At 32.6% G+C, this 72089-nt stretch overlaps 2 protein-coding genes across 2 annotated transcripts; one reads left to right on the top strand and one right to left on the bottom strand.

Moving 5' to 3' along the window:
- Window positions 1-13660: 13660 nt before the first annotated feature.
- Window positions 13661-64306, top strand: LOC132734231 (intermembrane lipid transfer protein VPS13B-like). Its single transcript, XM_060720935.1, is given in 55 exon segments — window positions 13661-14086; window positions 14088-14098; window positions 14547-14818; window positions 15489-15738; window positions 16124-16323; window positions 16513-16719; window positions 17532-17675; window positions 18450-18546; window positions 20676-20858; window positions 21327-21502; window positions 21885-22064; window positions 22372-22496; window positions 23219-23397; window positions 23853-23987; window positions 24478-24645; window positions 24961-25137; window positions 25517-25701; window positions 26559-26781; window positions 27411-27634; window positions 28072-28423; window positions 29113-29233; window positions 29733-30339; window positions 30836-31004; window positions 31527-31632; window positions 32736-32850; window positions 33257-33953; window positions 34486-34626; window positions 35400-35564; window positions 36142-36288; window positions 37307-37566; window positions 37887-38034; window positions 38437-38594; window positions 38860-39035; window positions 40143-40291; window positions 40797-40933; window positions 41272-41382; window positions 41704-41815; window positions 42418-42578; window positions 43246-43398; window positions 44262-44501; window positions 44976-45053; window positions 46466-46641; window positions 48081-48242; window positions 49053-49299; window positions 49638-49811; window positions 50261-50398; window positions 53621-54134; window positions 55241-56527; window positions 57052-57228; window positions 57633-57803; window positions 58227-58403; window positions 58772-58874; window positions 60358-60478; window positions 61219-61347; window positions 61794-64306. Coding segments are annotated over 55 exon segments (11988 nt in total). The 5' UTR covers window positions 13661-13715; the 3' UTR covers window positions 62196-64306.
- Window positions 64307-66414: 2108 nt separating this feature from the next.
- On the bottom strand, window positions 66415-70922 carry LOC132734223 (sperm-associated antigen 8-like). The gene is made up of 6 exons (XM_060720919.1): window positions 70699-70922; window positions 69139-69319; window positions 68553-68598; window positions 67585-67705; window positions 66994-67056; window positions 66415-66659 (listed from the first exon to the last, which is right to left on the bottom strand). Exons 1-6 carry the CDS (start codon window positions 70780-70782, stop codon window positions 66537-66539), a joined length of 618 nt encoding a protein of 205 aa, XP_060576902.1. The 5' UTR covers window positions 70783-70922; the 3' UTR covers window positions 66415-66536.
- Window positions 70923-72089: the final 1167 nt, after the last annotated feature.

Raw genomic sequence — 72089 nt, 5'->3', positions numbered from 1 at the left:
CGGTGGTATAGTGAGAAAACGCGGTGGTATAGTGAGAAAACGCGGTGTTATAGTGAGAAAACGCGGTGGTATAGTGAGAAAACGCGGTGGTATAGTGAGAAAACGCGGTGGTATAGTGAGAAAACGCGGTGGTATGGTGAGAAAAACGCGGTGGTATGGTGGTGATATCGCGATGGTATGACGATATGATGATGAAAACGCGATATAACATCAATACTAATTGCCAATGTTTGGTCTAGATTTCACTTAATGAGCACGCGGTGTTATAGTGAGAAAACGCGGTGGTATAAGTGAGAAAACGCGGTGGTATGGTAAGAAAATGCGGTGGTATAGTGAGAAAACGCGGTGGTATGGTGAGAAAACGCGGTGTTATAGTGAGAAAACGCGGTGGTATAGTGAGAAAACGCGGTGGTATAGTGAGAAAACGCGGTGGTATAGTGAGAAAACGCGGTGGTATGGTGAGAAAACGCGGTGGTATGGTGGTGATATCGCGATGGTATGACGATATGATGATGAAAACGCGATATAACATCAATACTAATTGCCAATGTTTGGTATAGATTTCACTTAATGAGCACTTGTGCACTTCATTCGTTTTACCACTAATATTGTCATTAGCATGTATTACATTAAATGCTAGTGATGTTACATCGATTTTAAAGCGACACTCCTTGCCCATTAACTTTATTTCTATGTAATTGGTTACCTTCACAAAGGTAATTAATGCTTCCTTGAACGCAAAGTTATATACAAATGATTGGAATTGATACAAGACAGTTTAAAGTACACAATTTAAGCAAACATTTTTACAAAGAACAGTGTCTTTAACATTAACATTAGCACAAGCAATTGAAAAGTCATCTTTCATATTTTACCAGAGAATAAAACACGTTATAAAAATTGGTAAATATAAAGTATTCAAATAATTACTTTTGTTAACAGTCTCCTACTGTTTCATTCATATGTTTTCAATTTGTATGTAAAAAATACATCCTTTGAAATAGCTATTATGTTTTGATTCATGAACTTACGAATTAAAGCGTTAAAGTCATAACTTAAATTTTGCAGTTAGTCATTTTAGGAAGAGGGCATTTTCAGGAAATTATCAGATTTCTTCATGTAAAATTCTTGCATGCTATACAATAATTTACATTTTGTATATACCACTTCAGCCGACATAATGTAAAGAATATGAATAAAATATGTTTGAAAGATTAATGTGTTATTTACAATGATTGTGATTTAACCATTTGAGCCGCGCCATGACAAAACCAACATAATGGGGTTGCGACCAGCATGAATCCTGACCAGCCTGCGCATCCGCGCAGTCTGATCAGGATCCATGCTGTTCGCTTACAAACCCTTTACAAGTAGAGAAACTGATAGCGAACAGCATGGATCCTGATCAGACTGCGCGGATGCGCAGGCTGGTCTGGATCCATGCTGGTCGCAAACCCACTATGTTGGTTTTGTCGTGACGAGGCTCATTTCTTCTACGTTTGAATAAATATTTCAAATCTATGTCGCTGGAACATGATAGTCATTATCGAACTTAGATCTAGATGAGCGCTCTTGTAAAACTTTCCAATATCCTGTTAGGAAAGGTTGTAGCAATTAAGAATGGCAACGACTTTTGATAAAATAAATTGGGCATGATACAAATTTAACGTTATTTTCTAGTCATACCATCATCTAGTATCTTTACTCACTGATCATCTATCGAGATTATAGAGATATGGATCGAATTTTCCCCCATAATGTTCGATTTAGCAGAACATATACTTTACCATGAGAGCAGCGTTAATAATCAACATCAAAAATTAAAATAGATATAGAGTCTCCGGGCATTTTCAAATTTTTTTTAGATATACTATGAAGACACAGGAATATGGCTGAACCTAGGTGTTTGCGCTGAACAAATTTTGACCTTAAAGGTATTTTTAGCTTTGGAAACAAAACGAAAAGAAGCCACAATAGGCAATGCCTTGTAAATACGGAGGATGAGGAGCACAATAACCTTTTCTGCTTCAGAAAGTATTGCACTATAGACGCATTGTGTGATGACGTGTTGTCATGCAGCAATCTGACATTGGCCAAACCTGTTTCGAGTCTTCGTTTTCGAAAGAATTTGCTTTGCTTTCACTAGTCAAATTTCGCATTAACAGACTTACCTTTAACAACAGGAACCTGAATTGCGGGACCCTGTGTTTAAAAGAAAATGGCAAACATAACTATACCTTCTTTATACAGATGTCCATTTCTTAGTCAAAGGGTGGTCTTTTGCAAGACTTTGTAGCACAAATCTTGTTTTGGTCACTCAAAAATAAAACCTCTTATGTTCCGTCACCAGTATAAGATTTACATTTGTATGAGCGACTCATAAAGAGCCGTCAACGATACTAGCCATTTGCCTAGTGGTGTATCTTGCATCGTTTTTACTATCTCTTTCGTGTTAGCAACCGTCTTGACAGACGTTGCTGTTTTAGGCCGACGAGCATGGAGTGCATCTTCAGTCGAAATTAACCCAGATTTGAATTTATTAAACCAACGAATAACTGACGAAAAAACATTTCATTTTGTCATATTCAGAACAGATTTCATCAAAAATGTCTTTACACCCTATGCCAATGGAACAACGATTCTAAATATAAGACGTATTTCAATGGCATACTTTGATATTTTACCAACATTTTTTGTATTACAATATACAGTATATAATGTAAAGCGAGCTATAAACATAACTAAATTGAACGGATTTTAAAGCTGCACGCCTCCAGATGAGCCAAAATATTTCAAGAAAACCAATATTGAGAACAGTGCACTAAACTTTTAAGAAAGGTTAAAACATTCAAGATCCAAGCTATATTTTACATGTTATGTAGGTTTAAGACTGATTTTGCAGTATTTTATCACCATATTTCTACTGCGTTAGTAACGCAGTAAGGGATGTTTTTGCATATACTGAACACTTTTTGGTAATTTTCGTTGATTGTATAAGTGCCGGTTGCAATATGCACATTACTATATTTGTTTACCTCACATTATTTTAATTTTAAATACATTTCTAAAATATTTTATGAAAATTAACATGAATCTGGAGGCGTGCTGCGGTATATATGTAAAGTTACCATATGTATATTTTACCTGATAGCCTTCATTTTCTCATACTTTTTGCAATATTCTTGTATATCTGGAACTTGTTTTTACATATACCCATTCAGTGATATGTAGACTTGATGGAGTACTTGACCATTGTCATAAATATAAAATCAGACCATTTAGGAAGGTCGTACCTTTTGCTAGTTTTTAGCAGACATTCAATTTAATGCAAAACTATAATCTTTTGAGACTGCAAAGAAACATTTGTTCATGTCTGTCTAGATTTGTTACTTTGAAGTTTGTTCAATTCGACATCATAAGAACCTTGCTGCTCTTTTATTTGTCTAAAATCAACAAGAATAGCATGTAACGAACAAGCTGTTCAGGCAGCATGCCCCCAGATTCATGCTAATTTCCATGGAAATTTTTTAAAATGAATCTAAAAGTAAAGTTAAAAATTTTGTGAAGTGAACCAGAAAGTAATTTACACCTTGCAAACGGCTCTTACAGTTACCAAAAAGAGATCAAAATGTGTAAAAATGCCATTACTACGTTAGTCACGCAGCAAAAATAATTAATACTATGCTGATAAATACTGTAAAATCAGTCAACATCTGAAGTATTACTTGAATCTTGAACCTTTTTACTTTTCTCAAAATCTTAGTATATTTCTTTACTAATTTGATTTTCTTGAACTATTTTGGCTCATCTTGAGGCATGCACCTTTAAATTAGTCGCATTATAGAAGACCAGCAGTGATATTAATATATGTATGCACATGTAGGTATTGTCTCATGAGATATAAATATTCAAATTCTAACTTAGACAGTATATTTAAGACAAATCCAATAATCTCAAGCTCAAGATTCTAATTATAGCTTACATTTACCAGCTACTCGATAGTGATTTCTCTATATAGCTTAAATGATTCTTGCAAACAGATTTATCAATAGAGAGGAATCTTAGAAATTATTTTTGTATGTCGGCCAGGTATTAAACGACGTCTTGTAACTCTAAACATTCAAGTCTGAAAGGAACTTTACAGTACATTAAGGTTTTTTGACATGTATAGAATAGAAGTATTTTTTTAGATATAAGTTCCATTTGATGTAGGTTTTGAACATAATGAATAACTAGTGTACAAATTGTCAGATCATTCTTTCACTCCGTTTATTTCCGGAATAATCATTTTAATTGTGCAAAAGACCCAAAAAATAAAAGCATTTAAACGCGAGCTATGTATAAAAAGTGGCCAGAATTTTTTATTGGTGTTATCTTATTTATATGGTCAGTAAAAATACACGTTAGATTACATCAAGGATATTCATATTCTTAAGCGCATCATTTTATTTTTTCTATTTCTAAATAAAACTGGAGTCGTTATTTTAAGAGAGTATCAAGAATTACTTTTAGGCACATATCCGGTATACACTATCGTAAATAATTATATGATAGTATATACGGTGATGCGCCTTAAAGGTAATTCTTGATAATATTTTTGGCAGTTTGTGTGAGTGTTATATGGATATTATTTGATTCAATTTATGATTATTTATGGACTCTGGCGCCAGTGGAAAACACATTAGCGCTCACACAAAACAACAATGGGGTTTTGTCGCCAGCACATGAATCCAGACAGCCTTGCGCATTCCGCGCTCAGTCTGATCAGGATCCATCTGTTCGCTATCAGTTTATCTACTTGTAATATGGTTTGTAAGCGAACAGCATGGATCCTGATCAGACTGCGCGGATGCGCAGGCTGGTCTGGATCCATGCTGGTCGCAAACGCACTATGTTGGTTTTGTCGTGACACGGCTCATATAGGAAAAATTAAGAGTCATAAAGCCTGAAGATGTAAAGAATTTTAGTTTTTGTTTTCGATTACCATCCATTTTTTCTATTTCTTATTAAAAACAGCAATCTTTTTTTACAAATTATTTATAAAATTTCGTTAGATTTCATATTGAATGTAAATTGTGAGATTATTTCCACATTATTTTTAGTGTGTTCAAATTAAAAAAACATAGTAATCCCTTATCTCCCTTTGTCAATATTCAGCTCTATCAACAAGGAGTCATTATTGCTGTCACTCGCTGAAGGCGGCAGTTGACATATTTTTAATCATGTTTAATAAAATTAGATATGCTCAGACATTCTATAAATAAAGAGTAAATATTCACAATTAAAATCTTAGTTAAATTCTCCTCTAATTTTTCAAAGTACTCAATCATCTTTTATACACGTAATATGATGTTCAACTTCGAAAATAGACTTTGAAATGATAATTGTTTTTTTGTGGTCTAGATTTTAATATTTACCAACCTAATGCAGGCCTCGACACTAACTTTTTTAGCAGGTGGTACGCCGGACCACTAGATTTGAAAGTTAGGTGGCCCTTTCCCAAAGAAGTCAGGGGGTTTCGGGTTATCATTCTATATCATTTTAGGGGGGCAAAGGGTAAAAAAAATTTGTTTTAAATTTTTTGGAAAAAGGGTGTATTTTTTAAATTTTTAAAAGAAAACAGTTTATTTTTGGATATATTTTTTTTCATCTAATCAAAAGGGGCAGAGCAAGTCTTTAGGTTTTTTAAATTCGTAGAGTTTTTGTTTATTTTTTTTTATCTCAGAGAGCTCTTTTTTTATTTTAAACCTTTAATATTAAAATGCGGGGCTCCGATTGACCCCCGGGGACCGGGTTTTGACTCGAGAAAATCCGGAAAATGCACAAATTTGACACGTGATAAAATTTGCCTCAAGATGTCAATTTGCCACATGGGTTTTTTCAGCTATGCAATAATAATTACCTTTAACCACCCCTTTAATTACCTATCAAATCCTACATATGTTCAAATGTCACTCATTAAAAATGTCAACAGGCAGTATAAGCCGTGTATAAAAATCTTTACACACGGCAATTGTTTATACCCTGTGCACTGAAGCGCTACAAATTCAGTGGCTGCAATTTGACAGTGCTAAAAATAGCTCTAGACAACTGATAAGAATTACATACTTGAGGTGTCAATTATTAATTGCTTTTAAAGATTTTATAATACGTCTTTGATTTACTTGGGTACCTGTGCATTTGTTATTTCTTTTTCCATTAAATATTCCAAGTTACATTTTGGTATTTAAAATTAATATGATATAGCATACCAGTAAAGATAAAATTTTTTATATTTTTAATTTTATACATTTAATCAGAAAAGCTGCTGCTTATTTTATTCTTTCACAGCAATTCGTTTTTTTTGTTTTATTTGTTTTTTTTAGGTGGAGGAGGGGGGTATAGACATTTATAATTATGGATTTTTTCTGTCAATTTAGACTTTGGACCTCCAATACAGTCATTTTTGTAACATAAAAATGATTCATGTAGTCAAATGACGATTTCGAGACGTTTCGGCCCCAAGACGTATCGGCCCCAAACTACCCAAGACGTTTCGGCCCCGGACGTTTCGGCCCTTTACCAAATCGGCCCGAGAATAAGTACTGTATTTTAAACCGATATATTAATAGCATTTCAATAAATAAATGAATCAATTAATATATATATTTAATCATTTTGTATAAAAACTAGATTATGTCACATGTTCATATACGTAGTACGGTACATGTTTATATGTGTTATTGTTTGTCCTATTAAATGTCCTATAGCTTTAATTTTCATCATACTTTTCATTCATCCCCATATTGATCATATACTAACCACCATTACGGGCCTCTCTATCTAACTTTCTACTTCATTGATTCACTACACTACGCATGCGCACTATTTTGTAAGATTTTGATGGCGAGAGCCGCGATTTTCGAATGCTAATAAAATTATTTGAAAGCGCATAATTTGTGTATTTACAGGTAAACTGGTAGATTGTTTTGATGCTCTGATTCATTCTTTCCATTTTGTCATTCATCATTTTTATTGATATTTTGTATTTTGCACTATTTTGTAAGATTTTGATGGCGAGAGCCGCGATTTTCGAATGCTAATAAAATTATTTGAAAGCGCATAATTTGTGTATTTACAGACCCTCTGTCCAGGTCCCAAGTACTTTAACCCACAGCGTCCATCAGAAACCCCCTTATCTTTTGGACTGCGACAATTATAATAGTAGTAGGGTTCCAAAAGTAATCAATACAAACAGAACAGAACATTAACTTTATTTGAAAAAATATAATACACAAACAAACAATTATTTACAACATATAAAGATAATACTTTATTTGAAAGATTAAGAAGCAAGACACAAAACAATACACGAGACAGACATTAAATTATCATCAACAACTATTTAACAGTGACGAGTTTCATGGAAACGAAAACAATAACAAATGAACTATCGGTGCAATATATTAATATTTTTTGGGAAATCCTTTCTAAATTAATATATTCAAAACTGACCTACCTGTATCGCATACCTATATCGGACATTTCATATTTACACTTAAAATCCGATTGTAAGTATTAAATCACAGTTAATATCCAGCAAATATTTTCTCTAATTTAATTTTATATATAATGCAATTATTCCAACAATTATACGCACAAACACTTTATTTTCGAATGTTATAACTTATCACAGTTAATAATTCCAGCAAATAATTTCTCTAATTTAATTTTATATATAATGCAATTATTCCAACAATTATACGCACAAACACTTTATTTTTGAATGTTATAACTTATCTATAGCAGGTACAAAGTCATAGCATTTTAATATAATTTGGTTTCAGTTTTTCAATCAGTTTTATTACATCTAGCATCTATCATTATCTAATAACAATAATAATTAAAAATATTATCATGAGATGATAGCAAACCGTTTTTTTTAACATATCAAGCAATATTCTAAAGTGGGGCCGATACGTCTCGCGGAAAAGGGCCGAAACGTCCAGGGGCCGATTTTTCGACAGGGGCCGATTTTTCGACAGGGGCCGAAACGTCCTGTTTGCCAAATGACACTAGAAAAAAATAATTTGACTCATGAAAATTTTGGCCAAAGAGTCTTTGACTCGTGAAATTCTGACCCTACTGAGAGCCCTGAAATGATTTCTCCCTCAACTCAAGTTAGGGAATAGTGAAAACATTTGTGCCTGTTGTTTTCTTACTGTTAATAAATATTCATTGCTGATACGTGATACGTCTTATAATCATGATAATAACACAGCATCTTTTATAGATTAACATTTTTAATGGAACTAATAAATTATGTTATTCTTGTCTTTGAAAACAAGGAAATATCTAAATTATTAAACTAATGACAACGTTATTATTTACTATAACTTATGTAATTTTTCTCGCAGATTTATAATACAGAATTTTACCTCCCTGTTGCTTGTTGCTTGATATTCATTTTTGACATTGGCAATGGGTATTTTTAACCTTTTAAAATATTTTTTATTCTAGAAGAAACAGATCTCTTATCGTTAAATAGTTAAAATAAAGAAAAATAGCATAAAATTACTAGATGTATTTTTTCCAGTTCCCTTCATTTGCTGCCGTTATTCAAGTATCTGAAATTAACGTTTAGCCAATATCATATAATTACCATCATCGGATACTCTCGGTTGATTAACATGTAACATAACATAAATGTTAATGGTTCCGCCGTGGTTATCAGACGATGCATAATTACTAGCACCAAATGAATGAATTTTGTACCTAAATTTATATCACAAATGAACCATATACATGTATATCGGACATAGATTTTAAACAAAATTATATAACATGTTTTTGACCAAATCGCCATTCTCCCAAATGAGCCTTGCATAAACCAGAAAATTCAAGTGGTCCGACGGACCAGTGGGTTTTAAAATTAGGTGGTCCTTGCCAAACTCAAGTGGTCTCGGACTAACGGACCACCGCTAATGTCGAGGCCTGCTAATGTGATCAAAAATATTTTAGATTTTGAAATATTTATATGAATTATCCCGGGACAACCAATATTCAATCAGTTAAGCTGTTTTTAGCCAATAATAAATGGAAGGGGAAATTATACTTTAAATTTATTTTAGCTATTAATGCATCTATTAACACTTTTTCATTTTCAGGTTGGTACATTTTCAACAAGTTTGATCTTTCTTAGAAATTCAATAAAAACAATATGACCCACTCTGGTTACTCCCAGGAAATATTCTAACCTAAATTTTCAACAGCAGGGTAATCACCATGGAAAATTTGTTAAAAAGATAAAAGAGGGCCACTAAAAATGTAGAAAACTTCACAATAGTCTATTCAACAATTTTCAAACAGTTTTTCAAGATTTTAAAAAACTTATACTAAATGTTATAACATATGTACAGCACCAATGCATTGGTATGACTACTGTTATGTGTTTTTAAAAAGCAGTTAAAGTGTCACTTCTTAGTACGCTATTTGGGGTGCAAAAATGATAAATGCATCCAATCTTTACAGCCATTTTTCCTTCCCCACTTTAAAATATTAGCAAATATGGAAACTTGTCTAGATCTGCCAGCTGGTATCGCTTACAAAAACAATTATTCTACAATCATCACATGAAAAAAAATTGATAACAATATAAGATTTTATTAATAAGGGACCCCCGTGTAAAGTCTGATGAATATTTAGTGGTACATCATATAAATAAATTTTTAAAAACCCCTTTGGGACTGGTAAATGGAAAAATCTTTTCCCAAACTTTATAAAAAATTTAACTGCTTAAAAATTTTTTTATTACTTTTTTAAACAAACTTTTTGATATAGTGAAAGTGGAAAATTTTTTAATTGTGTCATTTAAAAAACAACAGTTTTTATTTTTTTCTGAAAAATCGCAATTAAGTGTGTTTCTAAAATTTTAAAGTTTAAAAGGACTTTATGCATTTGTCGCTGACCATCTGCCACAAAATTTAAGGTGTTTAATTTATTTTGGGATAAAAATTGTTGTTGGGGTATGCAAGTGTTTTTTTGTGATTTAAATTTTGCAATAAATTACGGGTATTGGGCCCTGTGTATTTTATATAAAAGGGGGGAAAAAAATTCCCAAATGCAAAGGGGAATTTTAATGCCCCGTTCAATGCTTAACAGTTATCAGTTATAGTCTATGACATTTTATAAGTGAGACAGCTTTCAGGTAAAAAAAACTCACTTAATTTTCTTAGATTTTATATATGTACAATTAAGGCCTAAAAAAAAATTGTTTTGTTAGGGTAACATGCTCTCAAGGAATAGGTAGGGTAGGTCGGATTTTTTTTTTTTTTTTTTTATTCAAGAATTTCAAGGACCGGGACATCATACAAATTGTCCTCCTTTAACACCGTCCATGGACCCTTTTCGGATGTAGATATGGAAATTTCTGACATCCCTCCCGGGTGGCACAAATACATCCCTTCTATGTTTTCAAAAGACATTTTAGGTGTAACAATCTTAAACTGTCGGCGTTCTGCCGTTTGGTGAAGATCACACGCCGTTTTACAAATATTGACGATGTGATCCGCCATTTTGTAACTAAGAGCGGCGATAAACCTGTACCGTACCGTACCTCAATAATACGGTATTTTCATCGATTTTTAGCTCACCTGTCACAAAGTGACAGGGTGAGCTTTTGTGATCGCTTTTCGTCCGGCGTCCGTCCGTCCGTAAACTTTTGCTTTAAATGACATCTCCTCATAAACCACTGAGCCAATTTCATCCAAACTTCACAGGAATGTTCCTTTGGTGGTCACCTTTAAAAATTGTTCAAAGAATTTAATTCCATGCAGAACTCTGGTTGCCATGGCAACCGAAAGAAAAAACTTTAAATATCTTCTTTAAAAAAACCATAAGAGCTAGAGCTTAGATATTTGCATGAAACATCTTCTAGTGAGTGTCTACCAAGTTTGTTCAAATAAAAAAGCCCTGGGGTCAAAATTGGCCCCACCCCTGGGGTTCATTGATTTTCCCAGTATATGCATATAGTAAAAAACTTAAAAAATCTTCTTTTAAATAACCGTAAGAGCTAGAGCTTAGATATTTGGCATGAAACATCTTCTAGTGAATGTCTACCAAGTTTGTTCAAATAAAAGCCCTGGGGTCAAAATTGGCCCCGACCCAGGGGGTCATTGATTTTCCCTATATGCATATAGTAAAAACTTAAAAAATCTTCTTTTAAAGAACCCAAAGAGCTAGAGCTAAGATATAAAGCATGAAACATCTTCTAGTGAATGTTACCAAGTTTGTTCAAATTAAAGCCCTGGGGTCAAAATTGGCCCCGCCCCGGGGGTCATTTGATTTTCCCTATATGCATATATGTAAAAACTTAAAAAATCTTCTTTTAAAGAACCATAAGAGCTAGAGCTTAGATATTTGGCATGAAAACATCTTCTAGTGAATGTTACCAAGTTTGTTCAAATAAAAGCCCTGGGGTCAAAAATTGACCCCGCCCCAGGGGGTCATAGATTTACCCTATATGCATATAGTAAAAACTTAAAAAATCTTCTTTTAAAGAACCCAAAGAGCTAGAGCTAAGATATTAAGCATGAAACATCTTCTAGTGAGTGTCTACCAAGTTTGTTCAAATTAAAGCCCTGGGGTCAAAATTGACCCCGCCCCGGGGGGTCATTGATTTTCCCTATATGCATATGGTAAAAACTTAAAAAATCTTCTTTTAAAGAACCATAAGAGCTAGAGCTTAGATATTTGGCATGAAACATCTTCTAGTGAATGTCTACCAAGTTTGTTCAAATAAAAGCCCTGGGGTCAAAATTGACCCTGCCCCAGGGGGTCATAGATTTTTCCCTATATGCATATAGTAAAAACTTAAAAAATCTTCTTTTAAAGAACCCAAAGAGCTAAGCTAAATATTTTAGCATGAAACATCTTCTAATGAGTGTCTACCAAGTTTGTTCAAATAAAAGCTCTGGGGTCAAAATTGGCCCCGCCCCAGGGGGTCATTGATTTTCCCTATATGCATATAGTAAAAACTTAAAAAATCTTCTTTTAAAGAACTCAAAGAGCTAGAGCTAAGATATTTAGCATGAAACATGTTCTAATGGGATGTCTACCAAGTATGTTCAAATAAAAGCCCTGGGGGTCAAAACTGGCCCCGCCTGGGGGGGGGGGTCATTGATTTTCCTTATATGTGTATAGCAAAAACTTAAAAATCTTCTTTGGAAAAAAACCCAAATAGCTAGAGTTTAGATATTAAGCATGAAACATCTTTAAGTAAATATCTACAAAGTTTGTTAAAATAAACGCCCGGGGGTCAAAACTGGCCCTGCCCCCAGGGGTGACATTGTTTTTAACTACTATATGTGTATAGTAAAAACTTTAAAAATCTTCTTTTAAAAATGCCAATGAACTAGAACTTTAGATGTTTAGCATGAAACATCTTCTTATGGGTGTCTACCAAGTCTGTTCAAATAAACAAATAAAAGCCCTTGGGTAAAAATTGGCCCGGGGGTGGGGGGCTTATATACAGGTGAGCGACCTCAGGGCCATCATGGCCCTCTTGTTTTTATATGCCCGAAAGAATTTCGGGCATATTATGTTATACCCCCTGGCGTCCGTCTGTCCGTCCGTCCGTCCGTCCGTCCGTTAGCAATTTGGTTTCCGGAGCATAACTTAAGTTCCATTTGGCCCACAGTGTTCAAACTTCATAGGATGATTGTCCATATTGGGTAGAAGACCCCTATTGATTTTGGGGTCACAAGGTCAAAGGTCAAGGTCACTATACCTTAAAACTGAAAACAGTTTCCGGAACATAACTTAAGTTCCATTTGGCCCACAGTGTTCAAACTTCACAGGATGATTGTCCATATTGGGTAGAAGACCCCTATTGATTTTGGGGTCACAATGTCAAAGGTCAAGGTCACTATGACCTTAAAAATGAAAACAGTTTCCGGAGCATAACTTAAGTTCCATTTGGCCCACAGTGTTCAAACTTCATAGGATGATTGTCCATATTGGGTTGAAGACCCTATTGATTTTGGGGTCACAAGGTCAAAGGTCAAGGTCACTATTACTTAGAAATTGAAAACAGTGTCTTTAGCATAACTTAAGTTCAATTTGGCCCACAGTATTCAAACTTCATAGGATGATTGTCCATATAAGGTAGAAGACTCCTATTGATTTTGGGGTCACAAGGTCAAAAGTCAAGGTCACTATGACCTTAAAACTGAAAACAGTTGTTGGAACATAACTTAAGTTTGATTTGGCCCACTGTGTTTAAACTTCATAGTATGTTTGTCCATATTGGGTAGAAGACCCGTATTGATTTTCGGGTCACAAGGTCAAAGGTCAAGGTCACTATTACCTTAGAAATGAAAACAGTTTCCGGGGCATAACATAAGATCCATTTGGACCACGATATTGAAACTTCAAAGGATGATTGTTTTGGGAAGGAGTTAATACTTTATTTAACTCCCATGCCTTACAAATTCTTCATCTTTACTAAAAAAAAAAAATCACTTTCGGGCATATAATGCTCCGCCTAGCGGTGCTCTTGTTTTTTTTTTGTTGTTTTTTTTTATACGAAAAAAAACGTAGGGTCGGCGTATATTATTAGGTAGGGTCCCGAACAAAACAATTTTTTTTTAGGCCTAAGATATTCTTGTATATTTGCAGAATGTGAAGCAGAAAAGTCTATCTATTTGCAGCCAGCATCAGCCATAAACATATGAAAAATGTTCAAGTTAGAATCATATATCACTCCTTTACTGATGGGGTACTTAGACAAATATGTCAAACTACGCCCAGAGGATTTCCAGCTCTCATTATGGGGAGGTGATGCTGTATTATACAACCTTGACCTCCGTCTTGACCTGATCGAGAAGGCAATACAGCTGCCCATAGTTTTCCAGAGCGGTCACATACATGAGCTACGACTTCATGTCCCCTGGACGAAGCTAGGATCTGATCCTGTTGTAGTAACCATTAACACAATAGAGTGCATCTTAAAAGTGAGAGATACAGCATATAAAGACAAGTCACGAGCATCATCAGAAACTCCCGGAAAATACAGTCAGAAACAAAAAGCACGTAAACAAGAAAGTGTTTCTCCCTCCAGGTAAAATTATATTATCTATAAAAATAAATTCATTAAGAACAGCAAGCTATATCTATAACCCCTTTGCTGCTTTACAATTTTGTCTAAGCATCCAGCAATTGTTTAGGTTTGATTAAGTTGTTCACCTATGATTTTTAACTGCTATATATGGAAACTTTATATTTGCATACACCTTTAAAAGTTCTTCCTACTACATCCATTTGCAGGGGAGAAGGTTACTGGTATTAAACTCTAAATATCAGTTAAGATATATATCTATAAACACTGTATTAATTTTTAGTGTACAAGCAAAATTTTTAATTATCATTATCAACAAAGAATACTAGTTGATGGAATTGGATTGATTGCTAAATAAGCTTATGAAAGTGTTCTTTTACCCTTTATTCATTTTTTGTCAGTTAAGCTTTATGCTAAATATAGATCTATACATGTATTTTAATTATTTCAGGCTATCTGCAGAGTTTGATGAACAAGATTGTTAACAATGTTAGCATTATTGTTAATAACCTGATTTTAAAGTTTGTCGAGGATGACATAGTTCTTTCCCTCAATGTGAAGTCTGCCGAATGTTACAGTGTAGATAAAGATTGGAATAGATCTTTCATCGAGCTTTCAGCACCAGACTTTGTATTGAGACGGACTGTAAATTTCTGTGATGTAACAGTCTGTTTAGATAAAAGAGATGCTAGTGGAAAGATTGAAAACTATCAAGATCCAGTGGTGTGTATAGATTCTAGATTTGTATTAACTTTGGAATTAGACAATGACTCTTGCAGTTTTGATACAGCAGGACTTGTTAGAATTTAGGTCAAGTCTGACATGAGTCCAACCTTTTGTCAGCTTAATGTTTTTTATCTATAAAGTCCTTTGAACTGTATTTTATGTCTCTGGAATTTACAATGGTTATTTATTAATTCAAAGAGTGGAGAGTCCATGATAATACTTCATAAAAACAATGTTTTTCTTGGCATTTGCACTAGATTATTGAAATAATTTCTTATGAATATTAACAAAATATTCGCAAGGATTTGGACATTGTTGAATATTTTGCTTGACTATTTGAAGAATAGGGAGAGCTATTGTACTCTACCCAAGATCCATAACTCTAACATAGATTTTGACATAATTATGACCCTTTTTGAATTTATAGAATTCTGCATTATTCAAGCAAGGGGAATAGTCCAGCACTCTGTCCTTCTGACAGCTCTTGTTAATTCAGTTGGCATTTACTGAATAATGATTTTGTCTTGTCAAATATTTTGTCACTCCTAAAATGTTTCATTGGTTTAAGGGAAGGCATCTTATGGTTTCTTAATTTGATATATTTTCTGTTGTAAATTTCATTTTTGTGTATGTAATCTCTCACAATATATTTTGTTTTTGTTTCTAGGTCTATAGATGTAGCATTGCCAGTAGATTGTATACAAAATATGAAAACATGCACTCCAAATACCCACTGGAGACCAAATTGAATGTGTACTGTGAACGGCTGGACCTTTCGCTAACAGATACACAACTTCCAATGTTGATACGTCTCATTGAACTCTGTCTGGCATTGTATTACGGGACCATGGAGTTTAAAATTGAGTCAAATACTGATGAACCAGATCAGCAAAGTGTTGATAGGGAATCAAAGACAGGTGAAAATAATATTAACCAAATATATTTTTGCAATACTTTGTCTTATATTGTCTATATTTACATCATAGAATTGGATTATCTATTTACATAAAGCAAGATTGATATTGAAGAATTTGTAAATGTCTATTAGTATCTATTGACATTGTTTATTTTGACATTCTTGTTTCATTGTGTAAAACATGTTTCATGTTTATACTACTAGTATTCAGTTTCTGAAAAGTTTATTGAAATAAAATGTCTGTCTTAAGATTGACCTTAAGGTATAAACAGTTTCATTAGAAATATTTCATTCATGTTCCAAATGTTTTAAAAATAAAATCAGAGCAATTAAATTTCATTAAAACAGGCCATCATTTAATCTATGATGAATATTTATCATTACAGAAAGTTCTGTGGGTGAGCCGCCACCTGCCATGGATGAAGCAGAACAACAACAAGGCTGGGCATCATGGGCGTGGTCATATGTGCCTCAGATTTTACCTGATGAGGAACTAGATGACGCCTTTCCACAGCATTCAAAAAAGCCACCCCCATTGATCTTTACCCTGGGCATGTATGCCTATAAAATGACAGTGAAATTTAAGGTGATTTGAGTACTTCTAACATACTTACTGTATCTTGCAATGGAATGGCATAAAAATGAAGTTTTGTTTCTTTGTTAATGTCTTAAAATCATGTGAATATTTCAGACATTAAGTTTCAACTCTTATATCTTTTAATAACTTTAATTTGTGTTGATTCACTTGAAACTTTTATTTTTCCTTCCTAATCAGTTGACAGAGTATTTAAAAGAGAAAGCACACTATGGACCAAGAAAGGTTGTATTTAAGCCATTCCTTTACCTGGAAAGTGACGGTATTTCCATGGAGATGTTAATGCAAGGCCTCACATTCTTTGACATACAGTTTGGTGTGACCAGTCTGGCTATCTACTCACAGGGACCGTGTATATGTGGGGCAGAGGGAGAGGAAAACTCCAGGGTTTGTATTTCAATTTTACTTTGTAAAACAGAACAGAACAGATTTTATTATACAATATGACTTGAACATAACAGTTCCTCGTCATTACACAAATATACAGCATACATTAAATATAGCAAGAGTGAAAATACAAACATACAAATTTAACATTTGGTCAGTTTTATATACATTATTCATATTTTTCTTTCTGATACTAAATGATTTTATTACAATATATTGCTAATTTACTCAAAGTATTTGTATGACATGCATTTAACAGATCAATAAATGTAACATACTAAGATGCCTATAGTAATAACATGGTATCTACAATTTTCTGATTTTCAAGTCTGATTCAGGGGCAGATAACTCAAAAACGAGAACGGTGACCCCAATTTTTTTTAGCTTAAAATGTTTCTGTTATCATATTCTAACAACATGCCAAGTTTAAAGAAATTCTATAGAACAGTTTTAATTTTGCCTATATGTCTATACGAAAACTCCTGAAAACGTCTTTTTAGTCAAACATACAATACAATACATAATTGAAGTTCCAAAATACATTATTTACAAGCTTTCCTCACAAAAATTTATTTAATTAATTATTCAAAGTATCTATAACTATTGGAAAACGTAAATTTGATTATTATTATTATTATAATAATGAAAGGACATTTGACAGGACATTGTTGTCAAGTGACTGAATGTCTGAAGTACTGTTTCCTTGTGAAACAGAAAATGAAAATTAATCTTTTTAACGATGATGCAATAGTTCAGAATTTATATAATCTTTATCATTTATTATAATCTAAGGATGTAAATATATTTTTCAGAACAATGTGCTGCTGTCAGGGGGAGACAACCTTGTTAATAAGACTACAACAAATTATATCTGTCAGTCTTTGTTTGACCAACAGTGTCCGGAAAACCTGGGCATACCTATATCTAAAATACTGGACTTTGATGAACATAGACAGGTATGTTCACAGTTGTAATAGTTGACATCAACTTTATTTATAATGATGAAGTATTCAATGTTAGTGCTCACCAATTTTTTTAAGCCAATCACCGACGAGGATTTTTCAAATTTTCAGGTTACAAATCTTAATAGAACAGATTTTATATAAACTGGACGTTTTATATTATAAAACGCAAGTGGGGGGAGCACTAAGCCGGTTAGAGTGCATATTGGATATTCTTCGTAATTAAGAAAGCTACAGTCGCTTCGCAAGCTCCGCTCCTTTTTAGCTTTCTTATTTACGAAGAACACCCAATATGCACTCTAACCTATACTTAAACTGTGTACGCCATTTTTCATGGAATGACACAAAAGTGTCACATTGACTGTTCCATGGTGACCGCTGTATGAACACATCTGCAGTTGTTTCTAAATTAAAAATTTTACCATTTTCGTGTTTAAATGTTGAATTCTGCTTAAGCAGGTGCGAGGGGGCTTGGACAGTAACTTGCATTTTCCAGTATGGTCCATTAACGGGCACAATCAAACCAACCTGCAACATTTTTAATTTAGTTGTTTTGGGTGTTCTTTAGGGATTCTGTTTTTCTCTATTTTGTTGTTTGATCTATAGTCCTTCTGTAATTTGCTGATGTATTGTAAAAAATGTGTTGAGATAAAAGTGTCAAGATCATTTCTTTGTTGCAAAGATTAGATTCTTTTAATCATATATATGTTTTCTGTTGAAGATGAATACATACATGACATAGTAACAGTAATATTCTATTTTATTTAGGTGTATACAGAACAATATGGTGTGCAGAAGTTTGGATTTTTTTGGCTTGATAGTTTATACAGTATGGTAAAGCCTCATGAGAAAACTCCGCAAGCAAGTATGTACATTTATATATACATTTGAATTTAGTCATTCATGTCCTCAAATCAAATTCTTATTTAATGTTTGAACCTATGACCAGCGAGCTCAGAGGCAGATATTAGTATCTTAATTACTAGCATGTTGCTCTTCCCTCTCCCTCAATATTTAAGTAGTACCTTTAATCGAAAGATCTTACAATATTATTGAATTACTATTTAAACCTTATACTTGGCACTTCAGACCGTTTCAACGTAAATAAGCAATCTTTTAAGCTATAGATAAATAATTTGTGAAGGGTACCTAGATATCTATTTCACCAATGACATGGGAAAGTCTTTTTATGGCGGTATTGGTGCAGATGTAACGCTTATATACAGACCAAATATATATATCCCTGTACATATAAAATACATATTCAAATTGTACTTTGTTGTTTTGTTTTTAGCTCACCTGTCACAAAGTGACAGGATGAGCTTTTGTGATCGCTTTTCGTCCGGCGTCCGTCAGTCCGTCGTCCGTCCGTCGTCCGTCCGAAAACTTTTACTTTAAATGACATCTCCTCATAAACCACTAAGCCAATTTCATCCAAACTTCACAGGAATGTTCCTTTGGTGGTCACCTTTAAAAATTGTTCAAAGAATTTAATTCCATGCAGAACTCTGGTTGCCATGGCAACCGAAAGAAAAAACTTTAAATATCTTCTTTTCAAAAACCATAAGAGGTAGAGCTTAGATATTTGGCATGAAACATCTTCTAGTGAGTGTCTACCAAGTTTGTTCAAATAAAAGCCCTGGGGTCAAAATTGGCCCCGCCCCGGGGGGTCATTGATTTTCCCTATATGCATATAGTAAAAACTTAAAAAATCTTTTTTTAAAGAACCCAAAGAGCTAGAGCTAAGATATTAGCATGAAACATGTTCTAATGGGTGTCTACCAAGTTTGTTCAAATAAAAGCCCTGGGGTCAAAATTGGCCCCGCCTCAGGGGGTCATTGATTTTCCCTATATGCATATATAGTAAAAACTTAAAAAATCTTCTTTTAAAGAACTCAAAGAGCTATGGCTAAGATATTGAGCATCAAACATGTTCTAATAGGTGTCTACCAAGTTTGTTCAAATAAAAGCCCTGGGGTCAAAATTGGCCCCGCCCCGGGGGGTCATTGATTTTCCCTATATGCATATAGTAAAAACTTAAAAAATCTTCTTTTAAAGATCCAAAAGAGTTAGAGCTAAAGATATTTAGCATGAAACATGTTCTAATAAGTGTCTACCAAGTTTGTTCAAATAAAAGCCCTGGGTTAAAATTGGCCCCGCCCGGGGGGTCATTGATTTTCCCCTATATGCATATAGTAAAACTTAAAAAATCTTCTTTTAAAGAAATCAAAGAGCTATGGCTAAGATATTTAGCATCAAACATGTTCTAATAGGTGTCTACCAAGTTTGTTCAAATAAAAGCCCTGGGGTCAAAATTGGCACCGCCCCGGGGGTCATTGATTTTCCTTATATGTGTATAGCAAAAACTTAAAAAATCTTCTTTGAAAAAACCCAAATAGCTAGAGTTAAGATATTAAGAATGAAACATCTTTTAGTGAGTGTCTACAAAGTTTGTTCAAATAAAAGATCTGGGGTCAAAATTGGCCCCGCCCCGGGGGTCATTGATTTTCTTTATATGTGCATAGCAAAAACTTAAAATCTTCTTTGAAAAAACTCAAATAGCTAGAGTTTAGATATTAAGCATGAAACATCTTCTAGTAAGTGTCTACAAAGTTTGTTCAAATAAAAGCCCTGGGGTCAAAACTGGCCCGGCCCAAGGGGTGTCATTGTTTTTAACTATATGTGTATAGTAAAAACTTAAAAAAAATCTTCTTTTAAAAAGCCCAATGAGCTAGAGCTTAGATGTTTAGCATGAAACATCTTCTTATGGGTGTCTACCAAGATTGTGCAAATAAAAGCCCTTGGGTTAAATTGGCCCTGCAACGTTGGGGGGGGGGGGCCTATATACAGGTGAGCGACCTCAGGGCCATCATGGCCCTCTTGTTTGTTATTGTTTTGTTTTTTTTTGAGGGAGGGGGTGTCTTATTTTGAAGATTTGTTATGAAAATAAATAGTATTGTAACAAAATAAAAATGCTTTTCAATTTATTATCAGGCAGTAAGTCGTCTGTATCCAGCCAAGATGATTCTACCGTATTTGTACAAGAAAATGCCCTAGCAAGATTTGTTGTTGGTCAATGTCATCTGAATGTGTCAAGTACAACTGTACACAGAGTACAGAAACTACTAGATGCTGCTTACAAATATGAATATGAATCTTATTCTAAACCACGTAAAGGTACATTGTTATTTATTGGACCTTTACTTGTATAGTTATTATGCCTGAAATTTTAATAGAAACCTTTGTCTCATGATATAAATTTTATAGTTTCTCTTATTTTATATGACATAGCTGAAGTGGTGTGTAAGTTCAGTACTGAATTTATTGAATGAGTAATGAAGCTACACAAATATAATAATCTATTTATCACATACTTAAAATATAGACTGTTAAAAGTGAAAAATACTCAATTTTTCATTGACGAGCCAAGTGACATGGTAATGTGATAAACATGTATATAATAAACTAAAAAGTGATTCTTGACTTCACATGTCACTTTTAATTTTAGATATTGTTGTTAGATATTGTTGAATAATATTTGTTTTAGGCTGTTGGCCTATTTATGCAATAAACTTGAACTTAGATATTTTCTTTGTAAGGATGAATGGATGATATTTTATTAGACTATCATGGTTATATTTATAGAAACTGTTGATGAGAGTAGACCACATCCTACTGAAGATCAAATGAAATCCCTGGAGGAGTATATTCCTACAAGAATGTACCACCTGACCTTGCTTCAGCCAATCATATCCATTCTCTCCGCTGAACATGCTCACTGTGATATTGCCAAGAAATCCTATAGATCTTCACATCATAAGGTGTATATTTATATTGAAGGACAATCCTCCTTTGTTTATATTCTATACTTTTAGCTTAAGGGGATTTTTCTGGTTTGTTATACTGTTTCAGATAACACTGGTTGGCAGAAATACTGGCAATGTCCCTGGATTCGTTCTTATCATGCTTGTTCTTTAGGTACTACTTGCTTGTTTACATGAAAGTGTTTTAAGATCAGTTGAACAAACTGACTGTCATTCCTTACCGTAACAATCATAAAGGAATGACATGAAATATACATGTGTATGATTATCAGTTTTCAAGCATTTGATTTATTAGACCCGAGGGTAAAATTATTTTGTTACAGTGTTTTTCTTGATTTATTCTTGTGCCATAATATTTCTGATTTTATCACTGTTTCAGAACAAGCCCCAGCAGGCTCCAGTATTACACCCACTGTTTGCGGTACAGGTTATGAGTCAGAGGTTTGATCTTCAGATTACATCACCGATGTACCCACGTAGACTGGTACAGCTTGTCAGTAAGATAGCCGGTCCATCCAGTAACTTACTACACCACTGCCACTCTCATACACAAATGAAGGTAAATGGTAGAATGACAGTCATATTTCATTTGAAAATGTTATATTTCTTCTATTCTTTTCTCTATATTTCTTTACTATTTCGGAAGTTATTACCCCTAAATTTGATGAGAATTACTGAAAAATATTTCTCATCTATAAGCATTCCCTTTAAGGAAATAGATAGAGTTTGATACACTTTAAGATAGGTATGTGTTTGGCAGCTTTTATGAATTCTACAGATTTGTTTGATATCTTTTCAAGGTTTTTGATTATGTTTTAAGAATAAATGTACATTTTCATCAATTTAGTTTACTTCTATACTTTCAGTTATTTGGTTTTCAAGTGGGTGTGACTAAAGTGGATAGTACTGGGTCAAGGTCACCTGTACTTACCATTCTGCCACCAACAAGTGGGGCTATGTATACTAGAAAATTGATCCTGCCAATGTATTGGTATGTGTTGTTTTATCACTTTATTTGCAATGATTATTAGAATATTGGTAACATGCATTCTTTTTTATCCAAACCAAACCTTGTTTACATAAACAAAATTAATAACTTTTAACTTTGGATTTTGTATACATGTTAATTACTTTCTTTCCTTTGCATTTCTATCAGGACTTGTTATTGAAGCTATTGTAATGGTCTTGTAATGATGTAACAATGAAGTACCAAAATTATACAGCCCTTACTGCTGAGTTTAACAATACTGTATACACTTGTGCAAGTTGACTTAGTTTTATATTTGCTAAATCATCAAATAAGATATAAATCTCTAAAGTCTTTGATAACATCTAGAATGTTTAGTACTCTAGTCCTGAAACCCTTTTCATAAGCAATGAACAATACCAAATTATAAGTTGTAGAAGTCTTTTAAAAGTAAATCAGCAGAAAAGCTGCAAGTATAATTGTTGTAAAGAAAACAATTAATTCTTTTACTGCTCATGTTGCATAATTGATTTGCCTAGCTTTAAATTCTAAACTGTCCATTGTAAATGTAAAGGATTTCAATACTAAATAAGCTTAAAGTAAGTTGACAACAGTTTTTAGTCTCATAAGGCTGCAAAGACTTGCATTCTGTACACTGACCTTACTCTCTGCTGGTGGTATGTGCAAGTTGTGTCTAATGGCACGCAAAATAGATAACTGTATCTAAATTGATTCTATTACTATAGGACAAATTCATATCTACCAAAGTTGGAGAAAGTGTATGAGCTGCCTCAGATATCTCTAAGCTTATCAAAACCTGCCCTCCATGTTGTCATGGAAATTGTGTCGTCATGGAAACAGAATAATCCTAAACCGGCTGACATCCTAGCTAGCTCATTATTAGAAGACTTATTTCCATCACATGGTATGTACATATTTCCATTGTCCATCATTAATCTTACCTTTTCAAAGTAGTTTTACTTACTACAGATAGTGTCAAAAAGTCAATGGTTTGTGCAGCAAAATGGGTGTAACCATTTTGGAAAATTTATTTTCTTATTAGAACAATTGTTGTGCATATTTCTTATCTTGAGAGCCTTCTTTTCAGCAAAATTGAAATGAATCATCTTTCAGCAAAAAGGACCCCAAGTCAGCAAATTAGTTCTGTTAGTAAATATGAATTAGACCACCTGTTAGCAGAAGAAAGAACTTAAGAGCAAACATGCACAGCTTGCTCATGTTGTGCATTAAGTGAAACTATCTACCTATGTCTCTAGCATGTTCTGTCTATATTATAAAGAGTTATACAGCTTTGATTGATATTTTAATATGTGAACATAACAAGTGATATAGCCAAATATTGTACATTTACAATTGTAGAGACAGATGGACGTTCTAAGTATGCTGTACTAGAGATCACACTGTCAGGATTTGAGATGAAAACATGTAGAAATGATATGGTGACAGCTTGCTCAGCTACTGTGTCTTCTCTACATACTCTTCTATATAGATATGGTAAGCTGTTTTAAATATGTTTGTTCTCTTGTATAGATATCTCCTATACAGATATGGTTAACTCATTAACAAATATTTGTTCTTAATCAAATGCCTTGATAATTAGATATGTAGAACCTCATTACTTAGTGGGGGCTTCTGTGAAACAGTGGTACAGGTTGCTGACTGCTATATTTATGAATCTTGTGAAGGATTTTGATGTGAGGAAGCTATCCAGCTAGCTTATGCAGGTTCTACTTACACACATTTTTATGTCTAGATTAATACACAAAGGGGGACATAAGGTGTTATTCCACAATTAAAGCTAGAAGGTTGCCATCTTATATTTATAGAGTAGGTGCCACAAAAAATCTCAGTCAATATTTAGATGAGTTTGGTCAGACTGTATGAAAGTGTAGGCTCTTCTGACTATACTGTTGCTATAAGCAACTCATTATCCCAGCTAGCGTTTATACTGTTAACAAGTGTATATGCCTTTGTTATTTGACAGATGGACAGAAAACCAGTATAACTCCAATATTTTCCTGTCCATGCAACACAGATGATATGCACACCACTGATTGGTTAATTAGTGAGAACTCTTCATTAGTGGAGGATGTAAAGAATGACTGCTTGGTGTTCACCTACCAGTTACCACGGAAATATGACCAAGTTCAAGGTGAGTTTTGCAGAAATAAAGCTATATGATTTGTCCAGAGATAGGGTTTGTGGGGGTGTTTTTTAATCAAAGCAATTAATAATGATAATTATTATTAGTAATTACATTTGAAAATTAATTGTCGTTTCATTAGAAGTTATTCATAATGTAAACATGTTTATACAGCAGTGTCACTTGCTTTTTTGCATCCTATTGTAATGATAGAAAAAATGAGTCAAAAGAGAATAAAAGTTCAATAAATCAACAAGTTTATGATTCACTATTTTTTGCATAAACTTTATTGATGATGGTTTTATACATTTATTGATATTTCAGCTCCAGCTTTGGTCTTGATAAATGTTGAAGGTGTTGCTGTAAGCTTGAGCCCGGTTCTACAGACTTGGTTTAGTTACAAGCCTGTTACCAGAATAGTACAGTCCAAGGAACCAAAGATAGAACTAGACCTTGAATTGGCTAAGATGGCATCACCATTGCAAACAAATGTCTCACAAGGCAAGTATTGATATCTTAGATATTTTCTGTGAATTTTCCTTCTAAAGGGCAAGTACATGTACTTACACATCCAGTTACAGAAGTGACAGTGATTTTATTTGCATAAAAACCAAGCCACATCTAGGCATTCTTCCAATTGACAAAATTGTTTAATGTTCTCAATCTTAATCTGTACTGTACTTTTATTTGAAAATTTCCATGAAGTTTGAAGATTACCACCAACCAGCTCAAATGATCAGGCAAATATGGCTCTTAAAGAAAAAAAACAACAACTATTTATTTTGTAATACATGTACATGTGTACATGATATGTTTATAAGTAACAGTTGGTTTTTCTTATTTATCAAAACCGAAAAAAGAACTTTGTTTTACCAAACAGTGTCTGTTCCAAGCAGTGGATCAAAGAGACAAACATTGAGTTTAACAAGGAGTCTTACAACCGGGCAACAGTCAACTTTACCATCTGGAAACCAGGACAAAAAATCTTCTGATGATCCAGAGCAATCTGGTATCGGACAGACGTTTGCAAGCATATTCCCCCTGATCAGAGTTCTACAAGTCCAGGTAACAAACAACTACAGAAAATATGTTTTAGTTTAGCAAAACAATTTGATGCTATTAGGAATATATTTGTTGTGTTATAATTATTTGTTTTTGTGTTGAAAGAAAAAATGCATTAGTAAATTTAAACATTTTTATTATGCTTTTTTTAAAGCTTATTTCAGCCACTTTTAAGTTCTTATCCAGGAACTAATTGTAGGCCTCTATCCCATGATCCCCAAGTTAGTGGTAAAATCCTTTTACCACTAGGACATCCATCCCTTAGTTCACATGTGCTGTAACATCTTTGGCAGTAATCCTTATTGTCTTTTTCACCTCTAAAGTTTTAGTTCATTCTGTATTTGGATCATAAATAGATCACATGTTGAAAATTCTAATTTCCGGTTAATAACCCAGTTATGCTTAAAAGATTGTTAATTATTAAAATGCTTGCATGTCCTGTAATTATGAATTTAACTTACTCATTTGTTGTTAGTTTAAATGTCTTGAAGCTGCAAATCTCTGAGTAAAGAAATCATTAAAAATCAAATGTAACAAACATAATGTGTAAGTTTAATAAATGTGTAGATATTTCAAATCCATGTGACATTGTATATGTGTTGGATAAAATATCACCCAATTTTCTTTTATATCACCATAAGTCTACCCAGCTACTATTTAACTAAAGGTTATTTTACATATTTTAGCACACAACGAGTAATTTCTGTGGACAGTATGAACTTTAGGATCTCTCATATCACTTGATGTGTAATTTTGGCACTAGTTTCACTATTTTATTTAGAACTCTTAGAAATAGAAAACTGTTTTCTTTGTATTTATTAGCAGAAATGATGGAAATGCTTGTTTCCTTGTACTTGTAGGTAGAAATGAAGAAAATCTGTATGTTCTTGCCAAAGCAGCATGTAGAAATGGATGATCCGAGTACAAATATTGTTGGAAATTTCCAGTCTATGGCAAGGTCAAAGTCACTTTGTGATACGCTTGTTGTTTGCCTGCCTCGTGTTGTCATTCAAAGTGCGGCAATAAAACCAATGTCTACAATACCAGATATCCCTATTACCAGTGTGGAAGGTTCTCTAGTTGGTAATGAATAGTTAGAAAAACTTTTTTGCAAATGAAAATTCTTTAAACATAATTTCCTTATGGAAGCTTTCATTTGTGAAAAAGCTTGAAAATGATTTAACTGGAATAATTTGTATCAAAGTTAACAGTTCCTTTTGACTTGTCACTTCATATTTTAATAAAAATGATACTAAAGTATCAAAATTAAAAGAAAATTGTATTATAATGTCCCATAAAGCCCATGGCATGTACATAAAATCATTGCTAAACATACTAGAAATATCAGCAGAATATATTTGTTAGGCAGTATGTTATTGTGTTTACTGAAAACACTCATGTTTTCAAATAACAGAAACTTTTTGATAAAATGCCTCTTGATATGACAGTAAGAAAATAACAGAAACTTTTTGATAAAATGCCTCTTGATATGACAGTAAGAAAAATAATACAATATGTTTGTAATAGCTTTAAAAATTGTATACCCTCACTACCTGTCTGTCTGTCCTGCTGTCTGTCTGTAGACAGACAAAACAGTAGAATGTAGAGACATCCATGTCCTATTGACATATTTCTAGTAATTGTATATTTTGCCAGTGATAGATTTTCACTTTTTTTATAATTGTATGATATATATTTTTTCTAATTCACAGGTGATAAAATACCATGGAATGTTAGTTTACAGAATTGCTGTGTGTACACAGTTCATAGTTCTCAAAAATTAAGAGCTCTGCAGTTGTTGAAACCGACAACTGTGTCATGTACTGTTGGTGTAAGCTACAAGTATACCCCACCCACATCAGATACAATATCAGCCCTGGGACTGTGTCTACATACAGACATGCGTTCTGTTACACTCTCAACTTCCATGGAACAGGTAACGTAACTTACAAGTATTTTCAGTTATCTAGTTGGATTAGAATAGGGAAAAATACTTTATTTTCATTCAAAATTTGACAAGTGATTGTGCTATTTTATTCTTTCGGCAGTACTGCTGAATTTGCTGGAAAAGGAGGAAAGAGTTATGTGTATGTGCCATCTGTTTGTGCGTTTATATCCTTGGCAGGACATGTTTAACTGTGACTGTTCGCATTTTGTATTCAAATGATATTCATTTATAGAAGAAGAAGAAAAAAGAGTTTGTTCTGTAACTGAACTACTCGATGTTAAGTACCAACTATTAGATCTACTGTATATGACTGTGCAGAAAACATTTTGAAATTGTGCTTGAGTAATTTTATAAAAAAAATCAGCTTTGAAATCAGAAATAAACCAGCATTGATGTTGTTTTATTGGAAATTGGTTTTTTTACAGGTCAAGCTTCTTGTTGATGTAGCAGGTAACACAATTTTAACCTGTCAGCAAGCAATATCCTGTGCTAATGACATTTCCAGATGTGTGGCATCTGAAAGCAAAGCCTCGAAATCTGTATCAGAACCTTTACATTATCAAAACCAATGTCCGTCTGCTCATGTAGCAAGTGCTGGCTCAGTCAGTCAGAGTGATGTCCCTTATACTCAGACATCAGGTGACATTACCTCCCTTGATACCCCCAGCAGAGAGCTGGAGATCATGGAATCAGCAGGGGAGGGAGTGAAGTTGTCACTATGGTTACAGTGGACATTACCAAAATGTGAGATGAGGCTTTATCTGAAAGGAAAACAAGGTGTGTAACTTATACTATACATATTTGTAGACCAGTAAAATAAATGGTCATTTTGTTATCATCTATAGGTTGACTGAATGTTTTATCTCTGTAAAAGGACTCTAGAAAAAAAGGAAAACATTGTATTGTTATGACTTGAATATTGTAAAGTCGGTTGAAGTAATAAACAAATGTACAGATAAATAATGCATTCACATGTAGAGATGATACTTTAACCCATTTTTATGGTCAATCTTCAAATTTATTTACTGATTGTTTTATTATTTAATGACTTATAATTTCTTAAATCATGCTCAGTTTTCTTAATTTTATATGATATAAATTAAAACAAGGATAAACAATAGTGATTTTTGACAACAATGACCAGGCAACAAAAGAAAAGAAAAATCTGGTTTCTGTATACAAACAGAACCTAAAAACAAGTCACTTTTTGCAATATGATTATGTTTATTAAATGAAGACAACATTTAAATGTTGTAGTATATGAATTGATGGCTTTCAGTTAAAGGTTTTCTGTATGTTGTCATGCAGCTTAGGTTTGTCATTTTGTTGGGACATGTCTATTTAACATGGAGAAATTGTTCGGAGAAATTGTTGATCAAAAGTGATAGATTTCTAATATATGAGCTTTATCTAGAGGTATCTTTCATACAGGTTCATCTATAATTAACCTTTAACCTCTATTACAGATGAAACAAAGGTTAGTGCTCTCCTTGAAGACATAACACTTTCAGTTGATGTACAGGACGTGTATTCTAAACTAAAGTTGAATATGGGAGGAGCTAATGTATCTCATTACAAGAGAAAGAGGTATAGTAAAAAAAATTCAACATAAGAAAACTGTATTGACAGTTTGGCTGTAATTTGGTACAGGATTATTTGTAAAAAAATAATCTAAATCACCAGCACTATTTTTATTTGGATTCATAGCTCATTAGTGATACTATATTATAATCCCTGTCAGTGACTACTGTTATTTTTGTATTGGCTGTTTTATTTTTGAGTTATTTTCTACATATTTTCGTTTTTGGTTTGATGCTGAAATATTGGTAATATTTTAATGGTCAATGATTTTATTTTTTTGAAAATGAGCTGTAAGAACAGGCTTTTGTTCAGCGTATAGAGCTAGGGTAGCCATATGCTTCAGTCAGATCTATATACACTGTAGTCTATTTCATGTAAGTGTTTAGATATTAAAACCCATTTAATTGACAATGGACTATTATGAAATTAATATATGACAAATGCTTTAGTTACAACAAAGAAAATGTTCACATTTATGAAGGACTTTATTTTGTTTGATTTTCAGTGGAGAAGAAAAATGGCAGAAAGGTATACAGGAAGGTTTATTAATGAGTTGTCGTAACAACCTGACCCACGATACCCATATTGTTACATCACGTTTATGGCGCAGTGACCACGGTTCCTCTCCTCTCACTATTTACCAGGGGAACCAGCCTCAAAGGGAGCAAACTCATGTATTTTCTTCACTAACATTTACAAGAGCTCTGAGAAAAAACGTAAAGAAAAGGTTACAGAAGTTAAATATTGATATACCAAATGTGGACATGCTAAATGGAGGTGATTTCACTCATCAGTTCTATTTTAATCAATATGTCAGTGAAGTTTGTTTATCTATAGCACCATGCGACTTTATTCTGTGCATGGAACCAGTGTCTGCCATTTTAAGCAGCTTGAATCATATGGAACTTCCGAAAACAACAAAAGCTGGGAAAACAGCCACCCCATTCAAGGGAGATAAATCTGTAGCACCTTCTTTGAATACATGTAACCTCCCTTTGCTGTATGCTGATGTATCAAATGTGAGAATATTTATACCAGGGGAGGAAACTGAGAGCAAACATAAGAAAGAAAAGATTTCAACTACTATTGAAAATGACATGCTCCTGTTCCAGGTAAGTTACCAGATTTCTATAAACTATTCATTGGTCAACTTTATTTAAAAGTTTTTCTCTTTGCCTAGTTAAGAAGTATGTCCTTACATATTTATTTCCCCATGTTTATGGTATGATTTTACAGAGTAAATTGCTACTATGACATGCATAACAGTCAAATTCGTCATTTATTGTATGCATTTATTGGAAATAAATAATAAGATAGATATTGTTAGTTGTACATGTATATTTACTGATAAGGAACAGTATTTTAAATGAATGTTTGGTCTTAAATGTGCACCTATGCATGAAGAAGTGATGAAGGAGTTTTGAGGGGGAGGGGATGGGGGAGAATATATTGTCTAGAAGTTTTTGAAGGTTAACTATTTATTCATAACTCAGTGACTTAACCCACCCAATACAGAAATAAAATGAGAAAAATAACAAATTTTACATGTCGAATTTTCAGTTCTTTAAATACATGTACAACTATTTGATTATTTATGTCTTTTGTTAGATACAGTCAATGAATATAACACCTCATGCAGACAACCCGCTACCCCGGTATGCGGTGGATAAAGAGCTATACCAGAAAGCTGTCCAGCTAGGGATCACATCAGAGTCTGGTGCTGCCATGTCTGATAAACAATTCCAAGTTGATATTAAAGGACTTAGCTTTACTTCAGGTAGTTATTTTTGTTTGTTGGTTTTTATGTCACAGCGACACAGTAAAGGTCATATGGCGACTTTCATGCTTTACTGGTGGTCCGTAAAACCTCAGGTGCTTTACGTGCATTATATCAGACCTGGATGGGCACCTGATTAGAACCACCAACATTTCGTAGGCTAGCTTCCTCATATGAATGAATCCAAAGTCCCTATCAGGATTAGAGCCCATAGCGGTGAGGTTCAAGTGATTTAAAAAATTTTATTAGTGTAAAACCAAGTTCTGTTTTATTGGGTCCATCTTAATGGGTTTTACACTAGGTTCTGTTCTTGATGTAACTTAATCACACTCCTATGCTTAATTTGTTACTCTCTTTGAATAATTATCAATTTGTTACTCTCTTTGAATTATTATCATCTTTAAAATTGTTGACATATTAAATTATTGGATAAAAAGTGCTTTGTTGCTTTGAATCTTTAACTTATCATTTGAATGGCAACTTTAATATTGAATACTAATGCTGTGATACTTATCTTCTTAGGTTGTTGGTCTGAATTGTTGAGACAAAGTGCACAGGAAAATTCAGGATCAGTCACCACACCAAGTACCCAGATACCTGCAGTGGAATGGAATTCCCTCAACATCAGGTAAAATTTGTATATATATTAACTCATGATGTACATGAACAATACTATTACTTGATTTAATAACTTGTTATAGATGTCAATGATAATCTTACAAAATGTCAGCCTGAAGAAGAGATCAAGAATGCCAAAACCTGTAGCTATTGATAAAAATTCAGAACCACCTGGTGCCGTTCATGCTGTTTTCTCTTTCCTTCCAATCTGTACAAAATGAAAACTTTGAATTCTTATTTATTTTGATAAAATACTTCATGGTAGTTTGATGATGGTGTATGTTAAAATGCATATATTATTTAGAAACACATTTGAGCCGCGCCATGACAAACCTAACATAATGGGTTTGCGACCAGCATGGATCCAGACCAGCCTACACATCTGCGCAGTCTGATCAGGATCCATGCTGTTCGCTTACAAATCATATAACAAGTAGAGAAACTGATAGCGAACAGCATGGATCCTGATCAGACTGCTCGGATGCGCAGGCTGGTCTGGATCCATGCTGGTCGCAAACCCATTATGTTGGTTTTGTCATGACGCGGCTCATTTAAAGTTGAAAACTAATCAGGTTACATCATCAAGTTGTTAAGATAATGGCACAGGTTTTTTTCTTGCACTCTATTTTTTCATATATGAAGTATAAGTTTTGTGTGTATCATGAAACTATCAACCCTTATTGGCAGCAACCCATTTTACTCATGCAACCAGTGCAAATCAAGGTTAGCTTTATCTTGATTGTTCATTATTCAGTCAGTACAAGTTTTAAAATTTTCCCTAAAAATGATAAATAGCTTTTTCCAGATCATAAGTCAGACAAGACCATTTATGGTGTGGTAAGGAACAAAGAGTTGAACCAAATGATTCCATTGTTGCATTATGCATATTTCTATTCTTAATTGTGTTATTTACAGCCTCTGGCCCATACACAAACAGAATACATGGCAAAATATTATGTAGATTACAGAGCAGTGAACATAATTATACAAAAAATACATAATAATCATCATACTACTTACTTATTATGCAAAATATCATTCATTGCAAGCAATTCTTAATGATTGTTAATTATGCTGGTGACTTTATTTAAAATGTTTAAAATGTTATTTCAGAGATGAACATAAAGACATAGAGTTATTCCCCTTGTTGTCTCCTTGTGACCTGAAACTAGTGCTGGCTCCAGCCTTAGTTAACTATACCCCGGTGTTAGGGAATGCTGACCTGAAGGTTAGTTAGTAGTCTGGTATATGTAATCTTTTTAATGAATGCATTCATAAATATTTTGCTTAATTAATATATGATTGCCTTAACTGCTGACATCTCATTTGGGCAAGAAACATATACAGTTAATGTTTGTTGGTTTTAAAAACATTCTTTATTTTAGGATACTATTTGCCTTGCAAATATCTTAGATTTATGAATCAGAGAGCAAATTAACCCCTTTTATGAAGTTGCACATTTTATTTCTTACACTGAGATATGGTCAAAAATGTAATAAGATTAGTGTTAAAACTAAGGAAATAAACAAACCTGCTTCAGTGATTGTAAGCTACCTTAGCTTAAACAATTTAATTTTCATCATGAATTGATGGTAAGTTAATACAAATTTTCTATTCTGTTTCTTTTTTTTCAGGCTAATTTAGTGTGTGGGTATGGAATGGAGTTTAATGTTGTCAGTGACCTTGACCTTAATATAAGCACCAATCAGATTCATTTAATGCATAGGAAGGTCACAGAGACCTTGAAAACTCTGAAAATTAGTGCAGAAAAAAGTGACGACAATGAGGAGAGTGTTTCATTACAAGATAGTGGCATAGGCAGTGAAGTGTCAGCTGTCACATTACAGCGGTCAACTTTCAAACAAGATAATGCAGGTCAAGGTCAAAATAAGACTGACACCAGAATGACCTTGACACCAGTTGACCTACTTTTAACAGCAGGTCGCATTTCATGCACTTTATATACACATAAGAAAACAGAAATTGAGGTGAAACAAGAGACAGGTAAACATGACAACAGTAAGAAAAAGAAAAAGTGTTCTAAACAAGACCTGGAATGGAGGGTTGATACGGGACTTGAAGAAGGGGCAGATGCTATGCATTACGAGCATATTGGCTATGAGGATCCGTACCTTATGAATATGTATAAGATGAATACAGACACAGAGGCAAAGGTTATAGCAGCAGGAACTACTTGTTTAGAACCATTCCTGTTCTTCTACATCTCTCAGCCTCATACAGTACTATCATGTCAGCTTGATCATCAAAAGTTTGAGATGTCTTGTTACGATATCTTGATTAAAGGAACACCAGAGAAAACCTTAATTCCAGGTGAATAATTTATATCATTTTAATGTATTAGGAGTACATAAATATAGGGCTAATATTTGATATGCTTTCTGTATTTCTTAAAGTGACATGTTCATTTTTTTATTGTCAAGTTGAGCTGAATTGACTATATATTTCAAAGGTTGACTCATCATGTTATAATGGTGATTGACCAACAGTTGATATAGGAAAATGTTTCTGATAACATGTAAATTTGCAGAAAAAAATATAAAAGACTGCCCCACTTTTTTTTATACATTGAACATTTTAGGTAAATTCCAATAAATATTTACAGAATTTTTCTTGTGGTGATGTCAGTTACTTATCATTAATGCAAAGTAAATTATAAAATTGACAGCAATATTGGCTTAATGTAAATATGTTTTGACTTTCTCCTTATTACTCACTGTACACTCTTGGATGGGCATAATGGTCACTTTAACAAAGCATTTTATACACATGTAATTATGCAATAAATATATTTATGAATTTGCTTGGCTAGTTTTACAAGTAATGAATCCGTTTGCATTAACAGTGACTGATGTGAAACTGTTACCTGACTGTTCTGACTTCACTGAGTATTGGTTAGAGACCCGACCTGGCCAGCCTCATCAATCTACTGGCATACCAGCTAGTCTGTTCACTCTGTCAATAGTTGACTTCCTTAGTAAACCAGGTAAGATTCTTGTCACATTCTCTATGTTTGCTTGTCTATGATATTAAATCAGATAGAAATTAAGAATCAATTGCAGCTATTAATTGTTCTGATTCTTTTTCTGTATGGATTGCTTATTAGCTTGGCTACTTGAAGAATAGATGGGAGCTATTGTAATCACTCAGGCATCACACTTTAACTCTATCATGGATTTTGACAGAATTATGAACCTTTTTGAACTTGGAGAAAATTCTACATTATCAAGGTTTTTGTTTTACTATCAAGCACTAAGAATAGTCAAGAACAGTGTTCTACTGACAGCTATTTGTTATGTTGGGTTCAAATGGCAATTTTCCAGCTTTACTGGTTCAGGAATACCTCTGGTGCCCCTTAAGGCATTATTTCAGTCATGAGTGCACACTGTACTTAAACCTTCAACCCTCCATTGGTTACCTGGATAGCTTTCTTACATGATACAAGGCAATGTTCTTTAGGGGATTCTAATGGTCAACTGGTGGTTGCAAGGGGGGGGGAGGTGATTTGAGGCAAGTGACCTTAACCAACCCACCTTGGGGGCCCATTCAGTACAATAAAGTCAAATTTAATTATTGTCAGTCCATTATGAACCTGGAGATTTTTTATATGATTTAGTATTGTATCAATTTTTTGGCTACATTAATGTACATGTAAAGTTGGATTTGTAAATATGAAATTTTGCAGATTGATTTTTTTTAAGATGATATTGTCTGCATGTATGCTATACAAAAAGTACATTAAGTAAAGTTACATTTCAGGAAAAATAATCTGGAAGATTGAAAGACCTGTTAGACTAAATGTTTCTTTCCTGAAGATAAAACAAGGCCAGGAGTTTTATAAAACATTGTTACCATGGCAACAGAAAACACACGAAAGAACAAAATCATCTAAACCAGCAAGTAGAGATTCTGCCAGTACCATGGGTATACAATTTTTATTTAAACATATGATAGTTCTTTTAATACAAATACACCCTCATATTTACAAGATAGTAAAATGTGACACATGAATGTTATATCAACAAAATACCACCATGTTTTGTTATAACCAATGTTGTTGCATAGATTTTAGTAGTGATCATGAAATCATAAATAGTTCAATGCATATTATCATTAATAGTTAAAATCTGTCACATGTAGATAATAGATAGCATAAAATCATAAATAGTTCATGCTTGGTATGAAATCATTACACCATATTATGTTTACATAAATTGTTCATGATTTTTTTAACTTAATAACACATATCTAAGTTTTTTGAATCATATAAGTATAAATAGTCCATACATCTCATAAAATCATGTACAGTTTGGCACATAATTATACCATAGATAAAAATTGAGCAGAAAAAGGACTCTAAATATTCCTACTTATTAATGCATAAGATTTAAATTTTATACATGTATATGCTAGGCATGTTAATGATATAGTTGAAAATGAATATTGATTTGAAGTTTTAGTAAAACCAGCTTACATGTATATTTACATAACTTGTTTTCAGAATTGCTAAGTGGAATCAGAAGTGTGGAACTAAGAACTGTGCAGGTTATGGTTGCCATGGAAACCAAACCTTGTGATGAAAAACCAGAAATTATTGCATCATTTAGTGATTTTAAGGGACAAGTTGATTTACATCAAAATGACAAAGGTAATTCAGACTGGTTTTGTAATGATTTTTTGTAACCATTGAACCTTTACCTCGCTAAACCATAAGCAATTAGCTTTTGCCATCAGTATAGAGCAAGGCCAGCTTTCCCTACTTACTTTTTATTTACATTTTGATGTTTCCAATATTGAAAAAGAAAAGTTCCAGAAATTGAAGTCCCATTTAGGGAATTAAGTAGTTTAACGGTATATGAAAAATAGCAATTCTGTTTTGCATTTGATGTATTAATTGAGTGTTACATCATGCTCCTTTTTTTCACTGTCGCCTTGAGCTGAATAAGTTATATTTATTAGAAAAAATACCATAATATTGGTGATTTACAATTTACCAATAATTGATGATACTAAATGTTTAGGAAACAATATAAATTACTTAAATTATAAAAAGACTGCTGCTCTCTGTTTATCAATTGAAAGTTACCCATAAATTCTTAACAATACAGAAATTTCAATGAATCACAAAGGTTTTTTAGGTTGAAAAATATAAAAACAAGAACAATTCTGGCAAAATGTAAAGTTATTTTCACTTTTTCTTGTACACTTAGAAGTGTATAATGTCACATTAATGAATTTATTGAACGTAGTAAGTGAAATTCTCAAATGCTTTCTTAGAGTCCTAGGTTAGAGTGACTTATTTCTAGTCAAGGACAAGCCACTTGCATAGTATCTTATTCCCCATCATACAGTAAAGGTTGATACCCCTTAAATAAGTATAAGATAGGAGAAACAATACATTGACTTGTTAAGTTTATAGCTGGTTTTCAAGTTTGGTCACTAGGTCCACTGACCATAGTCCAGCCTATGAACTATTGTATTGCTATTTGACTATTGGCTAGATATAAGCCATGACTAAGTATTAAACTGACAAAGTGCAGTCTGCAGAACTCTTTGATAACCATTTCACAAAGGATATAAAAGTTTCATATTATTAAAAGAATAAAAAGAAATATTGATGAGAAAAAGGAAATTGCATTTTCAAGTTTGTGTAAAATGTTTTCCAGGTGAAGTGATCAGTATACTGCTGTCATCCTACATGCGTGACATGTTAGTGAAGACTGTCTATGAAAGTAGGTCACTCACCATGATTGATCCATTCTGTTTGAAAGTAGACGGTACATATACTCGTATATCAAGAGACGATCACGACTACCTGTCACAGAGTGTGGTTACCATAGCAACTGGTCTTATTACTGTGCACTTTGGTCAGGAACATGCACTTTGTTTGAAACTGCTCACGGACCATGTTGTAGAATTTTATGAGGTATTTTTATGCCATACAATGCAAATCTTGATTTTTAGCTATCTTTATCAAGAGTAAACATTAGTTTCCATATATTTATATATTTTGTATATGCTCAGGTCTGTTCAAGGAATATTACATACAAAGAGAAATATTTGACAATCTTGACATAGAATTTATAATATCAGGCATTTTTTAAATTGTTTTCTGACGATCTCAAACACAGGAATACCAAACTAGGAAAAAAATGGCTTATATAGAAATATATATTCAAACAAAAATTGAAATGAATGTTTTAATATTTTGTCAGATATTGAATATTTTAGTATTTTTATTTCAAGGAACTTTCAGCAGGGACAAGTGCAAAGACAAAAACAGAGAAGGAGAAAAGAGATTATAGTGGTAGCAAGTCATTTACAGCAGATTTTATTGCTCATGCATCCAGGGATGATTTAAGATCTGGAGAATTTCAATATGTGATGGACACAGGTATCTAACCCCATCCAGTCTTCTATACACTTAAATTAATAGATTGTTGCCCATCTTGTTCTTTCTTTCTGGCTGGGGCTATCAGTTACCTCATCTATCACATTTTCTGTTTTTATAAGCAAGAGCATTTTAGATTAGACATAAAATACTTATTGGCAAGAATCTCATTTTGACAAACAGAACTATGACCTCAAGTTTTATCACTCACATTAAACAGTGATACTAGGTAAATGGTGGTCAAAAGTTACCAGAAATGTTTGGTTTTTTAAAATATTAAATGGAACATTATTTATACAAGAAAAAAAAACACAGAAAATTCAAAAGGTTGTCATTTATTTATCACATTCAAAATTCTTTTCATGGAGTTAACAATTTTTTCATTGCACAGCCATTTTATTTCAGATTGTGTGGAGGTTATTCCAAGACCAGGAGAGATTGTATTTTGTAATATTGACAGGGAAGGTAACTCTAGTATGACTTGGAGCTATAGTGAACCAAGAGTTATCTCTGGTTTATCGTCCACACCTGTACCATTTAACACTCCTGGTATTTATGACAAGGTGAGCATGTTATTTATGAACAAAACACAAATTATGTTTTACAATTTACTAATGAAAACAACAGAATGCAAAAAAACAAAAAAAACTTTACAAACAATAAAAGATGCTAATGTTATTATTAAATTAGTACAATCAGAGTCATAGATATCATGTTATCTACATCTCTGGTACTATGAAAAATGAACACGAGTCCTTAAATGTAAATCTAAAAACATTATTTGTGTATGTTTTCCTTTGATTGGTTGTCATGATTTTGTTTGTATAGGCTGGATGCACACTGCAGTATTGGGATAGTTTAGTTCAACAATTTATGGACTTTGTGGACATAGATCTACAAGAGAATGATGTCACAGATGTGATGTTACCAAGTATCAGGGAGAACAGAGCTCAAGATCTTGTAGCTGCCCTCATATGGAGAATTGTTGTCAAAAACCAGGAAGAGTATGAAGTGTTTTATCTTTATTATGGAGTGAATGGTGCTTAAATTAGGGCTGTTTACTTAGAAATTGGGATGAGACCATAGCATTTCATTTTTGGAAAATTCAATTGTAATATTTTGGTTAATTGAGAAAGAATGTATTAACCTTTTAATAACAAACAAAAAGTACATTTAAAGAACTAAATACATTTCATTCAGTGCTAAAATATCACATTGATTACAAAAGCTGCTACCTATCCTAAAATGCCTTTTAAATGTCAACAAACTTTTCATGAGTTTAGCTGGGAGTGTACATGAATTTTTGTTCGAACTTTCAGTTGTTGAGCAGTAACCTATTGAAATTCTCTAGAATGTAGCCAACACAAGACATTATTTGTGGGATATTTGCAGATAAATTTTTGGAGAAAGTAAAGTGTGTGTGTTTTTTTTTTGGTTTTTTTTTTTTAAAGAGGAAGCCACTCATTATTGGTATTTGTTAAATAAACACAATTCATCATTATGCAAAAAGTGAACAAAAGGCTGAAAGTAGATTTGAAGAAATACAGTAGTATTTCAAAGCATATACCTATTCAACCGCTTATCTGCCTCTTATTTTTGTCTGCATAGATAAACAGGACAGTGGCCTAGTGGTTAAGGTGTCTGCCTCTCAACCCAGAGATCATAGGTTCGAGCCCTATTCGGGTCACGACCATGTTTCTTCATATGACACCAGTACTGGTTGGTTCCAGGAAGAGGACTTGAAAGTGATTAATATAAGTTGCAAGAAATTGTTTCGCAATCGAGCTTAAATAAATATGTTTAAACCAAACCAACAGGACAGATGTAATATCTTAACTCTGCAATCCTAAAATTTCACAGTCTTACACAGTCTTTTAGATATGTCCTGATTTAAATACATGTACATTTAACCTCTGCAGAACGACCCTTTGTAAAGAAATAAAAAAAAATTATAACAGAAGTATCAATTCTTTATAAAGGAAGAACTCACAATAACTTAAAGCACTTGTAAGAACAACACCTCTCAGAAAACAACAAAATCTTTGTCTCCTACAGGGAGTTGCTGTACCAATGTTAAACATGTACTGTATAATAGATTGTTATATTAACAGTGAAATGATGCTCCCACCAGCTTCACTAGCTGCCTCGATGAAAGTGGATTCATGTTTTATACCCAGCTTGATACCAGTTACACAGTTAGGCCTCACAATGGAGGGGGTCCAGTTACATCTCAGTAACCATGTACATTGTCTTGGCACAGGTAATCTATTCTTTTGTATCATATCAGGACATTAAAAAAAGCAAACAAATTATGCGTCATTGGTCTATGCATAAGACGCTCAAAGTGATGAAAAAAAGCTCAAAATATTTGTTTAAAAAAAGCTCAAAATATTTGTTTATATTTAAGAAAAAAGTGATAATATTTAGCCAATTATGTGCCTATTTATGAGACACATCAGGTGATAAAATTGGTCCAGTATTGTCCCAATACATTTGTGTGTGTCAGTCTAAATGTATAAGACAGATATTTTGGTAAATAGATAACATATTATTTGTCTATGTATAAAACACCAAAGTGGATGAAATATGGTTAATGATTATAAAATACACTGGTTAACCCATTACAATTTCCATCTTCCAAAATCAAAACAACAAAATTTAAAAAAAAAATGGGAGATGGGCAATTCTATGTAAGAAATTCAGGTTGATTAGGGTTATATTTATAAAATAGTATCAATTCATACTGCATGTTTATTATATAACAGAAACACCTAGCAAGCTGAAGCCTTTCTTCATGAGTTCTAGCTACCAGCCTACTGGAGAATTTGCTGTGATTTCATTGGATGCTGCATTGATTGCTTTTACCCAATGGCAAAGTCAGCAAGCCCGGAACCAAATTCAGGTGAATATTTAGTATAATATTTTTTTTAAAGAACTTAAAAATCTTCCTTCGATATTCATATTTTATTTTTTTAAACAAATTTAGAAAGAATTGTTGGTAAGATTTAGTTTTGGGGATACTTTTTAGTAGACAAATTAAGTGAATATACGTATATATATATATTTAGACTTAGTTGCCAAAACTGATGCTAGTTATTAGAAATACATGTGCATCCTCTGAGGCAAAATCATAATTATTCTGACCACTATCTATCATATGCATTCTTAGTTTGAGGATGCTTTAGTGATAGAACAACTGATACAGGAATTATTAGTGAAATTTCTTTCTTATATTTGCAGTTTTCAAGTGTACTGAGTGTAGATCTACTGGAGTATAAGACATTGACCATGGAAAAACTAGTGTCACCATTCGAAATATCTGGAAACTGTAACCTACACAATATAACAAAGGTAAATATTTGTATGTGAAAAACTTATTTCTATATAATTATGAGCTGCATTATAAACTCTTTAATTTCTAGCAGTTATAATGACTTGTCTACTTCACAAGTTTATTGCCAGCTACATGTAGCTTGCACATCTTCCCAGTCTGTCCTGGAATTCTGGACTGCATATCTTTGATCTTTTGATATAGTAGTCCTTTAAATTTTAATTTTTTCAGTCCTTTATGATAATTGTTAATTTTGATCATAAACCATTCATCATTCATGTTTGTAAGAGAGATGACATGCCCTATGTAACTTGTGTGTAACATGATATTTTGTATTTCAGTCACTTACATTAGATGTAGATATAAGTTGTGAACCTGTCAGAGTCCGTGTTGGTCAGGGTGGTGTACACAATATAGCCAGTTCATTACAAGCATGGAATCAAATTATGAAAGGTAAATATATATATATATATTTTTTATAAGTTATAAACTATCACTCCTGCAATGCAGGCAGAGATTATTATATTACTATGCTACAAGTAAAGTCAGAAAAACTTTCACATCACTGCAGAAGTGGCCATCATTTCAGAAGTGGCAGCATGGCCAAGTGGTTAATTTGTTGGACTAGTAATCTTAAGGATGGCTTGCCGTGTGGGTTCAAACCCTGTTTGGGGCAAGCTGTTGTTTCTGTGAGCAAGAAACTTTACACTTATTGCTCAATACCTTTTGGTTCTAGGAACAGATTCGAGACTGTTTCAATAAGCCTATAGTTTCTTACACAATCAAACTAAAATAGATTAGTATAAACTAATAGCTCATTGTGATTTTCTGGCATTTTCAATTATTAAGGTATTGGCTATATTAGGGTAAAAAACAGCACTTATGTCATACTGGGAATCATAGTCTTGATTCCAGAAGTGCTTGAACCCATTAATACTTCGTTACTAGATGAAGACTACAAGTATTAGGCCTTTGCTTATCTTTAAATTTGATAAAACCATTAAGTAACTTATAACAACTGGACTAAATATATGTTGTGTTATTGTATGTTATAGATGAACCAAGTCAACTAGATGAGATTGTATTTTGCCACTATGTTATATGTAACAACACCCAGCAGCCTATAAGGTTTGGTCAGGTAGGCACAGATGAAAACCTTGTACTACAATCACGAGAGATGCACCAGTATGGCTGGAGATCACATAAAATGAAACAGGTTTGTGGCTGTGCTAAAATTAGTCTAATAATGTTCTTTTCGTAAATATTAAACAACACACTGTTTAGAGGAAGAAATTTAAACTTTGATAGACTTAAATTATGATCGCTGTTATAGATATTTACAATCTATGCAATTTTTTCCATATTTGACACAAATATATGATAAAATTTACTTTTTTTATCACTATATTTTCTACCTGGATACTAACGGAATAAAGGTTTTTTTGATACATTATAAACATAATGATTTCTTATTATGGATAGTAAGTGCCTTAAGTTAGCTTAAAATCACTAAATAATTGTAACCGTTAGCCTGCTGGCAGCAACTAAATCTAAGCATGTAATCAGTGCCATCTGATCTTGGTCTGCACTGTTCGCTGTTCACTCCTTTTTGACAATTTTCCCAAAATGATGAATGGTATTGTTGAGATTGACAGATAGACAGGACAATTTAAGATATTTAGTGATTTAATGGTTAATAATACTAATGTGACATAAAACTCAAATAAGAATGTGTAAATGAATGAATAAAACAAATAAAGGATTTTGAACACACAAAACAAAGCAGGTCAGATTTTAGTATATTTATTATTGGCACACATTAGATATTCAGTAGCCTATATCAGGGTCAATGAATGAATTAAATGTATGAATTTATTTTACAGGAGATGCATATATGTTTGGATGGTAGTGTATGGAAGTGGTGTGACGCTGTTGATTTAAACAAACCAGGAACCAACGTCCGCAGTGTCACGTCAGCTGACCAACAATACACACTTGTTATAACTATCAAACGTCTCTCCAACCTACAAAACCAAGTAAGTATCATATTGTAATATCTCTTATACGAAAATAAACAAGCTTGCTTATAATGGTAGTTACAACCTAGTGCAAAAGGTGTTTGTTTCTTATCCAAGAGATTGTAGGTTTGAGCTCTACTATGTAAGACTTTTATGACACCAATACTGGTCAGTTTCAGGAAGCAGACTCAAACATGCCCTTTGTGACTGAGTGGATGCCTTTATGATTTAGGCATAGAATTGCATCCACCGTTTATCTCTGGGTGGTCACAAGAGGTGATTAAATGGGTTTGAATAACGGGAGTCTATGTATCTCTTATCTCCAGCAGATAAACCTGGGTTGTTGCTTTGAAGTTTTTTATTCCAGAGGTTAGCCAAAATCATTTATCCTGTTTCAGCGCCATATGACCTAAACTGTGTTGGTGTGCTGTAAAATCAAACAAACAAAACAGACTTAAATATGTTTCAAATAAGTATCAACATTCCCTCACAAGGGAGGTTACAAAAATATTCTTTGAATTAATGGAGCAAAACCTTACATTTACAAATGATTAACAATCAGCATCAAAATTTCTCCAAAATAATTATTATAGGTTAATCATTTAATGCTAACTTGAAAAGTTAATTTTGCATAGTTAAAGATGATAGAATTGAAAAGTTAATTTTGAATAGTTAAAGATGATAGAACTTCAGAAAAATCTAAAAAAATGTGCTCCCAGTGTTGCTCATTTAATAGGTTCTTAGAGTATCCTTGTATCTCTGTCCAGTTGATTACGCTTGAGAGATGAGCCATATACCTAAAAATTTAAGTCCCTTAACCTATGGATGGACTGTTTCAGATTCACTCTGTGTAAAGCTGTTCTGTGTTGTATTTCTTTCAGGTTATAATTTCTGGCCTTGTAGTGGTTTCTAACAGATTGTATCAGCACATGGAGGTGAAGGTTGTTACCAAGGAGACAGAACATCATGCTGTTGCTGGGTCAGAAAACACTATTCCGTCATACATACTAGAGCCACAGAAAATACTGGGAATCAAGTTAAGGCCTTGGGGAACTAATAGTCCCTGGTCTAAGGAAGTGCATGTATGCAGTTCTAACTTCAAGGAAAATAATTTGGTGAAGGTAAGTGATCTATTTTATGCTAGTTTTTTTTCCAGTGTATATAGTTCTATTTTTTACAAAATTGACCTCCCTTACCAAAAGTGGCAACCATTTTGGAGGTCAACATTCTGTATATTATTGACAAAATATTAAAAAATTGAAATAAAGAGCTGATTTAGAATTAAAACGAACAGCTGATTTACATGAATTGTCAGATTCTTTTATATGTACATGTATGAAGGAAAATATTATTCATGTGAGGAAGCTATCCAGCTAGCTTGTGGAATATTGGTGGTTCTACTCAGGTGCCTGCTTCTGCCTGAAATATTGCATATAGTAACACATGAGCACTTTCCTCAAGAGTAAAGCTGGATAATTGCCAAACAACATTTAAAGTCCTGTTGTGATGAAATTCTAAAATAAATAGCAGTAGATTAAGGTTGTGTTGATATAATTGAATCGTTATTTATTGACTTTCATTATTTTTGTTTACAGATCACGTCTGGCAGTAAAATATTCCACATCTGGTGTAGAGTTATTTCACATAATATACAAAAACTGCAGCAAATTTATGTAAGTACATTAGATAACATAATTATATTGACTTCTTTTATATCTCATTTTTTTGTGTCATCTAATTTATACATGTAGAAGCTGATTGCTAAATATCTACCTGATTGTAAAGCATTGTTTACAGATCATTTTGTTTGTTATTTACTGGAACATGTGTATCTGGAATTTACAAAAGCTATGACATGTTTTTATGCCCCCACAAAGTGGGAGCATATAGCATTGCACTTGTCCGTCCATCCGTACGAACCCAGAGGTACTTGTGTGACTTGGAGAACAATGGGTAACAGTAAATTCTCTTTGATCCTATTCATTCTGTTTTTAATTGTTCTGAAAGTAATTGTTCCTATACCCCTTAAATACCCTTATATACCACCACAAAGGGGCGTCCGTGGCCGAGTGGTAAAGATAGTTGATTTCAGACCACTTGCCTCTTACTGCTGTTGGTTCCAATCTCAAAAGGGACTTTGAAAACTTCCATGTGAGGAAGCTGTCCAGCTAGATACAGAACTAAGGTGGTTCTATTCAGGTGCCTGTTTGTGACTGAAATAATGCACAGAAGGGTACCTTAAGTCTGCCTCCACTAGTATAAAGCCAGAAAATCATTATATGACCTACACTGTATTAGGTGATGTAAAACCCAACCAAACAAAAAGCAACACCTCTACAGCAGTAGATGAAAACAGTTAAAGACTTAATATCTGCATCTTAATATTAAACAAATATATATTACTAAAATGTCAAGATTATAATGTATTTTGACCTAGTTCTTTCTTTACTGAGTTAATGAGATAGGCTGTTAATATATAGTTATTATTATCTTTTATATGGTTTTTCAAGCAGAAGTACATGTACTGTAAAGATTATATTTTGCAGAAGTACTTTAAAGTCATTATATTGCAGTACTTGGCATAAGAACATGTGTGTGATAAGCCTATCCTATATTTAGCAGCAAGGGTCACCATAGCTGTTGATTAATACAGCTATGCAAGTGATATTGTTAAGATTCTATGATAATACATGTAATTAATTGTAATTCATCCTAAAGGATATATGAGCCGCGTCACGAAAAAACCAACATAGTGGGTTTGCGACCAGCATGGATCCGCGCAGTCTGATCAGGATCCATGCTGTTCGCTATCAGTTTCTCTACTTGTAATAGAGTTGGTAAGCGAGCAGCATGGATCCTGATGACTGCGCGGATGCGCAGGCTGATCTGGATCCATGCTGGATGCAAACGCAAAATGTTGGTTGTGTCGTGATGCGGCTCATATATATAAAAATCAATCACACAAGACTACCACTTTATTAATTGTTTATGGTGCTCAACCCAGCTTGTGTTTATTTTATTTGTTAAAAAACTCCTGTATATCTGCATTATGAACCTTTTCTTTAAATGATTGAATTATTTTCAGGTTATACTTTGCCCCCTGTACACAGTAAGGAGTCATCTTCCATACCCTCTATATGTTAACATTGACACCAGCAAACTTAATGTTCATGAGCAGATAGAGGCCCCAGGGCGGGGCAGGGACTTTCAGTTACAATGCCCTGGTGGTGATATCCATCAGGCCCTTACATTTCAGTTCAGGTAAATTGCTGTAATTTTACACAAGTTGTTTTTTCTTATATATGAATGTACATGTATTTAGTGTAAAAAGTGTGAAAAACTTGGTGTTTGAGAAGAATTCAACAGTGGTACCATGAATTGCAGAAATGGTCAGGTACATCTAAATACTAGACAGTCTGTAAGAACTAATAAAATGTATCACAGACGAGACCAAAACCAAAATCGCCATTTGGCACTATATCAGTTGACATTTTATTACATGTATAGTTTGCATACAACTTAATTTCCTCAGAGTGCATGGCTGCAAAATTTCAATAAAACTGAAATAGAAGCTGTGCTTGTCTAGATTGTTAGCAACTATACCCAATCTTCTGATAGAAATTATTTTTAAGTGTAAAGCTATGTTAGCAACTATACCCAACCTTTAGTGAGAAACCATTGTAAGGTGTTAGGCTATGTTAGAAAATAATCCCAACCTGCAGAGGAGAAAGTATTGGAAGGTATAAAGCTATGTTAGCAACTGAGTCCAATCTCCAGAAAGAATTATTATTTTGTCTAAAGTAGAAAGTTAGAAAATATGCATTTACTTAGCAGCCAGATTTAGTGAGAAATGCTAGAATTTGCTCATAAAATCAATAGTCATGTATTAACGAAAAACTAAATGTGATGAAGCTTTCATACAAATGTTAACATACTTTGTCACAATGTCACAAAAGTAAAAGCAGCTAAGTTATTGGAGAAAAAAAACCACTATGGCTAACCTGCAATTCAAGTGAATTTACAGCCATTGTTCAATCAAGACATAGATTTTCTCATTGTATGATCCAGACATAGTTTTCCTGTTCAAATAATGCTAGAAGTAACATTTGTAAAAATACATGTACATGATTGTATGATTTTATGAAAACAATCAACATTTTGTATAAATCATTATTACAGCTGCCTAAAAAGGAAATTTTAGTTTAAAACGATTCACAAAAAATCCCCTTTCAGTTAAATGTAATATTATCCAATGTTGCATGCATAACATGAACTCAACCACTGGATACCTTTATCCCAAGCCTACACAGGAGAGTGTATTAGCACCAATTGTTAGGTTTTAGCATAGTATTGGCCATTCGTACAGATACCCCATTCACCATTTAATAAAAGTATGCTGAAATTATAAGAAAAATATTCTTAAGTGTTATAGTGCATCACAGCCATAATCATGCAACTAAACATCAAATAAAGATGAGGTGAATCTGTTTTCTTTCATGTTGTAACATTAGAACTGTTGAAAAAATAACAATACACTGGGTTATAAGTATTGTTATCTAACTGAGGATAACAAAATGTATCAAACAACATCTTGTTACCATGGACATACATTTTTTTAACAATGTTGACACTAAGAGCATACAATTTTTTGGAAGATTATTTGGAATACTATTTATAAAAAAACTTCTTTGATATTTCAGTTCAAACTCTGTAAAGTCCAGCACAAGTGTTACACTTTCAACTGGGCTTATAGATCAGCTTCAGAGAGCACAGGTTACTGACTTTAACCCTGATAGCTTAAGCAACTACTGGAAGACTGATTCCTGGTTTGAGTGGCCATATATACAGAATGTCCATTTAGAGTAAGATAATTTTATGCTATCAAATATATGAATTAAAAAGGTCAGTGATTCCATCAAGATTTCTGGTCTGTGTGCCAGAAAAGATGCAAAGAAGGGACATTAGTGGTGTCTTATAGCAGGAAAATCACCATTGTGCCATTGAAATGTTTATAACATGACACTAAGACTTAAAATCCATGCACTTTTTAAGAGCATCTTTTTTTCTCTTTAAAACTCATCCAAAAAAAAGGAGAATGTTGGAACTTTTCTTTGATACATGTATATCAAGACTTACAGATCTAAGTCTACTATAATCTGCTGAATTTAATAAAATGACTTTTTATTGTTAATTTTGGGTCTATCGAGGTAAAAATTTGAAGTTGATAGAGCCTGGTCAGGCTGCACAGATGTACAGGTTGGCCTAGCTTTATATTGATGGGCGAGGGCAAAATACCAGCAGGGGAAGGGTTGAATTTCAGGTGTGGTATACTCATAGGCTTGCATTGTTATATTTATATTAAGAAGTGATAACTTCTATATTTTTCTTTTTCTCTGGCTTTACGTATGTAATAAATATGATTATATAACTGATAACTTGAGGACATGACCAAAAAGTTTCTTAATGATTCTATCGCACAGCTTCTCGCAAGTCTGGGATTGTACTGCTTGTGTTTTTACCCCTCACCAGTACTTAAAAACACAAAATAACAAAGTGTTTATGTACATGTAGTTCAGTTTATTTTTTTTCAATACTATTTTTGCTTTGGACATTGCTCTTAATTATCATACTGTTGAATATTTTAGATAGCTATTTTTTTTTTTTTTTTTCAGAGAAAATTCACCAAAACCAGGTTTATACAGTATAACGGTTCCTGAGTTAGATATTCAGAAACAGCCCACTATAGACCTTAATGTGAACCTATCAGAGCTGTGGCCCGGCTTTCAGACACTTCTTGTAGATGTTTCACCTTCATTTATAGTCAACAATCTTTGTGACCTTGACCTTGTGTTTATGGGCAATGAGGATGTGACTTTTGATTTGCTTAAAGGTCAAACAATATGTCCTCCAAAATTAGAGGTATTGTAATATGTTTTACATGAGAGAAAAAAAAAGATCTTTATTACTTAAAGAAAATTATCAGCATTTAAGACTGCAACGTAAAATAAAAGTAATGCTGACCTTTATATGAATATTGATATAATTACGTTAATTTTTGTAGTTAACTGCTTCATCTAGTCAAGGTGTAAAGATTTATATGCTAAAGTTTGTGACTTAGAATTTCGGAAAATACCATGTCGTCTAATATAAAAGTCTGTCTATTCAGATCAATTACCCTACTTTATTTTCATTGTTGCATGTTTACTACATTGTTTGATTTAAATCTATTGTATGATTTTGATTTTCTCTTTAAACAGAGTAGTTTCCATGTGGGTGTGAAGTTTGGGGATGTGGTTGATATGTCTGAGCCAGTGCCTGTGTCTGAGGAGGAAGTGGGAGAGCAGCGCTATAGAAATGATCTCGGAAAAACACTGTATATAGACTCATATGTTAACATGCCAATATTTACAGAATGTCAAGGCCAAAAACAGGTTACTATAATTATAGAAACTTTTATTTATGACGATAGGATGTTATTTGACATAGTGCTGTAATTGTTGAAAAAGAAACACAAAAATATAAAAAAATGTCTTCATTCAATAACAAGTTATAAAACAAAGTAGATTTCATTAAACTTGAATAATGTACCATGGACTTAAAGCTCAGGGTATACTGTTATATACAAGCATTCTTTTATGAAGATATCCAAGTGAGTTTGGAGAGGAATGTTTAATAAATCGAATTTGTAAAAGCCCTTTTCACCTATTCAAGCTAATCAACTTCTACCAAAAATTTTGGATGGTAGTGTGAGATTAGCAAAAGTAGTAGATTGTTCTATATTGTATGTTGTAAACATAACTTATTCTCAAAAATTGAGATCGTATTTTGTTTGTAGATGTTTAAAAACTAAGAGGAAAATTCCTTTTATTTTATTGAATAGGTGTACTTTCTGACAATAACTTCAACAATAAAGCACCATATACGTGTTGTGACAGTACGGGAACAGTTTGTGATCTCAAACCTGACCAAATACATGCTTCAAGCCTGTGTTTTTGCTGTCCCTGTTTGGAGTGACAAGGTTTGAAAACATAATTATATTATATTTGTATAATTATATGTATAGATTGTTTATATGACAATATATTTATGTGATTATATGTTAAAATGATTATACATTTATATAGTTCAACTTTTGTATGATAATATGTTCTGTATATACATGTATACCAATATGTTTTATATGATTATATGTTTATACAGGTTTATGTTTCAAAGTTTCAAAGTTTTATTTCAGAAAATATCCTGAAGGCCAAAAGCCCATGAGGACAACATTTTAAACAGTGTACATGTTGAAAATTATTACTACATACTAACATATTGTTATAATCGTGTATGCTTCTAAATCTCTAAGTAAAAGTATAGTTATAAACATGATCTAATTTTTTAATACTGATTATGACATACTCTATCTATTCGCATTACTTCATCTTACAAAGTGTGCTATTGATTGCACAAATTAGTAACACCAGTGACTAGAACTTCATGACCTAATAAGAATATCCATATGCTTCGCAAAGACCAAAAAAGAAAATTATATCTGACATATCACAATGTCATATATCATTTATATTTTTCATTATGCCTGATGTTTGCTCGAATGCGAATGAGAAAAATATATCACAAACAAATTCCAAAAAAATTTTTTTTTTCTTTTTTCTTTTTTTTTTCTCAGGAAATAGTGTTACATAAGAAGATGGATATTATTTTTAACACTTAACAATATTCAGAGAAATTTTCAGATAGCATACATATAATGACAATGTTACTTCATAATTTAATGTAATATTTTCAAATATTTGACATTACATGGCAAAGATCAGTCTCTCAAACCTGACACACAAGCACAAAAGCAGTAGTAAACTTGTTTGTCTTACATGTAAGGGAAAAGCACATTCTGTCCGCCCGTACCAGCTGTTATATTTACACTTTTGTCTAAACAACTCGTGTAAATATCACATCCAGCGCTACCGCACACAACCCGCCCCAATCCAACAAATAAGACATACAAATATCTTTATGTATTATTATAACAAGCACAGTATAATACATCTACATTCATATAATGCCTGTTTCGGGCAAGTTTCATAAATGCTAAAAAAAAATAAAAAATATTACTAATTGAAATAACTAGTTGACAAAACAAGTATGCATATTGATATTGGCTCTATAGAACATATTTAACTAACAAACATTTTTGTATGTCCATTACTTAAATATATATTGTACACATCACTTGTATATAGTAAGACGGACAATTATCCTTTATTAGGTTAATGCATCAACATTTATATAATGTCTGTTATGAGCGAGTTTCATATATTCTAATTGTAATATAAAATTGTCATAACAAGTATACATACATATATATATATTTTTATGTTCCATAAAACATATCTGATTAAACCTATTTTTCTTTATTTAATATTATACACACTACTATAGAGTAAACGTTCAACATTTGTTTTACTTATCATTGTAGATTTATAATTCTAAATTACCCTATATCAATCTGTTACTGTCTATATACATGCAACGCTATCAAAGACTCTAATTTTCTAGCATTGTATATTAGCTCACATTATTACTATATAAATTAGCAGAACGAATCATAAATGCCTTGTATACATACACACTTAACTTTGTCAATAAAACTTCATTATCAGATGTAATTAGTTGAATAAATTTACACATATTGGGTCTATATCTATAAAAGCTAGGAATATAAATGTTTCTTATATCTGTATATGCTTGGCACTGTAACACAAAATGAAATTCATCTTCTAACACTTGGCATATGCTACATTTTCGCTGCTCTAAAGGAATCGCAGTGGGCTTTGCCCATCTGCCGCTTTCAATACTTAGTCTATGAGATGACATACGCAATCTTGATAAGCTAAATCGAAACTTTTGTATGTTGCATAAATTAAGATAGGGCTGTAACCTAAAGCTAGCTATGTTTCTATAAAAAAGTGCTCTAGTTGAGCTGTTAAGTCTACTATTCCAGTTTTGTATGAAATTATCAGACAATCTTTGCTCAAAATAGTGCAAAAATATTACCTTATCACCTACATCTTGAAAAAGCCACACATCATAAAAACCAAGTGTACATAAAAGATCCCTCAATAATGAACACCAACTTTTCTTGTTAGGATACCTTTCACAGTCATTTAATAAAGTAATATAGATTTTCTTGTTAAACTTATTATCTTTTGTCTGTAATAACTTAACCCAGTATTTAACAATCTTTAAATATCTCAAGGTTTGAAAATTTATACGCCCAAGTTCACCATAAACAAAATCATTTTGTGTACATCTTTTAACACCAAGAAGTTGCTTGCAAAACTGCAAATGGACTCTTTCAATTGCACAACCTTTTGTGAATCCCCACACTTCACTACCATAATTTAAAATAGGTGTAATCAGTTTATCAAAAAGTTCAAGCTTGTGTTTTACTGTAATATTGGTGAATTTATAGAGGTATTTATTCATCTTAAATATAGCTTTTGAAGCTTGACCAGCTAAAGTATTTAATGCATCAGAAAAAGAACCACCAGAAGAGAAAACAATTCCTAAATAATTAAACTTATTTACAATTTCAATAGAGTTGCCACTGTAATAAAAAATTATGTTTACTGGTAAACGACCACCTTTTCTAAATATCATTACTTTTGTTTTATCAGTGTTCACAACAAGTTTCCACCTTTCACAATATTCATACAATGTATCCAAATTATTTTGCAACTCAGTTGCTGAATTAGCAAAAATGATGATATCATCTGCATACAAAATCAAAAATATTTTGAAAGTGTCAATATCAATACCATTTACTTTATTTATTTATTATGTCTTAATAAATAAACATTTATATGATTATATAATTTTATATATTTATAGTATGTTTATATAAATATACATTATATGATTACATGTTTCTATAATTAGGTGTTTATATAATCATGCATTTACATGGTTATCTTTTTATGTCATGGTTATATTTTAAAAAAAAACAGTTATTACCATAGTGTTTCTAAATAAATATATGGAAGAATATGTTAAAAGTACAAGCTTGTAAGAAAAGCTTCTTAGATAATGCAAATCTTCTCGATAATGTATTTCCATTAATGAAATACCCACATCTCTTTACTTTTAAGATGATGCCAATTAAAGAGTAATATGATTAAGTTTTGAAAATCTTTGAAATTTGAAAGAAAATTATTTTAAATTTCCTTTTATCTTCCAGGTCACCATGCCAATTGATTCTAGTTTTGATATAAGCAGCCATCTTGGTTGTCATAGGGACAAATCTGACCTTCAACCTTTGACCTTCTTGCCTCTTCAATATTCATGTGATATTCAGCAAACAACTGACATTGATCAGGCTACTGATATGTTTAACTACTTTGCATTGAGAAATGCTGGAAGAACTGTGGAAAATAAGGGCAATAATGATAAATCAAGAGAGGCGGGAAATGACAATTTTTCTGAAGTTTCATTGACTGCATGTAACACGGATTTTGATTGGACATTTCCTGTTAGAATGGTTGCCAATGAGAATGGTTGCAGGATGACAACCAGTGTCACTGTTAGAAAGGGCAATGATGTGAAACAAGAGGCATTGTGTATAACTGGTTTAGAAAAAAACGGAATAATATATTTTACAATACAGATTGACACTGCACCAACTTGCTTTATACAAAACCAGTGTTATTTTCCTCTGTACTACGGGCAAACTTTGATGGATTTGTCTCTGTCAGGTAAGCTAAAGTTTTAAATAATATTTCTAGTGAAAATTTGAAATTGGATTCATATCAGACTTTTGTTATTATACTTACTCAATATAATAGCAAATCAGTGAAGTTCTTATATAACACATTTAAATCAGCACATTTATGAAGTTGTCATGTGTGTAAGTAAAGGGTTTTAAAGGGACTCCACTGAGGTTTTTTTGACATGACGGGACTGGAAAATTGTTTTGAGATTATTACTCCATTTAATGTAGATCTATACTAATAACTTATGTGCAAAATTTCAGATCATTAGCTTGCTCCGTTTTTCCAGAATAATTATTATAATAGTGAAAAACGACCCAAAATTGAAAGCGTTTAAACGCTTTTCATTCAAATCGGACTGAGAATAGCACAAACATATGATTTTCAATGTATTTCTTCTATATTTCTTGGTTACATTTTATTATTAATATTTATGTTTTAAGTGCTCATGTTTATCTATGTGAAAAATAAAATTTCATGTTTTTAGGCTTATAAACCTCAGTGGAGTTCCTTTAACTTAGTCTCAGGTATTAAAATGCTCATAACTTGATGAAATATTAAAAATACCAGAAGTCTTTACTCAGTATCAAGGTAGCGATAGTTTGCTAATTGGATTCTTTGGTAGTTTTTACTCAGTTAGTAGCAAGGTAGTAATAATACTGATACTGATATCGTACTGGTACTTTTTGTTTCATTTGGTCACCACATTTTTATTTTATGATTTAGAGCCTTCATAGTTGTATACAAGCATGATTTTGATTCATTGATCTATAAATTACTTTGTTTTAAATGTTAAACTCTGTAAATTAATGAACTTTCACAACCACATTGTTGGTATCTTTAAATACAAAGATACTAGATGTGGGCATTTATGTTAAATGAACTTGTCATGTTTTTCTTTAATAGCACCAACTAGAAGAGAGGGGGTATAGATTTGTCCTTGTCTGTCTGTCTAGTTGCCCTGCTATCCATCCATAGGCTTACAAAACATTGGAATGTGGGACATCCATATCCTTTTGACACATTTCTAGTCTCTTTTTACTAGTATTTGACTCATGAATTATAATTATGTCTTTTTTTTCATATTTCAGGTACTACAATACAAGAAGAAGTAGAATTGGTAAATTTTCTACCATCTGTTCCTATAAATGGATCCCTGTATTACACACCGCCTTCCATAAATTCATCATTCCCTCAGATCAATGATAAACATTCCATTCCAAAAATACACATATCTGGCACATTGCCAAAAGACTCTGAAGAAAAGGAAATTCCTAAAGTGACATGGAGTAATCCAATAGATTTACATGTTGCAGCTGATAATTTCGTTTCCATTCCAAATGTTGCTGATGTCAAAGTTCATGTGAAGCAGGTTGCTATGGTAACATATATCACAATTTCTCCTATAACAAAAGCTGATGTGTCTGCCAAGGAGATTCGCAGTCGTTTGAAGGGAAGGGAGAGAACTCTAGTAGTTGAAAGTGAATTAAGGGAAACGGCTGACGTGAAAATAGCTAAAGAGTTGAAACAAGCCCTGGAAACTGGATTTTCTGCGATTAATGAAGCAGATAAAAAGAAAGATAAGACGACAATGTCGCTGAAACTTTCTGTTGGTTTGTTTATTAGCCAGTTGTCGCTGGTGGTCCAGGATGAGGCGTCTTCTTGTTACACTAAAGGTGAAATAGTACGTCTTACTATAGATGATCTATTTTTTGCCTCGTATCCAGCAAGTGATCTTATTGAGGAGACTGGTCATCATAGAAACTGCATAGTGTTCAGCATAGGTGATGTACAACTTGATAATCAAATACAGTCACAGGGTAACTATGATTTCCCCGTGGTTCTTGTGCGACAAGATGCTGACAAAAATCCATACAATAGTGACCATTTGCAGGTTTCTGATATGAATGTTCTAGAAAAACATGCCGTTTTAAAATCACTTAGTGTTGTCCATATACAGATTGTGTTAGGAAACATTAATGGGCGCTCTTCCGTGATAGAATCTGTTGAATGTGCAATAAAACCTTTAAGTTTTTACATAGATGATACATTTATATTCCGCTGTATTAAAGAAGCTGAAGGATTCTTACAAGTTCCCCTATCAGTCCATGAACCACTTCCTGTTGATATACTAAAGCTACCTTCGACTGTGAAGAGCATCTCAAAGACATTGAGTTGTCCTGTCACTATAGGACATTTGAATATACAACCAGTGGCAGTTATGTTCAGTATACATGCTTCCATGAAAGTATTTATAGCTTCAGACCACACACCTTTATCTTTCGGAAAATTTGAAAAGACACAAGTCTGTACAACAGGTTACCAGCTTATCCGAGTTTTGGTGATGCATTATGCTTCTGGAGCATTGTTCAGAGCAGGTTAGTTTTATTTTTTAACCGTTAACCCACTATGTAACTTAAAGATAGTAACTTTGCTTAACTTTAAGTAAATTATTCTTATTGCAGAAATTTATTAAAATAAAGGAAATTCTTATTGAATTTGGCTACGTTGACTAAGAGAATGCATAAACTATGTCAGGGAAGCTGAATTCCCTATTTCTGATCAGGTTAGTTTGGTCCTTAAAAAAAGTGCCCGTTTTTTAATGATATTATGTACTCTTTCTGTGTTTACCTACAGCATGTAAAGTTTAAAACGTAACAAATCTCATTGTGTGTATTCAAAAGATATTTTTTAACGTTTAACATGAGACAGTGTACATGTAGCAATTACCAGTATATCAAAATAAAAATATTTGAGCATGATATACCTTTAAATGGACTTGTCCACCTTCCATTATTTGGACTATTTCATAACTTATGTACTTACTGAAGTCTTGTCAATACAAAGAGCATGATATTTCTAAGTTAAGGTCTTTCATCAAACTGCTGGTGTTTATTTACAGGGGCTGTTGTTGGGTCGCTAGAAATTTTGGGAAATCCAACAGGACTTGTACGCAGTATAGGCACAGGGGTTGCTGACTTTTTCCGGATGCCATACAGGGGTCTGACACGGGGACCCGGAGCCTTTGTTGTAGGTGTGTCACAGGGAACTTCCTCCATGGTGAAGAATATTACCACAGGTAATGATTCAATCATTGTAATATTGAACGAAATTTTAGCCAATTCAATTAAGGATATGAAATATTGAAAACTTAAAAGTGCAGTACATTGTATATTAATAGAAGTTTGCTTTGTTTTAAGTACTAGCAACAATACAAAGGAAATATTGTATAAAATTCCAAGTGCCTGTCAATTTTTTATGATATAAATTCTTAAAGCAGTTGCAATTTCTTTTTTTAGCAAATAGTATTTATATGTTCCACTTTCTGATTAGCTAAGTCTAAAGGGTAATTGTTATTTAACTTGTGATTCGATAATACATGAATCACCATTATGTAAGAATGAAGTAAGAATGAAGTGTATTATTGAAGAATACAATATGAGGGGCATATAAATTGCACATATGCATTTTGTTTTTTTGAAGGGATGCTGAAATCTGTAACAAACTTTGCATCAAGTGTGTCCCGTAATATGGATCGCCTGTCTTTGGATGGTTCCCACATCAAGCGACAGGAAGAAAGTCGTAGACACAGACCAGATGGTGTTGGAAATGGACTGAAGCAGGGCCTCACAGGATTTGGGCTTAGTCTACTTGGTATGTTTCATCTTTGTACAGGTTAAATAAAGGTGGAATTTTGAAGGGAATTAAAAATTCTTCGAGGGGCGTCTGTGGCCAAGTGGTTATAGTCATTGACTTCAAACTTGCACGTCATTGGTGTGGGTTCAAATATGGACAAGAACTTTGGATTTTTAATGGAAAGAAGCTAATGAAAGGTCTGTTGTTCTACTTGGGTGCCTGAAATAATGCACAGAAGTGCACCCAAGGTTTTCCTCCTACAGTAAAGCTGGAATGTTGCCATATGACCTATACTGTGTTGGTGCGACGTAAAACCCAACTCCTCCAAAAAATCTTAGACTTACATGGAATGCTTAGTAAAACAAGTTTGAATTATTGACAGTCAACTGTGTATATGTTAAGTTAAGAAGGTTTGCTTATAACTTTTGTGTTTGTTTACAGGTGCTGTAGCAGGTTTAGCTGACCAGCCTATACAAAGTTTGTTGGACACAGAAGAAGGTGGTCAGTCTAAGTCATCGGCTGCCTCTGGTTTAGTGACTGGTATGGGTAAAGGTCTTGTTGGTGTATTCACTAAACCAATCGGAGGTGCCGCAGAGTTTGTCTCACAAACAGGTCAAGGTTCGTAGATCTGTTGTAATCATCTAGCTTTATACCTTAACCGTGGACAAAATGTTTGAATGTGCAGACTTAATGAAACTGTAATTTAAACCAGTACCAAACAATCACACCATTTTGTTAATTTTTAAAAATGATTGTATGCTTATTCTGCAAAATAAAAGTAGCAGTGTATGTAAATGAAAATAAAAGGTATTTTCACCTGTGCAATTCACTTGATTTTATGGTTGGTTAAGAATCAGACACCTTAATCACTATGTCCCCCACCCCCTCTTTAAAAGGTTATGGACAAAGGTATTTAAAATAAATATGGACACAGGTATTTGTGTTGTATAAAACTTTTATCATAATTATCATAATTATAACTGTAGGAATACTTCAAGGAACAGGCCTTAGCAAGTTGCCAAACCCACGAGAATCTCCACATGTTATCACCATTTCTCAGGAGCCCTGCGGACAAGTCAAATATGCTTTGTGAGTAGAGTTGTTTTTATACAATGTAATATCTTTTAAAGGTCATGAAAAAAGTATTTGCTAATATAGGAAATAGTGATATTGATATCTTGCTAGGGACCAGTCTTTAATATTTTTGGCTTTTGTGTTTTTTGGGGGCTTTTTTGCAAGTACAAACGTATCTAATTTTTGCTGGCACTTAATTTTGTGAAAAATAGAAATGCTTAAATTTAATTCAATTTAATACAAGAATTTACATAACTGGATTTTCTATGTTAGATTTGCTAATAGTTGAGATGTAAATATTACATGTTGTAATATCTAGGTATCCAGGTTAAAAAAAACAACAATTTGGTATTCATTAGATTTTTTGTAAAAACATAGCACATATTACTTACAAAGATAGTGAATGTTTGCTCTACTGAATTTTCAATAAAATAAGATAATTCACATCTTGATCCAAGGCAGTTTTATAATACATGACATGTTCACAATAAGGTGAAAGAAAACAAACTAAGTGTTTAATACAAGATACTTACTTTTTTGTGGAACACAAATAGAAAAATTGAAGAAAAAATTTAACCTTTGCAAAACAGTCACAGAAAATAAGGGTGATGTTGTGTTTTGTCAGCAGAAAAACAGTATAAAAAGTATTACATGATACTTTTTTGTAACTGAAACTTTTAAACATTTTCCTTGTATTAATGACCCTTTGAATAATATGTATCAAAATGCTCAGCAGTGTTGACATCCTAATTACTACATACATGTAATGTCAGTGTTACAGTATACTGTAGGAAAAGCCATACATGTTGTTTTATACAATAAAACATTGAGGTTTTCTTGTCCTTTACACATATTTTGGTCATATATTATATAGCTAATTACTTTGAACAGACTGTATGCATTTGTGTAAAGGAAAGGAAGGAAATGATTCTGTTAGTGTAATAATGGTAGTAAGAAATTGAACCTTCTCTTTTAAAACCACTAGGCAATAATAATGACACCATTTTTTAAAGATAATGACTCCTTCAGAAAACTTGCAAAAAAAATTGCTTTGTGGTACTTATTTTATATATCAACCACATAATACTAAAAATATACAGTAAGTACAAAGTTTCTCATACAGTACAATTAAACTACAAAAGATACAGAAATTTCCATGTAATATCATGTATCACAGAGGACAACAAGAATTGCTACATGTATTGATTAAGTGTCAGCATCTGGACTAAATGGGGAAAAAAACTGTTGAAATGTATTCATAAAAGAAAGGAAATGACTTGTTTCCAGAATAGTCACTGTACCATCATGTTTTCATATAGTGACAATTTGTAACAGTGACATTTAAATTTTACAAGAAATTGAACCTACTGTCAGTCAGTGACCTTTCACTGAATGACTGTACAGGAAGATACCTTTTAAGTTGTACATGACTATAACATTTATTTTTGCAGATACTGTAGTTCTTCATGTACAATGTCACGTATGTATGATTTTTCAGGAAACTTTTTCAAACGTTGCCATCCAATGACATTCTGTGTTGTGTAGAAGCATTACATATAGACCTTACTGACCAAGATGTGCCAGTTACACTTATCCTAACTCCAGAGATATTGTTTGTGGTATGTCTCTATAAACTCCTTATACTGAACATTTTAATGAGTATTTTATGTAAAGTTTAATAACTTTACATGTTATTATATAATTGCACATAATGAGCTGATTTGGAATGGTCTTTTTTACTTTCTTAATTGCCGTGTATCAAAATCAGTTTAAAGGTGCACAGTTGTTATATTTTTTTAGAGTTATGCCCCTTTTTAACCAAGAACTTAGTCATAAATGCTTATTTAAAAACTATGCAAGGACTGGATTATCATTACAAGGAACAGTTTGAAGACAAAGAGTCATTATGTTGAAACAGAAAGCAGTTTTTTAACAGGTGTGCAATGCTCTTGTTTAATCAGCAACAGGTACCATTTTAAACTGCTAAAACAGGTTCCATAAGTTGTACTTAAAGTGTATGGGATTGTGTTTCAAAATATTGTGCTTAATGATCCCATGTTAAAGATGGATAGATGAAAATAGTTAACTTTAGATAGATTATAGAAGGTGTAAAGTTAATTTCCCTAGCATCCATTATTTAGGCCACAACAGGTAATGCTGAAATAGGTTGCATTTTAAACTGCAGAAACAGGTTGCATTTTAAACTGCTGGAACAGGTTGCATTTTAAACTGCTGAAACAGGTTCCACTTTTAAACAAAACACTAAGTTCAGCTGCAAAAAAGACTCAATTTCTTGTTGCCAGAACTGTGTTCAAATTTGATGACATCTTTGTTTAAGGATGACTTTTGATAATTGTAGGTAAATCATGAGGAAGATAATCAACAACAGTCATTCTCTGTTCTTGAACTAGACTGTGGTGTAACTCAGAAGGACCAGCCATTACTGTCTATAGTTTGGAAGGACTTGCAAACATTTACTGAAGAACAAGTAAGTAACTTATTTACAATTTGATTTTCAGGAGTAATACCAGCTATGGCTAATTATAAACTTCACCTAATCTCTTTATGATCTGGTAATTTTAGCATATCTAGCACCTGTTAAAGGAGCAACATTAGTCATTTCTAAACCTGACCCAAACTATAAAGGGAAGTTGTGATATCATGGAACATCAGCTGTGCTTTACTTTCCAGTTATCCTGTCACTACTAGGTCATTTCAGTGTTTTAACTTTTTAGCAAAAAAAAAAGTTTGTCTAACCTGCATTGTAGGGTAATTGGCAAATAGTATAATACTGAGGCTCGAGTTTGTGTCTGAAATTATTTGAGTTGCTGGCCAATTGCTTCCTAATTTACCAATAAGTTTTGAACCTGATATTATATAAAATTACTTTAAAGTAGTAGTACAATAAAACTATTTATGAATATCTCTTTTAAGCATGGACCATCTAACAAGGAGAGAGTGACCGCATTTGTAGATGCTGCTTCTAAATATATATCTACAGAACCTCCTGCTGTATGTAGTACTGCTGAGGATAAATGCGAGACAAACTGGGGCGGAAAACTTGTACAACATCCTTATAGCGAGGAAATTTCTCAACCAAATGTAACTACTAATGTAAGAAATCTCCAAATTGAAGAGTTATCTCAAGAGAGACAATCAGGATCTGTTATACAAGGGGAACAACTCTCAGATACTGTTTCAGACTCCAGTGTGGAAGTTTCCCATGCAACTCTTCCGCAATATGACTTCAGAATAAGTGCAGAACATCTTGCAGCATTTCTCGCCATATTTAATATTACGAAAAATAAATTGATGGGAGTAGGTTTTTCTATTTAATGGAGCTAATCTGTGATATGATGAATTTTGTGACAGATTTTATTTTTTGCTGCTGTATATTTGAAATTATGGTTTAAATTCCAGTGTCATTTCATAGACAGTACTCCACAGAATTTATAGTCTTGATGATTCATATTAGTGATATAATGATATAGAATTTATGTGCTTGTTAATAAACAAAAATAGGAATAAATGTAGTAGGCAAAAGTAATGAAAGTCTGGTATAGTTTTTAGGGCATGTTAGTAGCTGACTACAGTCCTTGTTTATTTGTTGTAAATGAGTTTATTGTAAAAAGAATATAATGTTTTAAATATAATGATTTTTGAGTTTTATGAAGAAGAATTCTTACTAAATTGAAGATAATGATTATTAACCCTGCTAGAGGCAAATGAGTATACACATGTGACCAGTGAATATAACCATGTGACCATTGCAGTCCATGAATAGGTAGCACATCAGGTCAGTGGTTTTCTGTCTGTACATATATTTTAAAAACATTCCTCAAAATGATCACTTGTTTTGTCCATATTATAGCTGGACAATCCATTGTATGAGATAAATAAACATAAATAATAAAATTATGAGATAATTAGGAAAAAAGAATATATTTTTCCCTTAAAACATTTTGATGAACAGTTTTTAGCTTACATATTTTAGTATGAGTATAAGGAATGGTAAATAAATTATTATCAAGTCTGTAAAAGAAGCCAAACTACGTTGAAATAATGACTTAGTCCAGATATAATTTTGTTATTTAAATTAAAAGGGGTTTTGGGGTTTTGCCATCTTAGTATATAGTTATTATACTCATGGTATATATATAAAGTGAGGGTAAATAGATATAAAATCAGTTAAAAATATAGAATTCAAGAATAAAAAGGGATTTTATGTGTATCTTAATGTATTTTTGTACATAGTTTTGAGATTTACAATTATGAGCTATCATAACATAGGATGTTTTTTTATGAAAAAGAAAAATCAACAATGTATACTCTATCAATAACAATGTACATGTATGTTTTTAAAGTTGTGCAATGATTTTGACTTTAATTAAATGTGGAACTGTCTGTTGATGGTTCAAGGGATGTCAATTTTTATAAAACTGAACAGTTTGCAGTATGCAATGTAGTCCAGTCAGAGTATATGGAGATGTAGACTCACCTGTGACTATACAGGTAATATAAGACATGTTTGCCGCCTTGTGAATAATGTGTTTTTCAAAAATTTATGATGCAAGAAGTTATATTACGCCTTTATTGAAATGAATATATATATTATATATTGTATGCACATGTATAATTATAACTTCCTATGAAATAGGTAATTGTTGTTTATATAAAGTATGATGATATGAGCTGAACTCTGCTTTCGATCTTATTTATCCTTTTAATTATGTAATGTACTTACTGCTTTGAATTTGGAAATGTCCAATCAGCCATTTTTAATTTTTATAAAGTACAAACAATTTTTTGCCAAGTATAAGTGTCAAGTATTATATCATTGCTGTGCAGGTCACCAATGTTATCATATTGAACAACGCCTGTAGTATAAAACAAGGCAGATGATGCTACTAAGTTAGAGCAAGGCCAACTATTACATCAGTATAGAACAAGTTCACATATGCCACTAGTATAGGCCAATGCCAATTACACTGTCAATATAGAACACATGGCCACCTATGCCACTAGTATAGAACAAGGCTTTTGGCAACACTTGTATGAAGCAAGGCCACTTATGTCACTTAATTAGAACAAAGGCCACTTTTGTCAAATGTTTAGAACAAGGCTTATAACAACACTAGTATAAAGCAAGACCACCTATGCCACTAGTTTAGAACAAGGTCAATACTTCCACCTTTACAGAAGAAGGCCAGTATTTGGAATACTGATACAGAAAACTTACAACTAATTGGATTATTACAAATTTAAAGCAGGGCAAGTTCATAACACATAATCATCAAGGTCTAAACTTGTGACATAGAACTACCATTACTCGGAGATTAATTTGTTATCTTTATTTATGTGTTAATTTATACAAGGGTTAAAATTAAATGTCAAACTGTTGATTATGCTTATTATGGATGGAAGATTAAAAGAAAAATAGTGGGATACTTTATTGTTACCTTGTCTTTTTATAGTCATTGTGATTGTTTGCTAATTTTAGTGAGCTATAACCATAGTTGAGTTGGCATTTGGCTTCAAAAATTATTAGTCCAGAGATCACAGTCAGAGGGTTCATACTAATGATATCGTAGAGTATGAATATGTGCTATAAATATGTGTCATCTCGGGTAATAAAACTAGATCACCAGAATAAATCAAAGAGAAGTCACAATTTTGATCTGATCTTCACTAAAACTTTGTCAGACGATCAACCAGAGGAGTATGAAGATTATTTTGGATCACCACATCAAATCATTTTCAATTTGTTTTAGTCCATAAAGAGGACCATGATGGCTAAAAATTGCTGTGTCTATGTGTGCATGTGTTTCAAAATGAAAAATTGTTATATATATATAAATAAAAACACGTTAACTTAAGTTTCCTGTGAATTCAGAAATAGGTTACTGGGTCAGGTTGCTATTATTAAAATAGCACTTGTCTCTCGGGGTAATAGTGCATATTAGAAACCTGAGAACTGAAATATGTGAGAATTAGAACATTAAGTTTTCTTATAGGCATGTTATGCCTCAGAAACAAATAAATTTTACCTTCTTAAGAAAGGAAAAACAATCGTTTGATATTGTTTAAAAAATGGTCTTATGTATATATGATGCTTACAATTTGAAAAAAAATGGCACTAAATGTAAAAGTAGCAAAATGTAAACAAAGAAGTATTTTGACTTCTATACTAAATCACTTTATCTGTATAAATTGCCAAACAGCAACACACACAAAAGATGGTTCAGGTAATTGGCCAATAAGTATCTTTTTGGAAACTATAAGGATATTAAAAATAAAAGGGTGTAGGGAAACAAAAACAAAAGTTTTTCAGAGGCATAATGGGCCTTTAAGTCTATATAGATTACTCTCCCCTGAGAAATATTGTACAAATATGGACTTTTTAGCTGTTGAATATGATGTGATATGTACTGAAAAAATTAAAATTGACCGAGGCGATAGCCGAGGTCAATATTAATTTTTCAGTACATATCACAGCATATTCAACATCTAAAAAGTACATATCTGTTTTATTATATAATTTATAAATAGCTTTTATATGGCTTATCACATCTGCCATTGCATACGACGGAAATCATTATTTTTCAGCTTGTCTACTGTTTCCATAATTTGGCCCTTTCCATTGGCATGCTAATCCCTATTCTTCTTAAAAATGAAAAACGGTAACTAAAATAGACTAATTTGACTCTTATGTACACCCACACAAAGTTTTTTTCAGAATAATAACAACAAATTTGGCGTGATGTCACGTAAAAGTCTCGGGTCTTTAACGGGATTTCCAGAAAATCTATTTTTAGGAAAAAAAACAGTGAATATACTCTGATATTGACCTGTTATTTTTCACAAAAAGTTGCTTGTTAGCCAATCAGGGAAAGGCATTTCAAAGCTATTTATAGATAATATAATTATGCAAAATGTTATTGACCGGGTGATATTCATTCACAGGAAGAAAGATGGAAATTACACAATTTGATATATAAAAGTTTATGTGAGGTATAATATTGACAACTGACAATCAGTGGTTTTCAAAAAATGTTTTCTAAATTGGGAATATATCGATCCTTTTTATACCTGGAAAAGTACTAATAGATTTTTTATGTTTCTCTATATAGGAATTCTAGGGTTTTTGGCATTTATGTATCATTTATGTATCATTTTTCGAGTTTCATTAAGTTTGAACCATTAACTTTACGTTATTTTTAAAAAGCCAAAAAAAAACAAGAAAAAAAAACAGTTGCTCTTCACCATTGTTGCTTCCAATTCTGCCAGGGACTTTGTTCATGTGAGGAAGCTATTCAGCTATCTTATGGAACATCAATGGGGTTACTCAGGTGCCCATTCATGCTGGAAATAATACACAGAAGAGTGCCTGTGGTCTTCCTCCACCAGTAAAGCTATATGACTTTTACTGAGGTTGGTGTAACATAAAAACCCTATCAAGGAAAAAAAAGACACTGGATGGACTTTCAATCGACACAAAGGCTCTCTTGAGCACTATGTTCAATGGGATGACCAATAAGCAATAAAAAATAAAAAGCTCTTTTTACAATTTTTTATTTTTGATCTATTTACATTTTCAGTATAGTTAAAAATTCATAATGTATAAAATACACAAAACATGTTTTTTTTGCACAAATATAAAATGTTTAAATTGTCTTATCACATTTTGGGGTAATTTTCCTGGTCATAGGGCTGAGTGTCATCAAAATATTCATCAATTGGTTGGCTGAAAGCATCATTTCTTCTGAATGGAGTGTCTCCCGTTTTCACACTGCTAACTCCCTGTAGTAATAATAATAATACACAAACAATTATATAATTATGTTTTACTTTCTTTCTTTCTTTCTTTTTTTGGGGGGGGGGGAAAGAATAGTGGTATAATGGGATTGCACTGGTGCAAAATTCATGACTGATATATAAATTAACAAAAAGAAACAACTTTAAAAAACATTTTAAAATTTAACAAATAAGAGTTTGAAACATTTCAAATTACATATATATGCCTATGAACACATTTCTAGTTTTGTGGAACAAAAATATAATTATTTAATGGTCAACCAATGAAAGCCTATGGAATATCCAAACCAATTTAAAAGCATGCATTGATCACACTTACAGTGACTTTTCCTTTATGTTCACTCCAGAAGGTTACAGGCTGTTCTGTTCTGTAGTTGTGATTCTGCAAAATTAATATATACAAGAATATAGATAAGTTAAAATGTAATAAGTTTCATGACATTAAATTATATCTGAAGTGCAATGCAGAGCAGGAGAGGGGAGAAAAGAGTGCAGTAAAGGAGAGGTAGGGTAGAGGGGAGGACAGAAGTGGAGAGGAGTACAGAGCAGATGGTAGACTGAAGCAGAGTGATGTGGAGTCGAGTAGCAAAGCTTAATTAAGTAAGTAAGTAACTCTATAATATTATTTCATGTGAGCAAACAATTTGATTTTCATATCAAAAACAATACCCTTGCACATTTGTAAATTTATGTAACTTGTTACTGGAGAGCACGAAGCAATTGATTCTAAATGCTTAAGACTAAATTTAAGCAAATTGTATCCCAATTTCAATTATATTAAGGATAATATGATGCATTGTTAATAGAAGGTAAGCAAGAAAATATTTTATTAAAGTGACATGTGTATGGCAGTTTACAAAAGTAAGTAAAAGGAAAGAGTTGTAACTCTGCATCAGTAAGAGCTGCATACCTTTGTTGGTTTTGGTGGAACATGTACAAAATCATCATTGAAGAAATCTTTTGCTGTAACTGATTTATAATCCAATGGTTCTGGTTGTGGTGGGTTAATGTCATCAACAAAAACTTCTTGGCTACAATAAGACAATAGAACACTTATAAAGATACTCCTGATTATGTTACTCGGATGCTTGAAGACTAGGTGTGCATTTGATATTTTAATTAATCTACACTAAAACACAATTCTGATGCGACACTTTTTTAATTTTATTCTTTTGAACATTTCAACCAAACTGTTGATTTATATTATAACATGTATATGTATGTCTTAAATATCAACAATTAGATATCGTTATAACCAGATTAAAAATGTAGGTGTTGAATTAGAAGACTATTTTTCACTGCTTATATCAAGTATCCTGGTGATGATGAACAAGTCCAGTTCCTCTCAATGGTATTTTCTTAATCATGAAATAGTTGATAAATCTGATAAAAATCAAGCCAAAAAGTCAAGTTGTGAAGAAAAAAAATAAGAAAATAAAAATTTCAAGTGTTTGAGAATTGAATCTTGTCCAAAAAAGAAGGAAAAACATTGATATATGTGACCAGTAAAATTAAAAAAAAAAATTTCAGGAATTACAAATGTAGTCATTAAAACTTTCAAATAGTGGCCATTAGAAGCCTACAGCTCTGTACTGTAGATGATATTCATTACACATGTTTTAAGACAATAATAATACAAGAAATTGGTGCTTAATAATACAAAGCAATTTCCCCAAGGATACTTAGTCATAGAACGCATGCAACCTTGCAATATGACTGGATTTACCCCTAAAGTGCTGGCTTACACCAAAATATGAAATTCTCATTGAGATTTTTTAAAGCTGAATGATTGACTGTTTCATTCAGTGTTGAAGTAATTCAAGTATATTCGGGAAATTCAGGTTTACGATTATCATTATTATTATTATAAGTACTCACACTGCCTTCTCCATATACATCTGTCTCATCAACTTACTCTTGTTACCTGGAAAAAATATATATCATATAAAATAAAAGTATATCCTATATATTTGTTTTTCCATTGTACTGTTGAATGTATAATAATGCAAGCTGTATAAAAAATATGATGTTGAAAATCCAAATCAAAGAGTACTGTTCTTGGTGACATATACTGAAAAGTAGCATGTCTATGATCATTTGCCACTTTTAATGATCTTTCTATTTCATTATTATTATTTAATTGTTCATAATTACAAAATAACATATCTTATGCTTTAACTATAAATTGTACATAAATGCAAGATAAGATAAACCATTTTCAACATATATTTTCATGTCACTTTCAATATTGTTTAATATGTTCTAAGACACACTCATGAGGTACATTTGTTAGGACTCAAATTCTATCAATTATAATTATACTTAATCCTGTTTATAATGACCAGTCAAAATAGATTTCTTACATCATTTTAACTTGTTATATCAAAAAAGCAATGTCATCATTGGCAGTTCAGATGCCCGTTATTCTTTGCATAAGTTAAAATGGTAGGCACAATAATTATACCTTCAAGTGGTATTCCAGGATGAACTGGTGTTTTATATGATGCTCTTACTGTTGTCTCATTTTCAGGTTTGGCTTCTAAATTTATCGTTAAAACACCAGCATGCCCGTCTTTAAATAGTTCTGCCTTACTTCCTCCTGATGTTTTAACATCTCTAACAGTGTCATAATTTTTCACTGCTCTCTGTAACAAAAAAATATGTTCATTGCAATATTACATAACTTGAGAAATATTTAAGATATTTAGAAAAAACTTACTTCAACAAACAAACATTTATCAAATATATGCGTTAACATGGGATAGATTTTAGCTAGGAATAAACAAGCAGCCCCTAATATTAGCAAGCACGCTTATATGTTTAACTTCCAGTGTTAGAGTCTGTCCCAGGTGTAAAACAAGTTATGTTCAACATAATTCTGTGTCCCCCCCTTAGTTTCATGGTATTAATCTGAACACATGCTCATTGTTAAATGGCCCAGTGCCTCCTATGAAAATGGAAGAATGACTTAAAAATCATTGCCTTTGATCATTTACTTAACTTTTGATAGATTTGCGTACTTTTAAGTAAAAATGCAGCAGTCAATACTTATTATATAATAGTACAATAAGTCAGTGAAACTAAGTCTTTTTAATTCTTATAAATTGATGGGAATTATTAAATAATATCAAGTACTGTGGTACCTACCAGTATGCAAGCTAGGGCACCACCTAGTCTTATATCAAACATCATTTACTTTTTAAATATTGTGGATTTATTTTTGACCATATTTTATATTTATATAGACATCTTGGTACATTATATGTTATTTTGGTTTTGGAGTGATATATGTGGATATATTACCTGCTAAGATTTTATATCACCCGAGCCGTTAGGTACATTATTTAAACACTATATACACATAATGATTGATCACTGTCACCAAAATAAGACATCTATCTATCTATCTCTAATCTAACTAATCTCTATCTAATCTCTTTCTCTATCTCCATCCCCATCCCATCCTATCTATCTTCCTTTTCTGTCAAACCTCTCGCAATGACGTAAACAGTTGCTATAATTAATTCACGCCACTAAGAAAAGTTAAAAAGTGAAATAAAAAAACATGTACATTTATAAAAGATATTACATATATGTAAAAAAAACAGTGGGATATGTGTAGAGTTGTTAAAATTAAAAGCTGTCTGACAGCTAGATCTATATCGTTAGTGATTTTGTACATAATTGACAGCCTACAGCAGCTGTTCAATCAATATGACGAAGATCTAAACGACACCATTCAAGAGGCTCTAGCATCAGCTTAATACTGGATGTATGTCCAAAGTCAGATTTGGCCAAATGCACAGATCCTCTTTAAGCAGATTTTATCTGATCAATTCGAATTTGACTGTTGGGGGATTAGACATCATGCAGATGCAAATTCTAGTTGAATAAGGTTATTTAGTCGGTATAGTTGATTGTCCCGTTATATTAGGTTCAAGGTGTCAAAGACACTCGGTGACCGGACACAAGTGGATCGGATGGAAAATAATGGCAGATATTTTAAATCTATATCGATACTCACCTCTTCTACCCAATTCTCCAACAGACATTTACCATCTGAATTATTAAATCGTATTTCATTTCTTCCCTGGTTTAAAATACTCATGTTGAGTATGCAAATGGTTTCGGAAAATCAAATAAATTGGCCCTTTCTGACGTGAATTGTTCAAGTTCTTTCGATAACAGTTATAGTTTCATTTAGCAGTTGTTGTTGTTGTTCGCACTGTTTACACCGGAAGCTCGTTACACCGTAGCAACAAAGAAGGGATCGCTATTGTACGGCGGGTAGGACATTTTCTACGTATACGAATATCATAAACGCGCTGGCAAGAAACTAAAACATGTACTACTCTTAACACCAACCGTTATAGTATTTTGGAAAGTCTTCCTCTAGAAACTCAAGTTTGCATTCTCCTAGTAATGGCTATATATTTTCTTACCAATTCATATCTTGATTTTAATGTTGAAACGCGTTAGTTTTTGAATGAAATTATCAATGATTATTCAGATTTAAATATTCAAAATGATACAAATAAAATCTTAATTATCGTAATTTCTATGGACAATATAGATGTAAACATATCAAGGGCTAACGCTACCGTAGCCCAACAAATTGTGCGCCAGGGTATTTTATGATGTAGACGATGGTTGCCCTTAAAAATGTAATATCAGTGAGAAATCTTGCAGTCAAAATATAGAAACTAACGTGTATGTGGCGATTTTGCGCGTCTTTTTTATTTATTTTTTTAGAACATATAACCACAGAGCTATATTTAAATCTGTTATAAATTTAAAGTCTCTGATATAACCTTTTCATGAAACAACAATATTGATATATCGGCTCAAAATTTAGAGAGTTAAGTTAATAAAAAAATACTTTTTAAAAGGAAACAAAATGATCGTGTGATGTGGATATACTGTATTAGAGCAATTAAGCTACACTGTATGTTCTATTAGCATAAAGATTCAAATTGAAATTGTTTTGATTGTGTTTTAACAATTGATATATCGGCTAAAAATTTACCACTCGATGAAAATAAATCCTGTATTCCTGTATTTATAGAAAAAAATCTTGAATTTTCTGCTATTTATATACACTTTTCTCTTTTTTGACATTCTGTTTACGAGGAATGGTCTAGTAATATACAGAAGCCACAATTTCAAAAGAACATTATTTATTACAAGTCCATATAAAACATCAGCTTTCTTTTTAAACATTGCTTTGTCCACTAGCTGTCCCATTTTTGTATATGTTTTATTTAGCAATACCTTTCTTTGCATTAAGTAAAACCTTATATAATTAATAAAACTTATATAAATGGCATAGGTTGGTTTGACATAAATTAACTACATCGCCAGTAATGAGCAAATATTTATAAACACTAGACGTTGTATAACAATGCGGAAGTTATT

The sequence above is a fragment of the Ruditapes philippinarum genome, unplaced genomic scaffold (assembly GCF_026571515.1).
Source record: "Ruditapes philippinarum isolate M1 unplaced genomic scaffold, ASM2657151v2 ctg723_1_1_1_1, whole genome shotgun sequence".
NCBI lineage: Eukaryota > Metazoa > Mollusca > Bivalvia > Venerida > Veneridae > Ruditapes > Ruditapes philippinarum.
The sequence above is the reverse complement of the archived record's forward strand: the minus strand, read 5'-3'. Positions and strand labels throughout refer to the sequence as shown.

Bases quoted from the DNA above. Each gene is read 5' to 3' on its own strand.
- LOC132734223 (XM_060720919.1), bottom strand. From the start codon at position 70,782: ATGAGTATTTTAAACCAGGGAAGAAATGAAATACGATTTAATAATTCA. The intron at 68,599-69,138 runs GTATAATTATTG...TATTTTTTCCAG, and splicing joins TCCTGGAATACCACTTGAAG to GTAACAAGAGTAAGTTGATG. The intron at 67,706-68,552 runs GTGAGTACTTAT...GTCTTATTGTAG, and splicing joins ATGTATATGGAGAAGGCAGT to CCAAGAAGTTTTTGTTGATG.